This window comes from Antechinus flavipes, chromosome X (assembly GCF_016432865.1).
Source record: "Antechinus flavipes isolate AdamAnt ecotype Samford, QLD, Australia chromosome X, AdamAnt_v2, whole genome shotgun sequence".
NCBI lineage: Eukaryota > Metazoa > Chordata > Mammalia > Dasyuromorphia > Dasyuridae > Antechinus > Antechinus flavipes.
The window spans coordinates 3343333-3415421 of record NC_067404.1 but is presented as its reverse complement, the minus strand read 5'-3'; the positions used below and the strand labels follow the sequence as shown (position 1 = coordinate 3415421).

The window sequence follows — 72089 nt, the reverse complement described above, 5'->3', positions numbered from 1 at the left end:
GACAATGGGTCAAGCCAGTGCAACCAGGAGGTTGAACTTGAAAGCCCTGGAAGTAATTTCTGTGACTAGAGACTGCCTTGTGGGCAGAATCCTGGTCATATTGAGATAGCTTCATAACAGGAGACGTCTCCCTCTTTGATTGGCTGTGTGTATGACCTCCTGGACCCAATATAAGCTCTGTGGGGGAGGAGCTCAACTCCTTTTCACCTGGAATTCTGCTAGGAGAAGGAACTAAGTGCAGGTGGTCATAGAGTAGGATGTAACCACATGAATAAAAGTTCCTGAGCTTGAATGCAACAGCTCTTGAGTGCTCTGCTGTGTTTCAACTGTATCCCTATGAGATAGCAACCAGGGGGCCTTTGACAACCTCAGAAAGAAGTGTAAGCTTGATAGAAATGTGTAATGGGCTGAGGCTCGAGTTGATGCACTGAGGTCCCAAGCACATGAGGCTAAATAGTAATTGGACCATACTCTATTAATATATAAGCTTGGAGAAAGAATGCCCCCGCCCACTCTTTGTGCAAGTCCTGATGTATTGTATAGGAAATGACGATTCTGGTGGGTGGAGGCAGGGGAGGGAAAAGGAAGGGGAGGAGAGCTCAGGCCCCACTTTCTCTGCTAGCTGGGGGAGGAGATGGCTCAGTGGGTAGAGCACCAGTCCTGAAGTCAAGAGGAAGGGGAGGAGCTGGCTCAGTGGATAGAGCACCAGCCTTGAAGTCAAGAGGACCTGAGTTCAAATCCAGCCTCAGACACTTAACAATTCCTGGTTGTGTGACCATGGGCAAGTCACTTAACCCCAACTGCCACTGCCAAAGCAAAAAGCAAAAAGAAGAAGAGAAACAAACAGCTAGCAGAGAAAGAGATCTGAGCTCTCCTCCCCTTCCTTCACCCACCAGAATCGTCATTTCCTATACAACACATCAGGACTTGCACAAAACGTGGGCAGGGGCCATTCTTTCTCCAAGCACATATATTAATAGAGTATGGTCCAGTTACTATTTAGCCTCACGTGCTTGGGACCTCAGTGCATTAACTCAAGCCTTGGCCCATTACAGAAATACTTACCAGAGATTTCTCTGAAGCCCTGGGAATTAGGAGAGACTGGTAATAGCAAATGCAAAGATAGTACATTTACATGCGGCTCCCAGACATGAAGGCTAGCACATTAGATTGTCAGACCTCAAAATATTAATATTAAAACATTAATATTTGGGAAAATGCAACCATTCCTAGCCCAGAAGAGAAGGTAGAAAAACATTATGAGTCAAACTGTGACCAAACCCGAGTGTACAGTTGTAAATACAGAGCAAGCTTATGAGTTAGAAAATCCAACAGGTGATTCTTTAACAAAAACATGCCCAATGAAAAGTAGGAGGAGAGCTCTCCAACTCCAAGGTATATATATCCCTTATTAGCACATTTACTGGGATATATGCATGCCCTCAGGTGATCAAGATAGTAAAGAAAATTCCCTCCCACACCCCTTAAGTACAGCTTAGCAAGAGAGGACAGGTGAGGGGATTAAGCAGATAGAACAAAAGATTCAGGAACTTCACCTTCAAGCAGAATCAGGGGACAGAACAAAGGTAAATTTTACAAAGATTAGAACAAGAAGTGCAACAGCTCCAGCTAAAAGCTGAAGCAGAGAACAGAGAAAGGATTATTTTTAGGACAGAGAGGAAAGGAAGAGCTCTGCCTACAGGCTGAGCGGGAGAAGAGACTGGAGATTGCTTTTCAAAGGCCAGCTATTTTTCCTATAGAGCACAAAAAGAGACACCCCCAAACAGCTTTACAAGAAACTTTAATGAAGGCAGCTGCTTTGGGAGGAAGATATAATGCTGTGGGATTCTGACTGGGGCCTACAGGTCTATCCTGTAGAGGACAATGGGGTGAGAGGCCGGACACATGTCCCGATCCCATTTAAAATGTTAAAAGAGGTGAAACTAGCTTCTGAAAGCTATGGTCCAAATGTGCCCTATACTGTACAAATATTACAACTGATATCAAGTAAATATGCCCTTACCCCAAATGATTGGAAATCTATGGCATCTGCTTTGTTTTACTCCTGGCCATTCAGTAAAATGATTATCAGAATTTGCTAAATCTGCTCGGAAGTATGCTGTGGCAATGATCATCAGGATCCAGAAGAATCTGTGCTTGTAATTACTGGCACAGGCTGCTATTCCACAACTCAGGCTCAGATTTTATATGATATGACTGTATTTGCACCCATTGCACAGTGTGTTATGCAGTCTTGGGAGAGAATAAATAAGGAGAGGCTGGTACAGCAACATCTTCCTTCAATAAAACAGGGCCCCGGAGAATCTATTCAACATTATGTGTCCCAATTAAGAACAGCAGTTGACAGAGTTAAGGTGTGCAGCCCTATAGTGGCTAGACTTTCTAAAGAAACTCCTATTGCTGAAATTATAGATAGATGTAATGAAACAGATTATGAGGCTGTTAATTCAGAGGCAATGGCCTCAGCCATAGCTCAGGGAATCACACAGGGGATGGACAGGAATATAGAAAGAAAGAAATGTTATAATTGTGGCAGAAAAGGACATTTCCAAGCCCAGTGCCATAAGCAGCCAATAGGGAGCAGCAAATCCTTTTGCTTTGTTTGTTGCAAGATAGGCCACGTGGCAAAATTTTGTAGGACCAGGAAGAGAAATAATACTGTGGTCCAGGGAAACTCTTGAGGGGGTCCCACAAGGACCCCAAATGCATACTAGATAGATCAGGAAGCTACTCAGAGAGTAGCTACAGGATTCAAAGAGAATTATCAGGCCTTGATGAGGAATATGGACAGTACTTGGTGAATGTAGTTGAGAATTTTAATATCAACTCATGGACCACTGCATGTGTTGAGGTACAACCCAAGGCTGGAGATAGATTAGTAATCGGACTTTCTCACTATGCACTGTGATTGTACGTACTATAATACTAAAACATATGGAAAAATTTATCTTGGTTACCAATCCTCACCCATATCCTGTGAACTTAAAGGGAGATCATCCAATTGCCAAGGCACTCCCATTACATCCCTTTGGTGAGGTGAATTTTACTCAGATGATTGGGTGAGAAAAACCCATTTGTGCTATTTATATAGAAAACAGGCCATTCCTAGGAATGATTGATACAGGACTGATATCTGTTATAACAAAAATTGATTGACCTCCTGAATGGCCGCTTCAAACTCAAACAGTAAAAGTTAATGGAGTGGGTGGTGTGCAACATGCTTTCAAGTCTAGTAGAATACTTCATTGGGAATTTGAAAATCAGAAAGGCCTCTTGTCATAGCAGAGCTTCGAACCTCCTTGTGGGGAAGAGATTTACTGAAAGTCCTTCGGACAGCATTACACATTGAGGAAAACTAATGGGGGCCACTGAGAGGGTCCTGGCAGTGCCACCCTTAAGATGGAAACATGACAGTCCTATATGGGTGGATCAGTGGCCCCATCTGATGAAAAACTCATTGCCCTAAGATCCATCATTATTATCCATTATTATATTATAAGCCCACTTTCTCTTGTTCCATAATGATGGATCCTTCACAGCACTTGATGTTGTCAACATTTGTTGATAAGCCCTTTTTCACTGCACTGCATCAATAGAGTGGTTATACCCCACTAGACCTTCACACATTTTGTCCGATAAGATTGAAGGACTTGGTTCCTTCTTGTGGCAATGTTGCCAATGAGCCATACTTATCTCAGGACAGTACCCTCAATTGACTCTTGGTGTACCAGAACAGCAAGTACTTGCCCAGGATAACTTAATGTGGGCAGTTCTGCTACAGTTTTGTCCCTTAACACCTTTGCATACTTCTCAGCCACTTAGACAATTGTACAAAAGACTAAAAGCAAGTATTGCCACTGGATCTCTTTCCTCAGAGCCAGTGCAAGGCCCTAATGTTTTTACTGATGCTACCAAAGATCACAGGGCCATTATATACAGGGAGGACACTCAAGAGATACATGTCCTTGATAATCCCTATGATTCTATACAGAAAAATGAGTTACAGATAATGGACCATCTTATACATCTTCTGCTTTTAGGTCCTTTTGCACTGAATTTGGCATTGCCTATTCCACTGGCACCCCCTATAACCCTAGAGGACAAACCATTGTTGAACAGGATAATCATACTCTCAAGATGGTCTTGTCTAAGCAAGAAAAAGGAGTATTGCGGGTTACAAGACCCTCCACCCAACTCATGCAGCCCTGCTTAGATGCAGTGTATTATACATACAATTACTTACAATTTTCACATTCCTTGGATCTTACCCCAGCAATGTGCTTCTGGCACATGCAGAAAGCACAGCTAACTAACAGACTGACCATCAAGAACAAAAGCCCTCTCTCCAAAGTAATATGGAGGGACTTAGATGGCATTTGGAAGGGCCCAGGTTGGGTCAAGGTTTGGGGTCCTGGGTACGCTCTTGTCATTCCAGATATAGACCCAGCAGCAGAGGAATGGATCCCAACCAGAAACATCTGTGATTTGGGGAAGCAATAAGAGAAGGACCAGACAACAGCCCAGAGGGATCAGCCAGATGTCAGCAGCCCTTAAGACATTGATGGCAGCCATGTCCCTCCTGACCATGACATCAGAGACAGCAGACACAGCTCCAGTGCAGCAGCTAAACTGGATTGTCTTGGGTAATGTGCAATACACATAGACTGTTAAATGGACAATGGGCTTGTGTGCTTCTCCCATGGCTTCTAGCCATATGATGGCCTGGGGAGAGGCTTTGCCCTGTTTTTTCACTTATAGACAATGCCTCTAAATTAGTGGGTGAAAAATCAACACAGCCACCAGCCAAAGCTACTGAGGCAGAGCTACAGGACATGACTTTGCTTGTGTACACCTTTTTCTGTGTTTTTCTTTCAAAAAATGCATACAATTGTAACTATAGAATTGTGATACCCTACCTCATTGATATCCTACCTCATTGACACCTGATGTATACAAATGTAACTACAGAATTGTGACATCCTACCATGGTGACATTCTACCTCATTGACATCCTGCTTCTTTAGTATCTTATCTTCTTGAGCATGACTCTATTGAATGGGTTGAACATCATGAACTGGTTGGTTATGGCAACTGTTGAACCTAGTTCCCACTATCATACCTTTGTTTATTGGTCTGTTGCATCCTACCTCCTTGAGCATGATACTCAGTGATCTCATTGATCAAGTGAACTATAGCTGATGCTAAAGTTAGTTTGATGTGATGAGTGGTTCCCACTTTGAAAGAGAGGGGAATTGTTAGGGTCAAAGGACAAATGGGTCAAGCCAGTGCAACCAGGAGGTTGAACTTGAGAGTTCCAGAAGTAATTTCTGTGACTAGAGACTGCCTTGTGGGCATGATCCTGGTCATATTGAGATAGCTTCATAACAGGAGACGTCTCCCTCTTTGATTGGCTGTGTGTATGACCTCCTGGACCCAATATAAGCTCTGTGGGGGAGGAGCTCAACTCCTTTTCACCTGGAACTTTGCTAGGAGAAGGAACTAAGTGCAGGTGGTCATAGAGTAGGATGTAACCATGTGAATAAAAGATCCTGAGTTTTCCTGCAACTGCTCTTGAGTGCTCTGTTGTGTTTCAACTGTGTGCCTATGAGATAGCAACCAGAGGGCCTCTGACGACCTCAGAAAGAAGTGTAAGCTTGATAGAAATACCAGAGATTTCTCTGAAGCCCTGGGAATTAGGAGAGACTGGCAATAGCATATGCAAAGATAGTACATTTGCAAGCCCCAAACCTGGGATTGGACTCTCTCATTCCTGACACTTCTTAGAGGTGTGAGCCTGGGTCAGGCGTTTCCCCTTTACTAGTCTTACTTTTCTCATCTGTCATGTGAGGGATGGACTTGAGGGCCTCCCACATCCCTTCCAGCTCTAATTTGTGAGCACCTTCTCTCCAAGATGACAGAAAATCCTCCTGGAATCGTGGCAGAAATGCTAAGCAAGGCCAATCTCACATTGTGAGGAGTGATTATAGGGAGAAAGAGCTCTTATCTTTGGGACCAACGTGGACTGAAGACATGTAAACATGGCTCCTCAAGGCCAAGAGCATCATGATAGTTCCCAAACGCCCAGCCCTGAGGACTTTTTGTTGTTGTCGAGTCATTTCAGTAGTGTACAAATCTTTGACCCCATTTGGTCTTGTCTAGGCAAGAATGGATTTGACATTTCCTTCTCCATCTCATTTTACAGATGAGGAAACTGAGGCAGACAGGGTGAAGTGACTTGTCCAGGGTCACACAGCTAGGAAGGGTCTGAAACTGAATTAGAACTCAGGCCTTTCTTGTCTGCAGGCCCAGAGCTCTCTCCACTGCCCCAGATAGCTGTCCAATGTTCATATGCTGTATGGGAAAGGAATGAGATTAAAGAGTCACTCTGTAGCAACTGCTCCTCTTCTTTCCAAGGTATAGGGCACAGACTGAGCCTGAGGGAGTAAGGCCAAAGAGATAACAGGACTAGACACGGCATCCTGAGGTTTTAGAGCTGAAAGGGAATAACTGCCCTCAATGCTCACTGCTACTTTGTTTAACCAAGAGAAAGTACATTTCAAAAATGAATGGCAAATAGAGAAATGAACCCAGTACTGCTCGGTACCCAGACAATGCTCTTTCCGCTATACTATGCTGCCTTTCTTGAGTTTTTTTAACAATTATATTTTTCCTATGTTGATGTACTTTTTCCTCTGAATAAAGCATTTTAAAATGGAGCCTTGAATCTTGATTCTCTGTTTGCAGATAAAGAAAAAGAAAAAAAAAAAAAAAAGGGAGGTACTGCCAAAATTCCCCAAGATGGTTGATCAAAATAGAGAAGGGGCAGGGAGGATAGAAACATTTCCCTCCTGACAGTACAGAAAATGATCTGATGTCCAATAGGTGGAAATTTTTTGTGCCTCCTAGTCTAGGTTCATCCCTTAAGTAATCCTGTTGTGATTTTAGTCCTTCAGCTACAGGATTCTCCTATATATTTCCTTCTATTTTAAGAAGAATGCTGGGATCTTCTCCCTCTAGCTAGCCTGATCTGAACCCAAAAGCCAACAGCTCTTGAACTAAGAGAAAACCACCAAGTCTGGAAACTTCCATTCCTCAGACTTGCCCATGATTGGCCATGATTGGTAAAACAAAGCAGTTGGGAACTCTTGGGCAAGTTCTAAAGCCTCCCACTGCCATCTGTCTGTACTATGAATTCCCATTACTTCTAGTATTCCTAGCTGTTTCAGAATTTCTTCCATCACACCTTCCCTGGAAATGTAAAAAGAGAAGGCTGTAACAAGGAAGTAGTCTAGAAGAAAGAGGGTCATCTCTTTAGCTCTTTTAATAATGGTAACTCTACCAGAATTGAGTTCAACCTAACAATTACTGAGAGCCACCCCCTTCTGACATCTGCAGTTGTATCTGCGCCTCCTTGGGACATGAGCGTGGGGAACCCTCTGGTTGAAGAAGAGAAATATAGGGAGCTCCCTGTGAGAAAGGAAAAAGACAAGGATGTAACAAACTTTACCTTCTTCAAAGTCTTTCTGGGACTAGTCACAGATCACAAGAAAGCCTGAAATACTGATAAATTTACTCCCTGAGGCAAGCAGGGAAGGACACTAATGGGAATCAGGTCAGCTTTATAGTAGCACCCCTGTGGAGGTCTTGGGCAACCACATGTTACTGTATCCAATCAAAAAATCAAGTTATGTCAAGCCCAAGGTTACATTTTCCATATAAATCTCTCCATGGCTCACACCACCTTTGCTGAACCTCTTGGATGAGCCCAGTATGGCATTCTGCCTTATGGTGTCTTTCTTCCCATCCCTTCCCCTATGCCTTGTGGTGTCTTTCCCCTTCATATAGATAATTAACTCTTTTAGGATGCTAAACCTCTCTATGGATTTAGCCTTCCACTTAATGACACAGTGTCATCTCATTGAATATTCCCTTTCTCCTAATTGATTGTGAGTTCTACTGGGAAACTTGTCTTTTATTATTTATTTATTTGTCAGCCATTTCAGATTAAAATCTAATTATTTTAAGTGGAGGGTTGTTTAATTCTCTATTGTCTTTCTATAGTCACAATTCTCAAACAATGCATAGTAATTGAAGGGAGGGAGGGAGAACAAGCCATTAGGATGCCAAATTAAAACCAGCAAACAAACTCAGTTTTTTTCAGAACATTTAAGGGTTAACAATCTTGGAATGTCAGGAGTGTGCTGAGATTTGCATTTTCTCCTCAGTGGAGATCTTCCTTCTACCCCTCACTTTACTAGCTTTGTCCTTATACATTTAAAGGACTGGAGACTGCCTATTCTACTATTCTGTATTTTCCCAAAATATATTAACAGTCATTCTCCACCTGTTAATATGCAGATATTACTCCCTAAATGTTGGCAGCAGCTGCCTTTCAGTAGGCTTTGGATGAGGCTACTGGTGAGCCTTGGAGATACAAAAGAGCTCAATCTCAGCAAAGGTAGACCCCGACTCATTCTTTGTATTTTGTTGAGTGGTGGGGAAATCAGTTTGAATTTCCCAAAATTTAGTCCCTCTAGGCTTCTTCAAAGGTAAACTGAATTCTGAGGAGATGCCCTACTAGAACTAAGGGAAGGCTTATATTACCAATTTAATCCTTTCCTGCTTGAAGAAAACCAAAAAGACATTACTGTGTTGGAGTTAAGATAGAATGGGTTCAGCTATGGCTGATGGGAGCAATACGAGCTCATAAGATTTTATTACAGGTTGGGCACAAGTCATGCATATGAATATCTGGAGTTGAGATGCCTCTAAATTTGTACTCCTCATGTGTCTTTTGAGCTACTGTGATTCTATTTTTCTCATAGAATACAGGGACAACACAGCCAGAGGGCCTGAAATATTCTAAGGCAGTCAAAGCTCTTTGGGAGGTTTGGAGTACACTCACCTAGGTCTTTCCTTGCTAAATGACCCAGGGAGTTCATGACAAAGGCAGTTTATTCTCTAAAATCCCAGAAGGCACCTCTTAGTAAGCAATTACAGTCTCTGAAATGACCTAGAGATGCAACTAATTCATACAAAATGTAGGGCACCACCAGGAGTCAGGAAGACCTAAATATAAATCCTGCCCCAAATTCTACCTGTGTTACTGTGGCCAAGTGAATTAATCTTTGTCTCAGTTTCCTCATCTGTAAAATGAAGATATTAATAGAACTTACCTGTCAGGTTTGTTGTGATGGCAAAATGAGACATTTTGTGAAGTGCCTAGCAAACCTTAAAATATTATGTAAATATTATCATTTTTATTGCCATTTTTACCAAAAATATCACCAGAAATATTACTGATATGAGTTCACCTTTGTCTGCATCCACTGCTTATTCCCTCATTTCAATCAGCTCTTTATGATCTAATCCTAGATGACTGTGCCAGTTTTTTCCTGGCTTAGCCTGCCTAAGACCAGACCCCTGGCAATTTTAGGTTCAATATTAGAAGAAAATGAAACACTTGCACATGATTTCACAGATAGCCAAAGGCAATTTACTTAGCAGAGCAGGAAATGGATGTTCAGCAAGAGCTTTGAGGGCACAGCCAAGATGGTAGAGAGGAGATATGTCTTTTTCTGAGCTCTCCCCAATGTCCCTCAAATTAACAGCAAATCAAGCCTCTGAATTGGTTTTGGAGTGACAAATATTTGAAGTGGAACAAATTTCCAGCAGAAGATAATTTGAAAGGTCTTCAGAAAAGGTCTGTTTCAATCAGGCATGGAGAGAGGCGGGCTGAACACAGGCAGCCAAGCACAGGCAGTCAAACACAGACACAGTTCAGAGACCCAAGGCGGTGAGACTTATGGCACATTAGGGACTCTACCAGGAGGAATCAATAGCAGTGCTGTCTACTCTGTCCTGGTTCCAAGTCAGTACCATGTTTCCCCGATAATAAGATACTGTCTTATTATTTTTTTGGACAGAAAAACACCAGAGGGCTTATTTTCAGGGGAGGGCTTATTTTAATGAACATTGACAGCAATTTTAATAAACAGGTAAATGTGAACAAAAAAAGTACCTTTATTCAATAATGTTTTAACCCCATCATGCTCCCTGAGTGCTTCTTCTATCCTCCATGATGCCCCCTGAGTTCTTCTTTTATCCTCCATCATGCCCCGTTTATCCTTCATCATGCCTCCTCACTCCCGCTTACATACCGGGTTTTTATGTTGTCCTGCCTCAGCTCTCCTCCGTGGCACTGCTCTCAATGGCGCCAGCAAGCAAACCACTGGGGAAGAACAGGATGACGCGCTCACTGCTGCAGCTCTGATTGGATGCAGCTCAGAGCGCGGCATGTGTTTCACCAGAGTGGGGGTGGGGGTGTTGGAAGGGGGATGGTGCATACAGAGGGTACCGTAATGTAGTGTGTAGTGCAGGGGATCACCTTTACTACAGTAGCAATCTCAATAGGGCTTATTTTTGGGGGAGGGCTTATTTTAGAGGAATCTTACACAGTAAGGGGAGGACTTATTTTTGGGATAGGTCTTATTATCGGGGAAACACGGTAGATCAGAAGATTAGATGTAAGACATCCAACACAAATATAAAAAACAAATAGTGAGCCTCTAAACCCCAGAATATTGTGGGGACCTGGCTATGCCCACCTAGCACCAGAAGTTAGCACTAATCCAGCATAGCCACTTTCATCTATAGAGGAAGCTTGGACAATCTCCCCCTTGCCCTAAAAGCAGACCTTAAACTTTTAGAAAAATGAGCAAAAAAGTAAAAAGGTCTCTGACCATAAGTAGTTTTTATGGAGAAAGAGAAGAACAGATTTCAAAACCTGAGGACATTAAAAGCAGATCATCTCCAGATGAAGCTCCAAAAGGTGATATGAATTGGTTGCCATCTCACAAGACTCTCTTGGAAGAATTCAAAAACTATTTTAAAAGAGTTAGAAGAAAAATGGGGAAAGGAGATGAGAGGGTTTGTAGGAGGGTTTGGAAAAGAAAACATAGACATTATCTGAGGAAAACTTCTTAAAAACAGATTTAGCTAAATTAAAAAAAAACATATAACACTTTACAAAATACATGGATAAAATAGAAAAAGGAAACAATTCCTTGAAAAACAGAATCTGTGAAATAGAAAAAAAAAATTGTCCATAGAATAAAACAACTCATTTAAAAATTCAATTGTTCAAATACTAGAGGAACTAAAAAAAGTAATCAAAGAAAATAATTCACTAAAAATTAGAACTAAACAAATGGAAATGAATGACTCAAGCAGTGAGTCACCTGGGAAGAAAGAATATATATTGCTGAAGAGTAACATAGATAATGAAGTAATATAAACACTAAACATATATGTACCAAGTGATATAGCATCCAAATTCCTAGAGAAGTTAAGAGAGCTGCAAGGAGAAATAGACAGCAAAACTATAATAGTGGGGGATCTCAACCTTGCTCTCAGAACTAAATAAATTGAACCACACAATAAATAAGAAAGAAGTTAAGAATGTTAATAGAGTTTTAGAAAAGATAGGTATGCTAGACCTTTGGAGAAAATTGAATAGAGACAGAAAGTAGTACACTTTTTTCTCGGTGGTTCATGGAACATATACAAAAATTGACCATATATTAGGGCATAAAGACCTCAAAATTAAATTCAGAAAGTCGTAAATAGTAAATGCATTTTTTTTTTCAGATCATGATGCCATAAAAATTATATTCAATAAAAGGCCAGGAGAAAATAGAACAAAAATTAATTGGAAACTAAATAACCTAATTCTGAAGAATGAATGGGTGAAACAACAAATCATAGACACAATCAATAATTTCATTTAAGAGAATGATAATAATGATACAACATAATAAAACTTGTGGGATATAGCTAAAGCAGTTATTAGTGGAAATTTTGTCTCTAGATATTTATTTACATAAAATAGAGAAAGAAAAGATCAAAGAATTGGGCTTACAACTAAAAAAAGTTAGAAAAAGAACAAATTAAAACCCCCCAATTAAATACCAAATTTGAAATTTAGAAAATAAAATGAGAGATTAATAAAATTGAAAGTAAGAAAACTATTGAATTAATAAATAAAACTAAAAGCTGATTTTATTGATAAAAACATCAAAATACATAAACTTTTAGTTAATTTGATTAGAAAAAGGAAAGAAGTAAATCAAATTGTTAGTCTCAAAAATAAAAAAGGGAGAACTTTTTACCAATGAACAGGGAATTAGAGCGATAATTAAAAGTTATTTTACCCAACTATATGTCAATAAATTTGATAATCTAAGTGAAATGGAAGAATACCTACAAAAATATAAATTGCCCAGAGAAATGGAAGAGAAAATAAATTATTTAAATAGTCTCATTTTAGAAAAAGTAGAACAAGCTATTTAATCAACTCCCTAAGAAAAATTTCCAGGGCCAGATAGATTTACATGTGAATTCTACAAAATATTTAAAGAACAATTAATTCTAATACTATGCAAACTATTTGATAAAACAACAAAAGAAGGAGTCCTCCCAAATTCCTTTTATGGTACAGATATGGTGCTGATATCTAAACCAGATAGGGTGAAAAATTACAGACCAATTTCCCTAATGAATATAGATGCAAAATCTTAAATAAAATATTAGCAAAGAGATTACAGAAAGCTATCCCTAGAATAATACACCATGAGCAAGTAGGTTTTATACCAGGAATGCAGGGCTGGTTTAATATTAAGAAAATGATTAGCATAATTGATTATATTAATAACCAAACTAATAAAAACTATATGATTATCTCAAATAGATGCAGTAAAAGCATTTGATAAAATCCAACATACATTCCTATTAAAAACACTAAAGAGTATAGGAATAAATAGACTTTTCCTTAAAATTATCAGTAGCATCTATTTAAAATTACCAGCCAGCATCATATGTAATGGGAAAAACTAGAACCATTCCCAATATGATCAGTAGTGAAACAAGGTTGCCCACCATCACCATTATTGTTCAATATTGTATTAGAACTGTTAGCTTTAGCAATAAGAGAAGGAAAAGAGACTAAAGGAATTAGAGTAAGTCATGAGGAAACCAAATTATCACTGTTTGCAGATGATATGGTGGTATACTTAGAGAAGCCTCAAGAATCAAGTAAAAATTACTAGAAACAATTCACAAATTTAGCAAAGTTGCAGGATACAAAATAAGTCCACATAAGTCATCAGCATTTTTATATATTTCAAAGTCTATTAGCAAGAGATACACAGAGAAATTCCATTTAAATGTTGATAATATAAAATCTTTGGGAATCTATCTGCCAAGGGAAAGTCAGGAACTATATGCACACAACTACAAAATACTTTCCACACAAAGTTACATCTAATCAATGGGGAAAATATCAAGTGCTCATGGGTAGGCCAAGAAAATATAATAAAAATTACAATACTACCTAAATTAATCTACTTATTCAGTGCCATACCAATAAAACTCCCAACAAATTATTTTACAGATCTAGAAAAAAAAATAAATTTCATCTGCAAGAACAAATGTTAAGAATTTCAAGGGAATTAATGAAAAAAAAATGCCAATGAAGGTGGCCTAGCTGTATCAGATCTAAAACTATATTATAAAGCAATGGTCATCAAAACCATTTGGTACTGGCTAAGAAATAGATGAGTTGATCAGTGGGATAGGTTAGGTTCACAGGGCAAAATAGTCAATAAATATAGTAATCTAGTATTTGACAAACCCAAAACCCAAATCTAGTGTTTGACAACCCCCAACTTTTGGGATAAGAACTCACTATTTGACAACAACTACTAGGAAAAGTTGAAACTAATATGGTAGAAACTAGTCATTGGCCCATACCTAACACTACATACCAAGATAAGGTTGAAATGGGTTCATGATTTAGACATAAAGAGTGATATTATAAGCAAATTAGAAAAATATAAGATAGTTTACCTCTTAGATCTGTGGAGAAGGAAAGAATTTGTGACCAAAGAAGATCTAGAACTCATTATTTGTTGTGGCAGGATTTTAAAAGCTCATGGTATATGAGCCCTTTGATCTCAGAGGGGAGATGAATGAGGCAGGGGACTCATAGCATGTGAAAAGAGCTCCAGTTTATTATGTGTACAGCCTTGTTGATATACATTTTTGCAAGTGTGATCAGCATGTGGACAGTAGGCAATCCCCAATCACCATTTAGAGAAACAGCTCATGGGCATTGTGTATGAATGGTATCTACCAGTGGGAGGAGAGCTAATCTAGCAATTTAGCACCTTGCTCACAGGAGAGAGGCCCTATTCAGGCATCTCTGTTCACATAGCCATTGGTTGTGACTTACACTTATTCCCATGATCACAAATCATTGCTCCTTGTTCAACAAGGGCGTTTCTGCAACGTGGCAGAAAACTTATTGTATATCAAGGGTCAAAGTGGCCTCAGTATTCCCTCTCAGCGGAATCTATAACTTAGCAATTATTGAACACAAAATAGATAATTTTGATTATATTAAGTTAAAAAGGTTTTGTAGAAACAAAACTAAAGTAGACAATATTAAAAGGGAAGCAACAAACTGGGAAAACATTTTACATTCAAGGTTCTGATAAAGGACTCATTTCTAAAATGTAGATAGAATTGACTCAAATTTATAAGAATCCAAGCCATTCTCCAACTGATAGATGGTCAAAAGATATGAACAGACAATTTTCAGATGAAGAAATTGAAACCATTTCTAGTCATATGAAAAGGTGCTCTAAATCACTATTGATTAGAGAAATGCAAATTAAGATAACTCTGAGGTATCACTACATACCTTTCAGATTGGCTTAAGATGACATGAAAAGCTAATGACCAATTTTGGAGGGGATGTGGAAAAACTGGGACACATACATTGTTGGTGGAATTGTGAACTGATTCAACCAATCTGAAGAGCAATTTGGAACTATGCTCAAAGGGCTATCAAACTGTGCATACCCTTTGATCCAGTGGTGTTTCTACTGGCTTAAAGAAGGTAAAGGAACTTGCATGTGCAAAAATGTTTGTGGCAGCCCTTTTTTGTAGTGACAAGAAACTGGAATCTGAGTGGATGTCCATTGTTTAGAGAATGGCTGTTGGAATCCTTACAAACTGCTAACTCATTAGAGTTGATCTAATCTTACAAGAAGATGTTTTGGGCAGAACCTGAAACAAGGTACTAAGTAGAACTAATTAGTACAATGCTTGTGTTTGCACCTTTACTCATTGGAGTTCACAAGTATGCCAGCTTCACAAAGTAAACTTTGTAACTTTGTGAGTTCACACCTCCCTTGAAGCTCTTTGGGCCAGAGAGCACTATGGGAGAAAACCCACAATCCCTCTCTCTCGTATCCCACAATTCATCCCTCTTGTATAAAAGAAACAGACAGAGGCTCTTGGTCAGATTTCAGGGGAATTACGCCAGAAGCCCTCTCTCCGAGGCAAGGCAAGAAAGAATATATTTTCCACTTGGCTGGCTGGTCGCAGAAGAGAGTTCAGCTGGACTGGAGAAGAGCACTCTGGTGCAGACAGAGAACACTTTGAGAGATTTCACCAGAATGACATGAAGAGTGGAGCTGGCTGGAGGCTGAAGAAAGCAGAGGCAGAGGCTGAAGGACAAAACCTTTGGATTTGGAGACATTTGGAGGGAGCTCTTGGAACCAAGCAGAGAGATAGACCTCTAAGCTAAACAGGCTATATTGGAGATAATAAAAGATCTGAACTTTTATCACCTGGCTGTGTTTTGAGAAGAAAAAGCTCACCACATTTTGGTGCCCGAACAGGGACCGACAAAATCCTGATTCCAGGGAAGGCACCCAGAGAGAACTTTTATAATATTTTAAAGAAGAACAAGAACTCCAATATTTGAACCCCAACAAATGGCTGAATAAATTGTGGTATATGAATATTATGGATTATTATTGTTCGGTAAGAAATGACCAGCAGGGTGATTTCAGAAAGGCCTGGACAGACCAACATGAACTGATGCTGAGTGAACTAAGTAGAGCCAGAAGATCATTATATACTTCAACAACAAAACTATATGAGGATCAATTCTGATGGACATGGCTCTCTTCAACAATCAGATGAACCAAATCAGTTCCATTTGTTCAATAATTAATAGAACCAGCTACACCCAGTAAAAGAACTCTAAGAGATGACTAAGAACCATTACATTGACTTCCCAATCCCTATATTTTCGCCTGCCTGCATTTTGGATTTCCTTCACAGGCTAATTGTACAATATTTCAGAGTCCAATTCTTTTTGTACAGCAAAATAACGGTTTGGTCATGTATACTTATTGTGTATCTAATTTATATTTTAATATATTTAACATCTACTGGTCATCCTGCCATCTAGGGGAGGGGGTGGGGGGAAGGAGGGGAAAAATTGGAATAAAAAGTTTGGCAATTGTCAATGCTGTAAAATTACCCATGCATACAACTTGTAAATAAAAAACTATTAAAAATTAAAAACAAAAACAAAAAACAACATAGCATTTTCAAAATGCTCTTTTCATTGTTGTTCACTTAAATTTCATTTTCTTACTAATTTTCTTTCCTTTTTGATCTTATTTTTCTTGTGCAGCAAAATAATTGTATAAATATGTATGCCTCTATTGGATTAACTTTTATTTTTACCATGTTTAACATATATTAGATTATTTGTGATCTAGGGGAGGGGTATGGAGAAAGAGAGGAAAATTGTAATACAAGATTTTGCAAGGGTCAATGTTAAAAAATTATCCTTGCATATTTTTTGAAAATGAAAAGTTTCAGGGCAACTATGTGGCACAGTGGATAGAGCATCGGCCCTGAAGCCAGGAAGATCTGAGTTCAAATCTAGCCTCAGACACTTACCACTTGCTAGATATGTGATCCTTGGCAAATCACTTAACCCCAATTGCCTCAGGAAAAAAAAAGAGAAAAAACAAATTAAAAATAAAAAGACTAGACATTGAATTCATTCCAGTTTTGATTCACCTGAGAAAAACTTGCTCAGATAGCTTTTAGAGCTCTCCTTTGCTGGTCTATACTTAATTGGGAAATGATAATCCTTTAGTCTCCTAAATTAAGCAAGAACTACAGATGGTTACAGCACCATCTAAGGAAAAACTAGCTTGACTGGTAGGGAAGCAGAGATTGAGATATTGCTCCTCTCATGGCTACCTTTTGTAGCAGGCTTTTCCTGGCGCTCTGTCTCTGATTCCTTCCCACACCACCATGACAATCCAACTGTTCTAGCCTTCCTCTCTAAAAAAGAGAAAGGGATGTGGTCAAACTATAGTTTATTGGATGAAACAAGACTAAGCCAGAAAACCCAGAGGTTTTAAATTGCTGTCATATCAAAAGCAGATCACATATCAGCTAAATGAACCATCCCAGATCTAACAAAAATCAAGCTACTTGGCCAGTTTCGCTTAGAACTGAAAGAATTAGTTATTACAAAAAACAGTCTATGATGCTCTTATATAGCCACCATATTTATTTCTTCTGTAGAAACCTCTCCAAAGGCTGATGCTAGATCAGGGTTTGGGAGGCTCCAAAGGAACGTGTGGGAGTGAAGAGATATTAGACTAACTATTGTTGTGGTGACCTAATTGTTGTATGCCTGTGAAACCTGGACAGTATATCAGCACATGTCAGGAAACTGAATCACTTCCATTTGAACAGTCTTAGATAGAACCTGAAGATCACCTGGCAGGATAAGGTATCAGACACTGAGGTCCTTCGTCAAACTAAATTGTCAAGCATTCAGACTCTATTGCAGGGAGCATACGTCCATTGTACATAGCCACATAAAGATTATATGATGATCAATTCGATGGACTTGGCTCTTTTCAACAATGACATGATTCAGGTCAATTTCAATGGACTTGTGATGGAGAGAACCATCTGTACATAGAGACAGGACTGTGGGGAGTGAGTGCAGATCACAACATAGGATTTTCACTCTTTTTGTTGTTTGCTTGCATTTTGTTTTCTCACTTTTTCCTTTTTTGAACTGATTTTTCTTGTGTAGCATGATAATTGTTTATATATATATATATATATATATATATATATATATACACATATATATATATGAGAGAAGAATTGAATGTGTTTTACCTGTATTGGTTTATTTTCTATCTCAGGGAGGAGGTGGGGGAAGAGAGGGAAAAATTTGGAACAAAAGATTTTGCAAGGGCGAATATTGAAAATTATCTATGTATATGTTTTGAAAATAAAAAAGCTTTATAAAAGTAAAAAAGAAAGGAAAAAAGAGAGACTAATCCCAATGATCCTAAACTGAGCTCAGCAGCCCACAAAACTCTCAGCTCTATCCACCTGCTCTCAGGAACCTGGGACCATGCTCAGTCCTGGTCCCTGCTACAAGTAGAAGATTCAATGATATCCCCTCCCCTCACCAGGCTGAGGGTTTCTTACATTAATTCAAATCTATCATTTTTCAAATTCTACCCATGATCTGATCCCTGATCTCTAACAAGGACACACCCTGTATGCTCCTGAAGAACCTGAAGGGGATTATTCTGGAGAAGCCCCAGGGCAGCCACCCCTCATGTCCTCATGCCTGGACTACTCCAAAAGCTGCTGGATGGTTTTCCTGCCACAGGTCTCTGCCCACTGTTGTCTGCCCTCCACACTGCTGCTAAAGGGATCTTCCTAACAACCGGTCTGACCATACCACCACTCTCCCAACACACATCCCTAACCATATTCCTACTGCTCCCTATCACCTCAAGGATGCAAAATAAAATCCTCTATTTAGCATCCAAAGCCCATCACAATCTGTCCACATCTGTGCATTTTTCATACACTTCCCCTCCACATGGTCTGTGATCTAGTGACACCCTCCTCCTTCCTTCTCTTTTCACAGGACACTCCATCTCCCAACTCTGGCCATTTTCACAGGCTGACCCTCCTCCCTGCAGTGCTCTCCCTTCTCATCGCTGCCTCCTGGTTTCCCAGGCTTCTTTCAGGTCCTGGTTAAAATCTCACCTTCTACAAGAAGCCTCTCATGGGCATCTTTAGCTTGAGGGACTTTGTTCTCTTGTTTATTTTCAATTTTTCTTGTATATGACTTTGAATTTAAGCTGCTTCTATATTGCCTCCCATAGTAGACTGTGAGGTCCTTAAGAAAACCGAGTTCCTTTGGCTGTTCTTTTTCCTCTCAAATACCTTACACTTAGCCCTTGTAAATGTTTGTTGAATTAATAACTGAGACACTGTAGTTTATTTTATCTGCTTGAATTACAACCTCAACCATTCTGTTCATCCTATGGGGTACTCTCCAGCTCATTAATGTCTCCCTTTTTGAACAACTTTTATCTTAATTGACTCCCCCATCTCACAATGGTACTAGAAGGGGTAGCTGCTACTAGACTTAGGATATTGCACTAATTGAAGAACTTTCCCTTCTGCATTTCACTTATCAGTCAGTAGTCTTCCTTTCCTAACAAAGGCAAATAACACACAGCAATAACCTTAGCTAGAAAGCATTTACTCCAAAGCTATAGATCTGCACAAAATGCACAAACATGGATTTTTCATTTAATGTAATCCGAATTACCTATTTTGCATCTCATAATGTTTTCTATCTCTTGTAGGTTCTAAATTCTTCCCTTCTCCATAGATCTGAGAGGTAAACTTCCATGCTCTTCTAATTTGCTTATGGTATCAACCTTTATGTCTAACCCATTTTGACTTTCTCTTGGTATACAGGGTGAGCCTCTTGTCCAGATTATTTCCTTCTGCTCTGTGGGCCCTTTCCTTTTGTGGAGCCCAAGACACCCCTCCCTCGACCTCCCCCTTCGCTTGTGTGTCTTCCCTTCCCAGTTTCTGTAAAAGGGCCACTCCTCAACTATTCCAAGCTGAGTTCAGTTGCTTCATGTCCAACCCTAGCAGCCAGGCCACAGGAACGGAGAGGACTCTGGTCAGCACTGGGCCTACTTCCAGGGGGAAGATGCACTGTGTCCCTTTCCCCTTGACAGCCTGGGTGATGGAGGCCAAGAGAAGTGCTTGGGACTGATCCATCCAGACTGATGGATACCAAAAGTCCTGCTAGTGCCTAAGTGGTTGTGAGGGAGGTAAGTGCTCCCTTCCTTGCGCCTGTGTCAGCCCCTCCCTTTTTCTCCTTGTCTCTTCTCTTCCCTTGATATTGCTACCTTTTCATGAATCTCCCCCCTCCTCAATTGGCTTCTTCCTCCCCCCAAGAGGATGTGTGGAACGGTGGGTGGAAGAACTTAGTTACAAAAATGTTTTTTCCTCAATTATGTATTTCCCTTCTGGTTTTAATTGGATTAGATCTATTTGCCCCCAAACACTCCACTTTATAGAAGTGCAATTAATCCATTTTATTATCTGTGATTTTCTTTGTTGCTTGTTCTATCATAACCTCTTCCCTTATATATAGATATGAAAAGTAATTTGTTTCTTGCTCCTCTAATTTGCTATCGGTTCCCCCTTTACATCTAATTCATGTATTCATTTGTACTTTAATTTGATATATGTTGTAAGGTCCTATTAAATTTCTGTAAAACTACTTTCTCCTTATTTTTTGTTTTTATCAGTTAGTGTGTATATTCACAAATAGGTGAATGGAAGATGGGTTTGGGGCTGTTAAGTAATCAATAGCTCCCACCAGTTGTTCTCTGAAAAATATTGAAGGATAATCTCATAAAAACAAAAGTTAGATGAGAATTTGAGAAGCTGGCATGGCCATAGCAACTCTGTGATTGTTTTACAGATTATAGAAATAGTGTCTAGGAGGGGGGAAATCACCACTATACTAACCCCTAATATTATCAATCAAAAACCAAATTCTGGGGAGGCTAGTTGGTGTAGTCTATAGAACATCAGCCTTAAGTCAGAAGAACCTGAGTTCAAATTTGACTTCAGACACTTAACACTAGCTGGGCAAGTCACTTAACCCCAATTGCATCAGCAAAATAAGCAAACAAACAAAAAATGCTAAGCACTCTCTTTATGCCAAGTACTGACTGGGCTTATTGCTTAATATTCCAAAAGAGTAAAGGATAGGAGCCTTCAGTCTACTAGGAAGAAACTGATGAGCTGAATAATATCTAGATAGGATGAACAGGATGATCAAGAGGCTAAAATTCATGCCATTTGAGGAGGAAGAAAACTATGGTTTCTCAGTTATTCTTCCAATAAACATTTGTAAAGAGTCCACTGAGTGTTAGGCACTTAGGAAGAAAAAACAGCCAAAGTCAATCCCTTTTCTCAAAAACTTCACAGTCTAGTAAAGGAGGTAAAACAAAACAAAACAAAACAAAACAAAACAAAACAAAACAAAAAAAAAAACAGCTGAAATGTAAACAAACCAAATACAGGATAAATTGGAAATAAACAAGAAAACAAGGGCCCTAGAGGTAGGCAGAAATGAGGAGGGAGCGCATTGCAGAGAGGAGAGCCTGTCAAAATGGCCAGAGTATGACATGGATTGTCCTGTGCAAAGAGCAGCAAGGAGGAGGGGGTCACTGGATCATAGACCATGTGGAGGGAGGGTATAGGTGTAGGAGGAGTGCACAGATGGAGGCAGCTTGTGATGGGCTTTGGAAGCCAAACAGATGATTTTATATTTGAAACTTGAAGTAAAAGGGAGTTGCTAGGACATCTTGGGGGTGGTGTGACAAGATATTAGGAAGATTAAGGTAAGGACTGGATGAAGAGGGAATTGAGGCAGCAGATAGAGAACACACATAAGAGATTTGAAGGAGAGACTTAGCTCAGGGTGGAGGCCAGGGTTCAGTGGCTAGAACAGTTGGAGGAGCCAGATTGGAGTAGCAGCTCTACGGTCAACACAAAGATATATCTAGAGTCATCCCCACTATCTGATTTTTCTATAGTCCAGGCTTAATTTTACTTTGGACTTTGGGCTTTCCTGATTTGACACCGGTAAAGGTTTGGACAAAACTGGCTAGTTATTTAACAAATATGCTTCCTAGCTCAGACCAACTCTTTTCTTGTACTTTGTCAGTGGCTCCATTTCCACTTTGCCTGGAACACAGCCACTGGGCTTGGTTACTTCTCCAGTCCCATCGGTTCACCTGCTGGTGAATCTCTGATATGCCTGCCTCTTTGTCGTCCAAGTAGCAAAACACGACATTGGTCTCCCAGTTTCTTGGGTCAGAGGTGACATGGGAGACAGTTTTTGGACTGACCCTGGACCCTCTACCACCTTTTGACTGTATTGATTGAGGATAATGAGTTACCTCAGGTCTCCATGCTCTAGGCAAGTTTCTGCGAGCCCCTAGTGGCTCCTGGCTAGATGCTTGGATGTCCTGAGGGCCTCTGGGTCCACTCAGTGATGTTCCTTGTGGGTAAAGTAGCATACTGGATTTTGAGAAGAACCTCAAGCTTCTACCTTACCTTTTCTTCATTATATGGGAGAATTGCCCAGCAGCCATTGTCTCCAGGGTCCTTCAGCCCAGACACAGCCGGAGGCAGACAGTCACACATGCCCGGGTGCCCTAACATCCCTCCCAGCCCCTGGATTGCTTTTGTCTCCTGCCTAGAGAAAGGAAAAAGAGAGTCACCTTTCCCCAGACCACCCCCTTTCTTCTCTGTTCTGGGGCTTCTCAAGTATCCATGCTACATTCAGGAGCTACTGCAGCTACTGAGCTCTTCTATCTTGTATAGCATAGTACAGCTTCTCTACCTCCTTGTTCTGCCAGTTTCCATAAAAGGAGTGACATTGGATAAGCTGAGCTCAGCCCCTCCACCCAGCTCCAGCAGTTGCCCTCAGGAACCTGGGACCCTGTTAAACCCGGGCCCTCCTGCAAGTGGAAGATGCACCTTCCCTTACCAGGCTGGGTGATGGAAATTGAGAGAAATGAGGGGGGAGGGGTGTGTGTTGCTTTCCAGTGCTCTGGACCTCCCAGAATACAGGCCCTTCCCTTCTCTTCTCCTTTTTCTGTAGGTGGAGATCCATCCTGCAGGCCGTTTTGTCTGTTAGAGATGAAGAAGGAAAAAGAGAAGGAGGGGAATGAGTTCCCTTTCCCACTGAATTTGTAGGGAATCTGTGTGCAGCTGGAAATTTGACTCCCCCAGCCCCCTTTCCTTCCCATCAGGAATCACAAATACCCCTATCCCCACTTGACAGATATAGAAGTTCCTGCACTTATCTGCCTATACATGTGTGAGATAAGACCCCCTTCCTGGCACTCCCTCTCCTGCCTCACATCCTGAATTTCCCCATTATATTATTTTCTGTCTCCTCTTCAACCTTCTCCTCAATCCCCCCCCCCCAAAAAAAATTTTGACTTCTTTTAGTTCCTGGACCTGCCTAACTATTGAGCACCCCAGATTCCCTTTCCAGATGTTGCTCTCATTTCAGCAGGGCTGGCTTCTGTGGCACCTCTGGGCTACTTGCCAGGTGTCTGCTTGAAGACAAACTGTAAGGTATTTGCAAGCATAAACTCCAGAGGGTAGAATGTCATGTGTCATTCTTGGCAATTTTAACAATCTCTAGTCCTGCTACAAAGGTGCAAATAACAATGGAAATACTTCTGTATATACTCCCATGTTTACTGTGTGTACTCTGGATAACCATAGGTAAGTTGGCCCCTTATTGAAGAATATTTATTGATGGCTTTTGAGGAAATCAACTGAACCCCTTCTTGACGGAGGTGATATTCCCAAGAAAACCCTTATGGGGCAACAAAATCAGGATGTAGTCCCTGGTTAAAGACCTTCAGCAAGTTTTTGTGTTTTGCTGAGAATCTCTTCTCTCAGTTCCTAAAAGACATCTGCCTAAGTGAAACAAGAGTGTCAGGTGTCTCCAGAGCATGCTAAGGGAACTTTATGATTGGGAAGCTTACTTCGTATGGAACTCCATACACATTTGTTTTCTATTACCTTAAGGAAAATAGCCCAAATACCACCTCAGCTACAGCTGTGCCTGTAACTCTCAGAGTCATCCACCCTTCCCTTCACATCCTCCTTTCCCTCGGTGTCTTTTCCCCTCCCCCCCCCCCCCCCAGTTTCTGTAAACGGGCCGCCCCTCAAAGTGAATTTAGCTACTACCCCTCACCTCCAACCCTAGCAGCCTGGCCTCAGGAACCCAGGACCCTGGTCAGCGCCGGGCCCACTTCCAGGTGGAAGATGAACTGCGGCCCCCTCCCCAGACAGGTTGGGTGATGAGGGCAGAGAGAAATGATGGGGGAGGGGCGCTCCCATTGTTCTGGGTCTGATGTCACAAAGGCCCCTCCCCTTTCTCCACCCTTCCCCCTTCTGCTCTGAGGAGTAGCCCCGCCCTGCAGTGATGTCACAGTGACTGCCCTCTCCCACTTTCTGTTAAATGTAAGTCTCCTTCTCAGTGTTAGGATGTGCTGGGACTAGAGCAGTTGTAGGTCTGCGTGCTCCTCTTGCCCCTTCCAGACTGACCCATCCCGAGGGTCCTGCTAATGCCTAAGCGGCTGTGAGGTAAGTGCCTCCTCCCCTGCTCCTGCCTCAGCCCCTCCCTTTCTTCTCTTTCTCTTCTCTTCCCTCCCCCTCCTGCCTTTTCATGAACCTCCCCTCTCTCCAGTTGGCTTCTCTTAGTGCCCAGGAGGATTTTCGGGAGGATGGGTGGAAGGTCCTGGGAATATCAACACCTTTGTTTTTGTGTGTCTCGTGTATGAAGGTTGGATCATCTGGGTGTGAGTGCGTGGGTGCGGTTTGGGGTTTATGTACCTGTATGCCTGCTCCTCCGGGGGTTCTCCTGCTTGCCCAGGACTCTGCGGGGCGGGGAGGTTGGTGTATGGGAGGATGTTGTAGATTGGGCTGTGATGCTGTGGAGAACAAGAGGGAGAAGCCTTTGGGGACACTGTTTTGCTCCGCTCTTTAGATGGATGTTTCCGCCCTTTTTTTTCCGCCTGTCTTCCTTCTGTCCTTGACTTAGACTTGGAGAGAAGAGACAGTTTAGAAAATGTTTTGGTTTTTTAAAAAACTATAAATTATCCAATATGTATGGTAATATCTTACCTTGATCAAAGATCAAAGGGAATGGAAATTATAGGAATATGAGCACATCTTACTGTAATAACATTCCACTTACAAAAATATAAACTTACACAGCAAAATAAGGAGTGATTATTTCAAAAGATCTCTCCCTTTATAAAATAATTCACCTTTAGATGTTTTTCCCTCCTTAGAAGTATTTTTTTCAATTGTTTCTAAATATAGTTTTGGACAACATTCTTTTTTGTAAGATTTTAAGTTAGGAACTCTTCCCCTCCCGTTCTCCATATTGTCTCTATTGTTTCTTTTGTTTGCTTACATTTAATTTAATATAGTTAACATTTTGTTTTGGTTGTAACCAGCACATGGTGAAAGGGACTTTCGAAGTATTTTGTTTAACAACGAAAATTGAGAATTGTCTCTGAACCTTCTTATTTCTATGATTTAAAGGCTGAAAGAAGAGGATTGTTTTAATGTGCACTTCTCTCATTATTAGTGATTTGATGCATTTTGTCATATTGATAGCTTGGTTTTCTTTCTTTGAAAAATTCTTGTTCATATCCTTTGACCTATTGGAGAATGGCTCCTAATCTTGGAAACTGGAATCAATTCCTTCTATATTTTGCATATGTACCAATCCTTAGAGAACTTTGCTACAAAGATGTTTTTCCTCAATTAAGCGTTTCCATCCTGTTTTTAATGATATTTTATCTATTTGTGCAAAAGCATTTCAACTTTATAGAAGCAAGATTAATTCATTTTATTTTTTGTGATTCCGTTTGCTTGTTCTTTCATAAGCTCTTCCCGTATACATAAATGTGAAAAGTAATTTGCTCCAGGCTCCTTTAATTTGCTCTTGATTGCCCCTTTACATCTAATTCCTGTCCTGTATGAATTTGTAATTTAATTTGATAATTTGTGTGATGGTTGCTGTGCCCTATCAAATTTCTGGCAAACTGGAGAACTGCTTTCTCTTTATATTATTTCATTTAATCAAATAGTAAGTCCCCTGACCTCCTCCCTTCATTCTATTCTCTTTAGATATATTAAACATTAAATCTTTTTTTTTGGGGGGGGGGGCTTCTGTAAATTGCATACCCAATGTTTTCCACTGTTTAACATTTCAATTTTTAACAAGTTGAAATTATTTTCTGGGCAGCTCTGCATTTTGTGGGGCATAAAGTCAGAGTCATCTTTCTAAGTTCATATCTGGCCTCAGACATTAGCTGTGTACCCTCAGCAATCACTTAACCCTGTTTACCTCATTTCCTCATCTGTCAAAAGAGCTGCAGAAGGAAATGGCAAACACCTCCATTATCTTTGCTAAGAAAACGCGAATGGTTTCAGGAAAAGTCAGTACTAGATAACAGCAATTGCTTTCATAATCTAATTTGTAGTATAGTTTGAGATTTGCTACTGATAATTACTAACCCTCATACCCATCCTTTCCTCCTTCCCACTCCTTCATTATTTCCTTTGAGATATTTGAACTCCTTTTAAAAAAATTATTGACTGCTATAAAATTACTCATGCATATAACTTGTAAATAAAAAGCTATAAAAAATTGGGGAAAAAAAAGAAATGACAAGTTAAAAAATTGGACTGTTTCTGAAATCTTATCAGGAGTTCTTAGCCTAGAATTTAAAGCAAGATTTCCACGAGAGTAATGAAATCAAGATGCATGAGCTTCCTGTTTTTTTTTTTTTCCCACAAAAATAAAAATTACTTTTTAAAAAAAAATTGTTGACATTTTCTGTTTCTTACATCACCAGGGTATCACTGATCCTGCCATTTCCCCATGAGAAATCTTTTCTTTTTTCTTTTTTTTTCTTTTTTCTTTTTTTTAGGGAGGAATAGAAAAGTGAGCACAACTGGTTGATGCATTTAGGAAAAGGTGGACTTTTTATCTCTTGGACAGGGAAAGGTAATGATGTCCTCTCATGTTTCCTTTTCAGTCCCATGTTATTTTTAACATTTCCTTGCAGGTACTTTTAATCTTTTATTGTATCCTACTTTCCAGTTAAATTGTTGTAGTTATCATATGTATATTTCCTGTCTTGTCTCTGCTTAATTCACTTTACATCAGCTCAAAAAGATCTTTATCTACTTCTCTGTACTGAGCACATTCCTCATTTCCTGTAACACTGTAGCGGTATTTCATGATATTTGTGTTCTATGCCTTCTCTAGCAATACCCATTTGAGAACATCTACTTTGTTTCCATTTTTTAGCTGTTATTAAAAATGCTGTTATAAATATTTTGGAGTATATGGGAGCTGTTTTTTTATTGATGGCTTCTTGGGGTGTAATGGAGTATTTGCATTAATCTAACCATCTTGTCCCAATTTCATAGATTCCTACACCCTTTTATTTCTATAATTTCTTTATAGATTTTGGAGGGTGCTATAGTCTTCTTTGGTGTGTGTGTGTGTGTGTATATATATACATACATACATATATATATATATATATATATATATATATATATATATATATATATATATATTATAGTATGTGTGTATCTATGTTCCCTCTTTAACTCATTCCTGAACTAGTAGCCTTTCTCCCCTCTGCAATTCCTTTGTGTTGGTTCTCACTATCATACCTCATTCTTACAGCATAATTACTATTTTTACCTTTTCCTGGACAGTTTTGTCACATCATCCTCAACTCTTCCCCAGTCATTCTTTCAGGCCATCCAATTACAAATGTCAGTCTTATACTTTTCATTTACATTTCCATGTATACAACATAAACAATTTGTCCTTATTGAGTCCCTTGAAATAAGTCTTTGATGTTGTCTACTATATGTTAAAATTTCCATTGAGTTTAAGTTTGTTTGAAACAAAATCCTGAAAATTCAATATTCAGAATATTCAATTTCCATTTGTTCAATATTATACTTAGTTTTGCTGGATATAATATTTTGGATACAACTTTATATTTTTTGATTATTAATATATAGTATTTTAGGACTTGTGGTCTTTTAATATAGCTGATGATAAATCCTGTGAAATTCTTATCATAGCTTCATCATATTCAGATTGTTTTCACTGCTATTGTTCCATGTACATTTTTTCTTCAAACTGAAGTTTTTCAAATTTACCAATGACATTTCTATATGTTTTCTTTGTAGGACTCCTTTGAGGTGGTGATTGATGGATTTCTTCTATTTCTACTCTCCCCTCTTGTTCTATCATTTCAGGACAATTTTTTAAAATTACTTCTTGTATTTTTGAGTCAAGCTTTTCTTTATGGTCATAGCTTTCAGGTAATCTTATTCTTATGTTTTCTCTCTTGATCTGTTCTTTAAATCTGTTGTTTTTTTATGTTTGACATTCTCTTTCATTTTTTTCATTTTTTACATTTTATTATTTCTTTTTCTCCTATATGTTCACTGGTTTACTCTTGCCCAATTCTAAATTTCAAAGAGTCATTTTCTTCTTTAAGACTCTGTATCACTTTTTCTACTTGATTCACTTTCTTTTTATAATCTTATTTTTTCTTCAGTCTCATTTGATTTTTAAAGGTTTTTTTGAGTTCTTCTATAAATTCTTTTTGGGTAGGTCATCATTTAATAGTCAGACCCCAGAATGTGAAAGATCCTGTGGCTTGGGCTCTGAACCCAACTAGCCCCAGGTCTCCCAACTTGTTGTTTTAATGTAGCTTGCCTAGAAATATTTACATGTTATACTAGTTTGTTGTGTCCTGCTTTCTAGAGCCCCCAAGTTGGGAGGACAAAACGTACCATTGCTTTCTAGAGCCCCCACACTGGGGTGATTAAAATATACCTTCCTAGTGGAGAAATAAGGCAGGACTCCTGTGGAAAAATGGGGTCCATTTATTTCAAGGGCTTTCCCCTTTTTATAATGTAGCAAAAACAACACTGCACACATGGGACCCCATAAACAACTTGCTATTGTACGTAATTTGCCACCTCTGCTTCAATCTCAGCATAGGTTGTCACTGCCCCTTGACTTCTCAGGAAGGCTGAGAGCCCTTAGGGGAGATGGGGAGCTGAACTAGACATTGTCAGCAGGTTCTCTCTGGGCTGAAGGGTTTTATACCTTACCCAGAGTTTCCCCACTGACTGTGACCCTCAACACTAATTATCATTCTTTAGGACTTCTCTGGTTGTCCTAGGAGGACTCCCATTCCACCCCAAGTTATATTTGTTTTGCACTGGTTAACATTAGCAATGAAGCAAATTTTGTTTTGCTAGTGGGGGAAATCTCGAGCACTTGTTATTTTCTGAACTAGTCTGCCATCATCTCTCAATCTTCCCCAGGAGTTGTTTTCTTTAAAGGATTTTTGCACCTCCCTTTTCATTTGGCCAATTCTATTTTTAAGAAATTTTTTCAATGAATTTTGTTACATCTTTGTCAAACTTTTGTGGCTTCCTTCACCAAGATATTGACACTCTTTAATGATTTTCTTATATACCTCTCATTTTTTCTCTCAATTTATTTCTACCTTTCTTATGATTAAAAAAAATCATTTGCTCCCTTCCAAAAATTCTTTTGGGGTTTGATTCTTTGCTTCTATTTGAGTCTTTGCATGTGATTGTTTTGCCATCATTGCCTTGTAGGATTTCTTGTTTTGATCCTTCCTGTTACCAGAGAAGCTTTCTATGACTAGGGCATTTATTTTGGTACAGTTTTCCAGTCTATGTAGTAACTTTTAAAGTTGAACTCTGCTCCTGGCCTATGGGGGGCATTATTCCAAAGTTCATAAACTGAAACTCAGTGGCCTTGGGCCATGGCTTACTGCTTCTAAACCCTGAGGGCGGTACTTACCTGCTGTGCCTGAATTTCTAGACCTCCCAGGTATGAAACGCTAGCCAGCTGATCCATAAATTCTCCCTTGGCACATGAGATATTTCAGGAAGCTATTTCATACCTATCCCACCTCAATAGCACAAAAGGTGAAGAACACCATAGGTACTCAACATTTGTTGAATTAATGAATTTTATACCTATGAATGGAGGTAAAATCTGGTTGAAATGAACATTCAAGCTAATTCAGGAGTGGGTGGGTATGTTGGAGTCAGGGAAGGTGGGAGCTAAATACTTATAGGTCATAGGGACCCACAAAGATATCTTAATGCCTTATAAACCGATCTGTCCCTCTGTCTCCAGTGTTTAGAATCAAGAAGAACTGAGTTCAAATTCTGCCTCTCATACTTGTGTGTGACTCATATCAAGTCCTTTTACCTCTATTCATCATTTTAGTGTCAGACTGGGATAATTAAAGTTGATAGTGTTATCCTGAGACTCTTTGAATTCCATTTTAGAGGGAACAAACTTGTAAGGACACAGACCAGCCAAGGGATGGTACAAGTTATATTGTACCATAATGGGAAGGTATTGGATTCCAAAGAAAGAAGCAGACCTCATCAGCATAAAATAAATAAATAAAATAAAAATTTATTAGGGTTACTGGGGTTAATTGTGTTGTATAAAAAATTTACACATGAGACCAGCCCTGTGGTGTTCAAAGAGCATACTGATGGATCCTCACACATGTATTGGACCAGGTAAGATATTATATAGGAACAGGACAAAAAAAACTAAAAGCCAGAATAACTGGTGATCAAGTACAAGTTTTACTTTGGGTTACTTGAAACTTTTCTTGCTATTTACATTAAAGGTAGTTTACATTCTCTCTGGAATTATAGGTCCTACTCATAGATCCTTGCACCCAGTATACATAAAGATTTGGGAGGTCATAACTCGGGGAGGACAACTAGAATTTTTCCACAGGGTAGATGAGTATTAGAAAAAATTCACTGAGAATGAGCTCTTTCTTTGCCCTGCCCTAATCTCAAGGCTGTTTCCTAAATAGTAGCTTGGAAGAAGTCTTCTGGCATCTCCACCTAGTTGATTCAGGGGTTAGCCACTGGGCCTGGAGTTTCAGGCCTGGAGTTTCGAAGACTTCAGGTTCAATCTACCCCCAGGCACTTAGTAATTATGTGACCTTGGCCAAAGATGAGTCAGAATGTTGCAAGTCAAGAATTCTTTCATTTTTCTGCTTCCTCAGTAAGACTGACAATCCATATGAATGACTCTGTGATCTTACAGATTTTTCTGGAGTACTAAGGAGTAAAGTGACTTGACTGTGGTCATGCTGCTAGTGTGGGTCCAAAGCAGGACTTGAACCCTGAGCCTTCCTGACTCTGAAGCTGGCCCTCTATCCTTAGGCCTCAGAAGTTCCATCTCTTTTATGCAGACACAGTTCAATCATCACTTCTACTAAGAAGGCTTTCTTGATTCCAACTGCTAGTGGCCTTGTTCCCAGACTGCCTTGTATTTTGTCTTTGTATTTATTCTTCATAGACATTTATTCATTTTCTGTCTCCTTAGAACATAAGCTTGTCATGTTAGGGACTGTGTCCTTATTAGTATTTGCATCTCCAGAACCTAGCACTATGAGGCAGGTATGCTTGCTTATTGCTTATTTAGATCATTTGTCTTCATATGTTCCCAATACATTGAAAGAATTAATCTAGAGCTATTGAACAAATAAATTAATGAGTTGTCGATCTAAGTAAAACTAAAGATTATAATTACATCTTATTTATAATTTTCATCAGGTATCTATTATGTGTTGTAGCTAATTCATGTATTCTTTCATAGTTTAATTTGATATGTGGTGTGAGGTATTGATCTATCAAAATTCTACCAAATTCCTTTTGACTTATGCCACCTGTCTTTTACCACTAAAGGTAGTTCTTGCTTTCTGTAAGTGGACAATTGGGCAAACCTTAGTGGAACAATTTTGAAGTAATGTGAATTTACCCCCTTTACCTCACCCCGCTACCCCCGAACCTGGCTTCAAGGGAGAAAGGGAGGCAGGAAGGAAGTCATGAGCCTGGGAAGGGAGGGAGCCAGGAGATGACTCAAGGACATACGGATGCTGGAGACAGAGAAACAAGAGTAGGATCGGGATCTGGTGGGTGTTGTAGCTAGCCACGGCCACACAAAGGACTGAGCAACATGTGGACTGAGAAAAGACACATGGTACCTGAGTATAGATGGACAGAAGACAGATAAACAGATGCCAGCCATAAGGATAAGAGGGCAGAGCTGCCAAAAAGCCCCTCTGGAGCTGGTGCTGGAGGTCTCAAGCCAAGCCCGGATGCTAAAGTTTCAGAGGTAGAAGGAATCGCTCTGCACACACACACACACACACACACACACACACACAAAACCTTTTAATTTTTTTTTCCTTTTTCCTTCTTGCCTCTTCATTAATACCCTTTAGATTCACGATATCATTTAAAAAATGTTCATTGATGTTTTCTGTTTTTTTTTTTTTTTTTTTTTTAACATCACAGTATCCCATATCTTTCCTTCTTCATCTGCTTCCTGAGAGTCACGCCATGTGGCAAATGGTATTTTGTGTTTTAGGAAGGAAAAAAGATCAACACGACTATATAGTACAGAGAGGAAAAGATATTTGTGGTGGGAGACACTCTTTCTAGGAACATTCCAATTTACTTCAGCTTTGTTCTCTGTTGAAGCACATCTAATCTCTGAATAGTCAGAAGAAAAGACACTCATGGATGGAGACAGTCTTTTTGAGAACATTTCAGTTACTACAGGTTTATTCTCTGGGGAAGCATATTTGGCCTCAGAACACTCAGCAGACAAGATCTTTGTGGCAGGAGTCACTCTTTCTGGGAACATTCCACTTACTACAGGCTTCTTCTCTGGGGAAGCACAGCAAGTGAAAAAATTTGTTATTTAATGAAATAGAGGCTGATGAAAAGACAAGAGGTGACTTTCAAGTACATGAATCAAAAAAAGAATTCAAAGGTAAATATGATAGACATCATAACTAACTTGATGAGGTTAAACTGTGTATTCTTCTAAAAGGAAAGATGATAAACATATCTCCTAAGAATTTTATTACTGGAACAGGTAGAAGAATTCTACCTAGAAAGAGAGTTTGGGAGTGATTCATTTAGTTATGAATGATGTAAACTAGTTGTTTACACATAAGAAATATGGATAACCTGGGAGATGGTAGAAGGGAAGGAACAAATGGGGGAAATGATCTCATAAAAAAGACAAGCAAGGAAGAGCTTTTATCTTGGAGTGGAAAGTGGGAATGAAGGGAAAGGGACCATTGTTTGGACCTCCTTCACATCTAAATTGGTTCAAAGAAGGAAAATATTTATAACTATGTCTATATGGATGCCTATTTACTCAACTGGTCATAAAAATCTATTTTACCCTGCAGGTAAGTAGGAGAATGGGAGAAGAGGAAAAAATAGTGATAAATATTGGTCAGCTGAAAAATTTAATCGTAAGCAAAACAGAAATTAGAAGAAGGACAGGATAAAAAGAGAGAGAGGAGAAACAAAACAAAATAGAATAGAGGGAAAAGCATAATCATGACTGTATGAATGGGATGAACTTGCTCATAAAAGAAAGTGGGTAGCAAAATGAATTAGAAACAGGAATTCAACAATGTTTGGTTTTCTTTGTTTCAAGTGTGTTTCTTGTAAAACAGTTAAAACAGGGAGCTGGAGCAGAAACTATTATGCCTTGTAAAAAAAACAAAACTGAAAGGGTAGCAATCATGGTGTCAGAAAAAAGCCAAAGCAAAAATAGCTCTGATTAAAAGGGGTAAAAATGAGAACTATATATTGACCAAAGGAACCACATAATGGGGTAACATCTATAGTAAAGAGAGATGTGCACAAAGGCATAGGATTCAAATTCTTAAAGGAAAAGTTAAATGAATTACAGGAAGAAAGAGACAAAAGTATTGTTGTGAAAGACCTCATTTTTTTCCTCTCAGCTAGATAAATGCAACCAAAAAATAAATAAGAAGTCTAGGAGAGTAATAAAATCTTAGAAAACTTAGATATGAAAGACCTATGGAGAAAACTCAATGGGATCAGAAAGGAGTACTGATACATGTTGTTTTATGTCACTTTACATTATGTAAATTGGAATTTATGTAAAGAATTCTCCAAGAAATTTGCATTCCTAAAAAATGGTACCACAGAGTACTGGAATCTTTCTGCTTCTTCCCCTCAGATCAGCACCCTTTAGCTTTCTCTCACCAATCTTCCCAAAAAACTTAAAATAAAGTTCTCCAACAGAAAGCAGAACAGATGTGCAGAGAGACAGCCACCACCATTGATGGATCTGGGCTTGCCATAAGACCTTCAGTGCTGATGGAGGAGAACTTGGTTTCAGTGTATCCATTCACCTGAGAGTTTGGTCCCTGCATTTGAGTGTCTTGTTCATCTGCATTGGAGCACTATGTCTATCCCATCCTGCAGGTTTCCATGTCCATGCTTTATGGCATGTACTTTCTTTCAGTTCCAGCCAGGCTCTCCTATAACTGGTCCCTACAGGAAAGTGTTCCTCTTGCTCTTGATTCTTTGTATCTAGTCCCCATCCTTGACTCATGTGCCAGCCCCTCCTCCATGGCAGCAGTCTCCTTCCTGCCTCCCTCCTACCCTTTTACATATCCATGAGTAAATGCGCATTTTGTAAAGTATCTGTAGAATGATTTAGTTAAAAAGAATTATTGACAATTTTGCTTTCCTCCCCACCCTGCAACTTTCACTTCTCTTCCAGTTTTAGCTGCATTGAATTTGAGTTGGAGAAAAGCTTCTTAATTTTATGTAACCAAAATTGTTCATTTTGTCTCCTTTGAACTTGTCTTTTGCTTGGTCATGATTTCTTCCCCTATTTATACATTGAGCAGTTAATTTCTTCCTTGCACCTCTCTTATGAAGTTATCATTTAAGTCCATGGAATATACCCATTTGCAGCTTGACTATCTTTTCTGTGAAATGTTCTTCTAATCTGAGGTTCTACTAGATTAGTTGCCAGTTTTTCTAACAGTTTTTTATTGAATAGTGAATTCTCCCACAGCTAAGATCATTTTGTTTATCAAACAAGTGGATACTGTGCTCTTTTGCTCCTGTGTATTTTGTACTTAATTGGTCCCAATCCAGTTATATATTGTTTTATGTAATAGTTTTGCTCTTGTTTGTGCCATACTAAATTTTTGTGCTACTTGTTTGCTGGCTTTTAGGGCTTACACTGCTTGGTTTCACTGGAAGGTGCGAGATGGGGATCGGAGTAGTGCAGGTGTGGTTTCCCTGATAGCCTTCCTGGGGTGCAGAGTTTATTTGGCTCTTAGGCTGCCCCACAGGTGGGGTGGGGTGGGATGGGGAAAGGTCTTAGGGTTTCTGTAGCAACAGAATCTTTTTGGTAGCTGGTAATGGAGGAGAGATCTTGTTGCTGAGGTCTAGATGTTAGTTATGACTAACTGCCTAGCTTTTGATGGCCAGATTGATGGCACTGAGGACAAAGATCCAGGTAGCTTTTGGTATTGATGCCCTTTCAAAAGACAACATTGGCTCCAATGAACTGCCCTGTGGTAGTAGAAACAGGCATTAGGGAGATGAATTTATTAAATTTTATTTTAATTAAAGTTTACAATTCATCTTAAATTTATTGTACCTGTATCTTTGCATTGATCTGAAATCTTTGGTACTTTGTTCTCAAAATCCCTATCTTCCATCAATGTTTAGCTAAAGTAGATCTATCTCACTGGGGTGAGAGGGAAGCAAGTACCAAAAAAGTGGTGGTGATGATAGTAAACAGACCTCTCTGCAGAGGGCTAAGTAGAATTCCAAGCCTTGGACAATTCACCTGTGAGGACCCATCCTCTCCCAAAACAGTATCTTAGACAGGCGAACAGTCTGTATAGCACCACTAGACCTCAACTTAGCAGGTTCCCTAGGGGGAAAAAAAAAAAAAAAACACCAGCCAGACCTTGACCCCATTGCTGGTCAACATAAAGACTCCCGCCTGCCACTTGTGTGCATGTAGATCTTGTTTCCATAGCAACCCAGGAGGAAGGCCCCAGCCCAGCAACAAAAGATTTACTATTTTACTTTTGATGGAAATGGATGCTACTTTTTTTTAGAGATGGCAGAACTGTCCTGCTAGTATATCCTGTGGAGGTCTCGGTTTTTCACTTAGTAGCTGCTGAATTTTCCCATCATTTAGCAGCTTGCCAATCTTGGTGTTTGCCAATGTTCTGACCCAGATGAGCATTGCTGTACAGCAAGTCTCTGACAGCAGCCCACTCCTTTTTTGCTCCATTGTTGCCATCTGTGTTGCTCAACATCAGTGTTTTTTGAAGGGCTAATGGTTGCTGTAGGTTGGAACATAGGAATATGAAAAAGCATCACTAAGGGTGGAAAGAAAGGTAGATCTTGGGCCTGCAATCCTGGTTCAGACCAACCAGAGATCCTGGCCCCGAACCTGTGGCCACTGGTGATTGAGGGGTAGAAGTGACTCCCAGCATAAAACCATCCAACAGATAAGATTTCTCACTAAATGTATCATATTTAGCAAGAAACAGTCATATTTTTCCAAGGGCAGAGGCACAGGAAGCCATAAAGGCTTGATCATATGGGACCTCCAACCATTTTCCCTTCCATCTGCCCAACAGATCTAATTGTTGGATCATGTTCCTACTATGAAGTTCACTTTTTGGCCAACCGCTTGGTCTATAACCTTGTACTATGGCCAAAGCTTCCTTTTCTTTAGATCTTGAGGGTGGGATTTGTCCCAAGGTGTCAGGAAAGTACTAGGGCATAGATGGGGACAGTATTTTACCTCTATTCTCCCTTATCATCCTGACAGTTATTTGTCTGTACAGCATCCTAGTGAGGGAGAACAATGAAGAATTCCACTAGCACCTTCACCACCACCACCACCACCACCACCACTATTACTATTACTACTGTTGCTGCTTTTGGCATTTGCTTTCCTTTCACCCCAGAGATAGATGTACTTTAGGCAAACTTTGAGGGAAGATAAGGATTTTGAGGTACAAAATAATTTTTTTCAGATCTGTGCAAAAGTACAGGGATAGAAGATTTAATTTAATAGAAGATTTCAGTATAAAAAGTTATAAGAATGTTGCTTTAGTAGTCTTTTAGCCTGGGCAAATTGGTTTTATTTCATTTGCCTCATTTGTAAAATAAGGTGGAGAAGAAAATGAAAAACTATTCCAATAACTTTTCCAAGAAACTTCCACATGGGTTCACAGTGTCACATGACTGAAATTACTAATTATAGGTACCTAATCTGTGTTGTGAAGATCTTTAAATATCTTCTTATCACTAGGAGGAGGATAATATAATCTTTTGGTAATGGTAATGATAGAAGATGATCAGGTAGGCTTTAGAAAATATAATTTGGCAGCTCTGAAGAAGATGGAAAGATGAAGGAAGTGCAAATGTGCTGTGCAGATCAGCTGTGTTTGTGAGGAACAAAGATAATATGGAAATATATTTAGCAATTATTTGAATATTTGAAGTAAAAGTTCAATAATGACTTTTAAAACTCCAACTTTATATTTTTATTATAATATTTTATATTTTCAAATATATATGATGACAGTTTTCAGCATTCACTTTTGCAAAACCTTCTGTTCCAAACTTTACTCACTCTTTCTCCCACTTGTTCCTCCCTAGACAGGAAGTAGTCCAATATGGGTTAAATATGTGCAAATTCATATTGATCAATGATGATTTTGACTAAAATTTTTAAATGACAGAATAATATTGGCAAAAGGAAAAAAAGGGGGGGGAGGGGATAGAGAGAGAGGGTGAAAGATCAGAAAGGTAGAGAAAATGAGATGTAGAGAAGGAAATTATAAGGGAATCAGAGAAAAAGGAGAACAAGTGAAAGGGGGGAAAAGAGAGAAGAGGAAGCTTAACTCAGTTTCTATGGTAATGTCCAATCCTGGAGTCCCAATGTGGTCTCAAGAATCTCCAGAATGATTTGTCCTTTTGTCTCTTGGTAATTGACATACTCCTTATCCAATTATCTTCGTTAGTTCCCATTGCTCAGTAGGTGGGTCCCACTTTACGAAAAGTGCGACAAAGTCCCGTTAGCTCCAGCTACTGAGGTAAATATTTCTCCTTTTAAAAACATGCTTTTTATTTTTACTTTTCAGTTACTGTTATTTTCTTTAACTAGTAAACATGTCTTTTTAATGTTTTTGTGAAGAATTTGTCTTTTATTTTCAGTGTGTTATTTTCTGTCTTTTCCCACTTAGATTCAGCCTCATTTAGTTTTTTCCTTTTCCTCATTCACTTTACAATTATGACATATTTCAATATGCATCTTTCTCAAAATTAAAAATGTCATATTATCTGTAGAAAATATTTGTTACATTGTTTTCAGTTTCTGTAGTATTTGAATTTATTGCTCTTTAACCATTTGACTGACTTATTAATAAACTTCCTATTATTGTATATTTATTTATTTTTTCTCTTGAAGTTATTGATAATATGAATCGATTTATTATCTTACATCTTTTTTTCTAGATAAAATTCGTGATCTTTTTCTATGGAAAATCCTACTGGTGAGGTAAGTACGATTTCTCCAACTGTTAATGAATTTTAAACATAAAAAAATTTCAATTATTTTGGAATCTATTGCAAAATATTTTGTAAATCTAAAACTACCCAGACAAGAAAAAATGAATTTTAATCACTAATTGTATGTTTTTGATTCTTAATTCTTTTGCCATAGCAAGAAAAGAAAAAGGCCTTTTTTTTTAAAATTTTAATATCTTTTTATTGATAGAACGCATGCCAGGATAATTTTTTACAGCATTATTCCTTGCATTCATTTCTGTTCCGATTTTTCCCCTCCCTCCCTCCACCCCTTCCCCCAGATGGCAAGCAGTCCTTTACATGTTGAATAGGTTACAGTATATCCTGGATACAATATATGTGTGCAGAACCGAATAGTTTTCTTGTTGCACAGGGAGAATTGAATTCAGAAGGTATAAATAACCCGGGAAGAAAAACAAAAATGCAAGCAGTTTATATTCATTTCCCAGTGTTCTTTCTCTGGGTGTAGCTGCTTCTGTCTATCTTTGATCAATTAAGGCTCTCTTTATCGAAGAGATCCACTTCCATCAGAATACGTTCTCAAACAGTATCGTTGTTGAGGTATATAATGATCTCTTGGTTCTGCTCATTTCACTCAGCATCAGTTCATGTAAGTCTCGCCAGTCCTCTCTGTATTCATCCTGCTGGTCATTCCTTACAGAACAATAATATTCCATTTGTGATATAACCCACTTAAGTTCTATATGACTCCTGCCTAGTTACTGTTAAGACAATATACTATGTAATAAAAACTCCTGTTTCCTGATATACTCTTTTTCTGTGTATATTAAAATGTTTATTGCCTTAAGTTCACTATTAAAAATATAATGAACTGAATAGGCATAAATATATCTTTTCTAAATTATACCTTGCTTGGGGGTGATGGGGGAAATGAAAGGGAGAAAAAGAATAAAATAAAAAAGCTCACAGTAGAGAATAAAAACAATTTTCAAGGAAGCAAAGAAAAAATGGACACTCATGAATATAATTTCTTCTACTAATATATACACTTTCTTGTACCCGTAATTTTTTTGTATGTATTTTGAATCTTCCCTGGTGTTCTTTTGGGCACATGGCAGTTTTCTCCATTGTTTTGTATTTCTTTTCTGTTTTTCTTTTTTCTTATTCTACTTTTTTTAGTTAAAAAAATAAAGTTTATAGGGACAGCTAGGTAGCACAGTGGATAGAGTACCAGTCTTGAAGTCAGGAGTTCAACTCTGGCCTCAGACACTTAACACTTTCTAGGTGTGTGTCACTAGGCAAGTCACTTAACCCCAATTGCCTCAGCAAAATATAAATAAATAAAATAAAAATAAAGCTTATAAGGAATTAACAGAATGAAAAAAACGGTGACTTAAGAGTATGGTGGTATTCTTGACAATCAAGGAATAAATTATTGTAAACAATATACGTCTAAATATGAGAGAAAATATATACGTTAGTCAAATTAGTAACTTGAAGATAAGAATAAGCATGGGCAAAGAAGGAACTTTTTTAGATCATAGCATAGGATACTTGGAGAATATGGATATGGCATTCTCCACTTCTTAGAGTGCCCTCCCTCCCCCACTCCGCCATATCAATAAACTCCAGTGGCAAGACTAACTACAAAATGTTTTTGTTTTCATTTATCCAACATATAGTTTTATTTTAATCTGTTTGCTTGTTATCTTTCAATTAGCTTGTAAACTTCTCGAGTATAGGGACTATCTTTTTTGCCTCTTTATATTTCCTGTTCTTATCTCAATATAGTTGAAAAGTCTGTTCTGTAATTTAGTGAAGTAAACTCTGGGATCTGTTAGATGATGTCATGAACAATGTGACAACTGAAAAATGACTGAATAATAAGAACTTTGGATAGGTAGGTGATTTAGTACAGAATGGTCTGGATTCAGAAAATCTTATCTTTCTGAGTTCAAATATGGTGTCAGAAATTTACTTGTAGTATAATCCTGGATGAGTCACTTCATCCTGTTTGTCTTAGTGTCCTCACATGTAGAAGGAGTTGGAGAAGTAATGGCAAAGCAGTATAGTATCTTGTGGTGATTTTCTTCTTCTTCTTTTTTTTTTTTTTTAATAACTTTTTATTGATAGAACTCATGCCAGGGTAATTTTTTTACAACATTATCCCTTGCATTCACTTCTGTTCCGATTTTTCCCCTCCCTCCCTTCACTCCCTCCCCCAGATGGCAAGCAGTCCTTTACATGTTGAATAGGTTACAGTATATCCTGGATACAATATATGTGTGCAGAACCGAACAGTTTTCTTGTTGCACAGGGAGAATTGAATTCAGAAGGTATAAATAATCCGGGAAGAAAAACAAAAATGTAAGCAGTTTATATTCATCTCCCAGTGTTCTTTCTTTGGGTGTAGCTGCTTCTGCCCATCTTTGATCAATTGAAACTGAATTAGCTCTCTTTCTCGAAGAGAGCCACTTCCATCAGAATACATCCTCAAACAGTATCATTGTTGAGGTATATAATGATCTCCTGGTTCTGCTCATTTCACTTAGCATCAGTTCATGTATGTCTCGCCAGTCCTCTCTGTATTCATCCTGTTGGTCATTCCTTACAGAACAATAATATTCCATAACGTTCATATGCCACAATTTACTCAACCATTCTCCAATTGATGGGCATCCATTCATTTTCCAGCTTCTAGCCACTACAAACAGGGCTGCCACAAACATTTTGGCCCATACAGGTCCCTTTCCCTTCTTCAGTATCTCTTTGGGGTATAAGCCCAGTAGAAACACTGCTGGATCAAAGGATATGCACAGTTTGATAACTTTTTAAGCATAGTTCCAAATTGTTCTCCAGAATGGCTGGATGTGTACCCTGTTTTCCCACATCCCCTCCAACATTCCCCATTATCTTTCCCTGTCATTCTAGCCAATCTGACAGGTGTGTAGTGGTATCTCAGAGTTGTCTTAATTTGCATTTCTCTGATTAATAATGATTTGGAGCATATTTTCATATGTCTATAAATAGTTTCAATTTCTTCGTCTGAGAATTGTCTGTTCATATCCTTTGACCATTTATCAATTGGAGAATGGTTTGATTTCTTATAAATTAGAGTCAATTCTCTATATATTTTAGAAATGAGGCCTTTATCAGAACCTTTGATTGTAAAACTGTTTTCCCAGTTTATTGTTTCCCTTCTAATCTTGTCTCCATTTGTTTTGTTTGTACAAAAACTTTTCAATTTGATATAATCAAAATTTTCTATTTTGTGGTCAATAGTGATCTCTAGTTCTTCTTTGGTCATAAATTCCTCCCTCTTCCACAAATCTGAGAGATAAACTATCCTATGCTCTTCCAATTTATTTATGTCTCATTCTTTATGCCTAGGTCATGGACCCATTTTGACCATATCTTGGTGTACAGTGTTAAGTGTGGGTCAATGCCTAGTTTCTGCCATACTAATTTCCAATTTTCTCAGAAATTTTTGTCAAATAGTGCATTCTTATCCCAGAAAGTGGGGTCTTTGGGTTTGTCAAACACTATATTATTAAAGTTATTGGCTGTTTTGTCCCTTGAACCTAACCTATTCCATTGATCAACTAGTCTATTTCTTAGCCAATACTAGATGGTTTTAGTAATTGCTGCTTTATAATATAATTTTAGATCTGGTACAGGTAGGCCACCTTCATTTGATTTTTTTTTTTTCGTTAATTCCCTTGAAATTCTTGACCTTTTGTTTTTCCATATGAACTTTGTTGTTATTTTTTCTAGTTCATCAAAGTAGTTTTTTGGGAGTCTGATTGGTATAGCGCTAAATAAGTAGATTAATTTAGTTAGTATTGTCATCTTTATTATATTTGCTTGCCCAATCCAAGAGCATTTAATATTTTTCCAGTTGGTTTGATCAGACTTAATTTGTGTGGAAAGTGTTTTGTAGTTTTGCTCATAAAGTTTCTGATTTTCCCTTGGCAGATAGATTCCGAAATATTTTATACAATCAGTAGTTACTTTAAATGGAATTTCTTTTTGTAACTCTAACTGTTGGGTTTTGTTAGTGATATATAAGAATGCTGATGACTTATGTGGGTTTATTTTATACCCTGCAACTTTGCTGAAGGTGTGGATTGTTTCTAATAACTTTTTTGTAGAGTCTCTGGGGTTCTCTAAGTATACCATCATATCATCAGCAAAGAGTGATAATTTGGTTTCCTCATTGCCTATTCTTATTTCTTTAATCTCTTTCTCAACTCTTATTGCCAAAGCTAGCATTTCTAATACAATATTAAATAGTAACGGTGATAGTGGGCAACCTTGTTTTACTCCTGATCTTATTGGGAATGGTTGTAGTTTGTCCCCGTTACATATGATGCTTACTGTTGGTTTTAAATAGATGCTACTGATTATTTTAAGGAAAAGTCCATTTATTCCTATACTCTCAAGAGTTTTTAATAGGAATGGATGTTGGATTTTATCAAATGCTTTTTTGTGATTTTCTTCTTTTAAAATAATAATTTAATGGTTCTCTCTGGGAGCAGGTAGGTTTCTCCGGGGGGTTTTCTGGAGGCAGCCTTAGTTTCAATTACTAGTAATAATCACCCAAATGTAGCCAAGTGTTAAAAGTTCAGATCTTTTATTGCTTCCTCCAAAATAGCCCAATTAGTTTTTCTCAGAGGCCCATCTTTCTGCTTGGTTCCAAGAGTTCTTGCAGCTAATCCTTTGCCTTTGCTCCCTTCAGCACAAAGATGGAATGATTCTGTCTTCACCTCCAAGAGTGGGCTTGTGGGCTTCTGTATCTCCCAGAGTGCTCCTGGCTCTCAATCTCCCAGAGTGCTCCTTTCCGACTCTTGTTGATGTTTCGAAGTAACTCTCTCTAACCTGAAATAATTCACTAACCCGAAGCTAAGAGCCTCTTTATATATGATTTCCCAAAGGTTGACTCTTCCTTCTGGAGGCACACCTAAGGGAGGTGTGAATTCACAAAGTTACAAAGTTTACTTTGTGACTCTCCCATACTTGTGAACTCCAATGAGTACTTAAATACTTCTTGCTTATATGAGCTCTCTAAAGGTGTGAACACAAGCATTGTATCAATTAGTTCTACTTAGTACCTTGTTTCAGGTTCTGGCCCAAAACATCTTCTTGTAAGATCAGATCAGTGATACTGAACCAGGCTAAATTAGATAAATTATTGTCTCTATCAACTCTAATGACTTAACAGTTTGTAAAGATTCCAACAGTATCTTTGCCAAACCCCACATGAGGGTCACAAAGAGTTGAGTCACAGAGTTGTATACACCTGAAAAACAAAAACTGTGGATTCACTGACACTTGTATTTGGTTTTTTCTTTTTAGGGTAGTGGCCATTCTGAAGAATTGAAGGCATCATCCCCTGAGAGGTTAGTTAGTGTTTCTGACCAAAATACATGGATTTATTTTAAAAGTACAAATACATCAAGGATGTTGTCCATCTAACTGCTGTCTTTATATCTCTCTCTTCTGCTCTTTCTCCTTCTATATCTTTGTGAAAGATACAAGGTATGACATGATTCAAGTTAGTACTGAGTTGTATATGGAACTATGAATTGTTTGAATATATTTTCATATCAACTTTACTAAAACTCATTAAGGAAGCCAATTTTCTGAAAACTTATTTGGCTTAAGTATAAACATATATTTTAAATTTTTCTTTAGGAAAGAATATATGGACTCTGATGGACAGACTATGGATGAATCTATCAATCAATTTCAGTCAGATAAAAAGTCAGATATTCTTTTGACAAAAAGCTTCATGGAAGGTATGTTGTATTTTAATTTTTTACATATTTGAATGTTAACACTCCTTGTAATGAGTAGAAAATTTGGTTTTAGTTTTATAAAAACTAATTTTCATTATCATAAAATTTTAATTATAGAGAACTAGATTCATAGCCATAAGGGATTTTAGAATTTATCTAAATCCCTGATAGTATAGATTAAGAAATAGGTTCAAAAAAATAACATGACTTACTCAAAATCATTTGTCATTATTTGTCATTATTAACCTGTTTGGTATGTAGGCTCTTAATTTAATCTACCTGGCAAATTTGTAGTTTTAGAAATGTCTTTGAAATGGTTTTTTAAAGATGATTTTTATGTTTTATTTTAAGTTAAAAGCTGCTGGCTTTTTTCTTGGGGAACTTAGAGTTCATCTTTCAGGTTTGAACTTTGGACTTTTTTGCCACTTCTTGGTTTGTCTCCTGACCATGGTGTCTGTTTCCAATATTCATCTTCATTTTCTACCCACTGGTAACCTAGACCTAGACCTAGACCTAGACCTTGTGTTGCATCAGCCATATAGGTGAGCTTTTAACTTATCTTGACAAGGAGGGATGCCTCACTTCCTGCTCATCTACTTTCCCCTTCAAGAGTTTGGTCCTTCCAAACCCCAAGGACCCCAGTTTTTGGGATAAGAATGCACTATTTAACAAAAACTGATGGGAAAATTGGAAATTAGTGTAGAAACTAGGCATTGACCCACACATAATACCATATACCAAGATAATGTTGAAATTGGTTCATGATCTAGACATAAAGAATTATTATAAACAAATTAGAAGAACATAGAAGAGTTTACCTCTCAGATCTGTGGTGGAAGAAGAAATTTGTGATAAAAGAAGAAACAGATCATTATTGATCACAAAATAGATAATTTTGATTATTAAGTTAAAAAGTTTTTGTACAAACAAAACTAATGTAGACAAGATTAGAAGGGAAGCAATAAACTGGGAAAATATTTTTACAGCTAAAGAATCTGAGAAAGGCCTCATTTCTAAAATATATAGAGAATTGACTCAAATTTATAAGAAATCAAGCAAGTCTTCAATTGATAAATGGTCAAAGAATACGAACAATTTTCAGATGAAGAAATTGAAACTATTTCCACTAGTATGAAAGTGTTCCAAATCACTATTGATCAGAGAAATGCAAATTAAGACAACTCTGAGATACCATTACACACCTGTCAGATTGGCTAAGATGACAGGAAAAAATAATGATGAATGTTGGAGGGGATGTGGGAAAACTAGGACACTGATGCATTGTTAGTGGAGTTGTGAACGGATCCAATCATTCTGGAAAACAATTTGGAACTTTGCTCAAAAAGTTATTACACTGTATGTGTATATATATGTATAGATATGTATAGATATGCATATATGTATATGTATCTGTATAGATATGTATATATGTGTGTGTATAGATATGCATATATATGTATGTGTATATAGATATGCATGTGTGTATATAGACATGCATGTGTGCAGCCATGCACGTGGGTGGACATGTGTGTTGCAGACATATGCACGCATGCAGACAGGCATGTGTAGATATGTGTGCTGACATGCATGTGCGTGTGTAGACATGCATGTGCGTGTGTAGACATGCATGTGCGTGTGTAGACATGCATGTGTATGTAGACCTGCATGCATATATATATATCTTAACATATTTAATATGTATTGGACTACCTGCCATCTAGGGAAAGGGGTAGGGGGAAGGAGGGCAAATTTGGAACAGGTTTTTTCAAGGATCTATGTTGGAAAAATTACCCATGCATATGTTTTGTAAATGAAAAGCATTAATAATAATAAAAAAAAGTTTGGCCCTTCTAGTTCATTCAGGTTTTGCCTTATTTTCCTGCAGTTGTAGATCTAGACACCTAAATGCTCTTACCAAAATGTCCAGGGGCACTTGAGCTGCCAAGTCTGATAGTTATCCTTCTATCCTCCACTTCAGTTCTAATCCTATTTTTTAGCTCTATGCTGCAATTGATACTCATGTTATAGTATTTCCTCTTTTCTTGGACTCATTTTCCTGCCTCTCTCTTCCTCAGTCTCTCTTTTTTATTTGCTTGCTTATTATTCATTTTGCACATCTACTTCTCGACTTTGGGGTCTTTCATTTCTCTTGGTGATTATTCTGCACTAAAGGGTTTAATTTTCATTCACATACAGATGACACTCTTAGCTATGTATAAAAAGCCAATTGTAACTCTTGAATTTCAGGTTTATCTCACTGTCTGGTATTACCCTTAATTATTTTTTACAGATAAGGGGACTGAGGCAGACAGAAGCTCAATGACTTACAGATGCAGTCTCCTTTGTGTGCTGTAGCTGATTAGAATGAGAACTTCTTGAGATCAGGGACTTGATTTTTTATTTTCTAAAGTTTTTTTTCCTGAGGCAATTGGGGTTAGGTGACTTGTCCAGGATCACACAGGTAGTAAGTGTTAAGTGTCTGAGGCCAGATTTGAACTTGGGTCCTCCTGACTTCAGAGCTGGTGCTCTATCCACTGTGCCACCTAGCTAATTCTTGGTTTTTTATTTTTATTATTAGCGCTTTGAAGCTAGGCCAGAGGGCAGAAAATACTCTGAATCTTTGGTCTTGGAGAATAAAGCTTAAGATTCTAAAAGGACGAGGGAAATTCTAACTTTGGAATGGTTTTCCCCCCTAAGATCTTAGTTTCAGAAGAAGAATAAAAGATAGATTATTATTGCTCCACTTTCCTCCCATGGGTTTCTTCTCAAGAATTTCATTTTGAATATCTGGAAACTTCCAGATTGCAAATAAAAGGTTGTGATGAAGTCCCTTAGCATTTTGGAACAAACTTGCCATCTTGTTTTATCTGGTGATTTTTAAAGCCTTGTTATTAATTATGATATTCAGAGTTGATTCAGTGTTTTCACGTAATTTGCATCATGATTATTATTAAATTGTAGGTAATGTGGTTGGACAACCAGAACCAAAGCAGAAGGAAGACAAAGATGATTTTCAAGAGCCTGAAGTTAGCACCAAAAGTAAAAGGAAAACTGAAACTTCCAAAAGACATGTTGGTAAGTACTTTAGTTGAAAATTAATTTCAAAGTTTATTTTGGGGAAAAAAAGGATAAAAACCACCAAATCATTGGAAGATATGCACTAATACAAAGAGACTACAATATTGAAATTGGAAAGAATACTGAAAAAAGACATTGAACACTTTTTATAACCATAAAGAATTGAGAAAACATATATTCTTCCTGTGTTGTAGATAAAAATGGAGTTAACAGTTTCTGTGCTTGTGATAGAGGTGTTAAGACCTCGAGTGAGAGTTATTTTCCAGCAGCAAACCAGGAGTAGTCAGATTAATATTATTCCCCAGGTTGGGGGCCAGTACAAGTGGGATGGTGTCCAGGGTGGAGATGGTGACGTTCAGAAATGGGGCCTTTACTAATAGTGCCTCAGGTCTCAGATGTCCATTATTGTGAGGAAAAAAAGGATAGGAATGGGGAGAATAATGTACTTAGGGAAATGACCAATGAGCAAAATAGGGGAAATTGTGGTCAGAGAGAGCAGAGAAACATCAGATAATAAAAGGATTAGGAATAAGAGAATGATGACAAAATATGATAGGCAAAAAAGAGGAAGTAATCAGAAAGAGAGCGCAATCAAGTGCCAAAAATTTTTGAGAATCAAGGAAGAATAAAAACTATTGGACTTAAGCTGTATAACTGTAGCTAAAGTAAACTGTCAACCAATAAACATTCATTAAGAACCTATTATTTACCATGTGTTATGCTAAGCATTAATTATGCAAAGGAAGATAAAACATAATGCTTTTCTCTCAAAAAGAAATCAGTCTAAAGGAGAAGTAACTTTATTTGAATATTTTAATACTTCAATGTTCTTCTTCCTTTGACCCCAAAATTCTTCCTCAACATTCTCAAAGTCAAATAAGTATCAGTTTAATAGCTGTAAGATTTAGAATGTGCCTAAAACCCTTATTTGTGGCCTACTTCTAATCTGCTCTGATAAAAGCAATTTGGTGTCAGAAATACAGGCTATAGCCCAGTCTAATATTCTATAAAGACATGATCAGCCTAACAAAGGCTCCTTAGTTTGCCTTTCTTTCCAAATGTTTCATTCAATACTGTAATCAAATTGCTTTTCCATCTTTCTCAAAAGTTGCAGGTCATTATTCCTAGTAAATATAGTCAAATTTTGGTCACTATGAATTATTTTTGGATGGGTTTTGATTAGAAAAAAGATTAAATTTTTCTCTTTAGAAGCTTGCTTCATTCTGAACTAACAGTAGTCTTGCTACAGTTATGATTTTTTGTTTTGTTTTGTTTTTATTTATACCTGTGAGAAAGTAGGCTACATTTTTTGAGGGAGGGAGGCAACTGGGGTTAAGTGATTTGCCCAGGGTCACATAGCTAGGAAGTGTTAAGTGTCTGAGGTCATATTTGAACTCTGGTCCTCCTGATTTCAGGCTGGTGCTCTCTCCACTGTGCCACCTAGCTGCCCCAAAGTAGGCTACATTTTAAAAAAATCTATATTTGATTTGGCTCATGTTACTTGGAATTCATTTTAACTTTCTTGTTTATTCCTTTTGTTAATTCCTTTCCTTTCTTCCCTTTCTTAGTTTGCTGTTTGGTTGTGTCTGAAACTCTGACCCTGCTGTCTATGCTTTTTTTTTTTTTTTTAATTTTTCCTTTCTTCCTTTTGAAAATATATTAAAAAATCATGATTGATACTCCAGCTTTCTTATGTAATAAATTCTGGTTCTGCCCTTTATTTTATCTTTGTGTATCTCATTTTTATATGTATTATGTACACACATGTATTTCTCATTTTACTTGAAAGCAACAAGCTGTTGAATTTAACAGTTTAATCTGTTCTCCTTTTCTGCCTTATGAGTAAAATACTTGTAAATTTTTCCTCCCCCTAATTTCCTCCCATTATCCTTCTCACCCTATTTGCCCAGTGAGGTTCCTACACTGACTTCCTCCAACTTGTTTGTTTCTTTATCAGTTCTTCCTTTTGTTTCTCATTTGAATAAAACAGTTGCTCATTTTTCTCTCTCACTAAACATTTTATTTTTTTAGACTTGATCCTTTGTACTCAGTTCAGCTCAAGCCTTTCTTTAAAAAAAAAGTTTTTGTTTAAAAACTAAATATTAAAAAAGTTAAAAAAGAAGCAAAATATCATGTGCATATCAGGTAAGGGAGGATTCAAAATATGTAACAATATCATTTCAAGAAAGTGATGGTCATGTAATGGTTCTCTAAGTTCACACATAATCAGTATGCTGTAATGATGTAATTATAATAAGGTATATGAGGGCTAAGAAGGACTGGAAATGGGACATTCTATCTTTGACCAGCCTTATGGTGGCTCTCATGCCTCCTGCACTAAGATCAAGACTGGGCCAGAATCAAGAATCTAGACTCTATTCTTGACCATTCTCATGGTGTCTGTACTGCTGAGACCAAAACCCTTACGGAGGACTTCCAGAAAGCTAGCCTGAACATTACATTAGCCCTTTTCTCCCTTTCCTCCCTTGTACCTTCCACTTAGCAGGCTACAGTTAAATATGGATATATTTATGTATATACATGTGTATATAAAGATATATGTATATACATAATACATCTAAGATAATATTGATTTGGCTGGCATGTAATGAAGATTTCTCTATTTTGACCGAATCTTTCAAAATTTTGACCTAGTCTGGGATAAGTGATTACTACCCCTGCCTTTGTTATCTTTCTTTCTTTCTTTTTTTTTTTAAATAATTATAACTTTTTATTGACAGAATCCATGCCAGGGTAATTTTTTTTTTTTTTACATTATCCCTTGCACTCACTTCTGTTCCAATTTTCCCCCTCCCTCCCTCCACCCCCTCCCCCAGATGGCAAGCAGTCCTATACATGTTAAATAGGTTACAATATATCCTAGATGCTATATATGTTTGCAGAACAGAACAGTTCTCTTGTTGCACAGGGAGAATTGGATTCAGAAGGTATAAATAACCTGGGAAGAAAAACAAAAATTCCAATAGTTTACATTCATTTCCCAGTGTTCTTTCTTTGGGTGTAGCTGCTTCTGTCCATCATTGATCAATTGAAACTGAGTTAGATCTTCTCTTTGTCGAAGAAATCCACTCCTATCAGAATACATCCTCAAACAGTATCGTTGTTGAAGTATATCCTGGTTCTGCTCATTTCACTCAGCATCAGTTCCTGTAAGTCTCTCCAAGCCTCTCTGCATTCATCCTGCTGGTCATTTCTTACAGAGCAATAATATCCCATAACATTCGTATACCACAATTTACTCAACCATTTTCCAATTGATGGGCATCCATTCATTTTCCAGTTTCTAAGCACTACAGACAGGGCTCCCACAAACATTTTTGCACATATAGGTCCTTTTCCTTTCTTTAAGATCTCTTTGGGATATAAGTCCAGTAGTAGTACTGCTGGATCAAAGGGTATGCACAGTTTGATAACTTTTTGCCTGCCTTTGTTTTCTAATAAATTATGCTCCTGTTTATTATTATTTTTGCATGCATCTCTTATTTTTTATCTCCCCTGACTCCTCTGCTTTAGAACTACCTGCCCTTGGCCCTGCTAGTACTTAACCTGTCCAAGAATCCCTTCTTTATTCTCCCCCTTCTCTGCCTTTTCCCTCTCTCTTTATTCCATTCTGACTAATCTACAAACACTCCTATTCCAACCCTATCTTATTTCTTTATAGATATAAAAAACTTTATCCCCTTGTAGATGTGCATGTACCATCCTTTCTTTAACCCATTTCTGATATGAGTGGGCTTCCAGAAACCTCAGTCCTTCTCACCTAATTCCTTGCTTCTTGCCCCTCATCTGTGAAATGGAGTTATTCCTTTTAACTTGTCTTTCACCATTTTGCTTTTCAGAATCACATCATCCTCTTCTCTACCTCTGGCTTTCTCTCAAATTATTAATGACAGTCACAGACATAGGGTACTGTACATCTCCATGTAGGAACCACATAGTCTCGCCTGACTGAGTCCCTAGTAATTCATCCCTGATGCTTACCAGATGTTTTTCTTGGATCTTAGATGTCTCTTTCCAATGCAAACCTGAAAGCCTGGCAGCTCATGCAATATTCCTTCTCTTAGTTCAGAAGTATCCTTCACTTGCTGGAGGTGAAAGTTTTGGCTGCAATCCCACTTTTTTCATTCCTTGACATATGCTGTCCCAGGACCCGTAGTCTCTTAGAGCAGCCGCTGTGTGGTTCACTTTATGGCAATGTCATGTTTGGTTTGCCCATCTCGCGCCTCTCTCCTGGGCTCAGTTTTGTTTTGTGCAGCCCCTGTATCACTGAGTAAACCTGCATTCAGTTCTACCATTCCATTTTCTCCAGAGTTCTAACTATTAAAAAATATTGTTCATCTTTTTAATTTCTCTTTTGTTTGTTTTGATTAACTTAGTTCTCAAAAAGGAAAGTTGAGGGCCCCCATTTGTATAGTGTTGTTGTGTTTCTCTTGTAATTCTTTTAACTTTTTTTTTTTTTATTTAGAGAGTATCATTTGCTGCACGTGTATAGTGTTGATATTTCATTTTTATGGTACTTCTTAGCAAAAAGTCATTCGCTCGTCTCTTTTAATTAGACATATTTTTGCTTTTGCTTTATTAGAAATCATAATTACTACCCTCTGCTCCAGGACTTACCTTTACTGTGTGTGTGGCTCTTTACTTCGAATTATTTCTTATTTTTTTTAAACCACCTACATTTTGTGTTTAGGTTTATCCTGTTCATATTTGCAGTTATGACTACTGTATAATTCCCTTCAAATTATCTTTTCCCCATTTGCCCTTTTATCCCCTTTTTTTACCCTGTCCTCTTAGTTTATGCTCACCTTCTCCACAGACCCTCTTTCTCTTTTCTCCTTTCTTTCTGTAGAACCAAATAGATTTCTATATCCAGCTCACTTATTCTCTCTGATCCACCTCCATAGGGAGTAAGATTCAAGCATTATTCCACCTTCCAGTGTAAAAGCTCTTCTTGTTTTCCACTTTTATGTAAGATAACTTACTCTTTCTTACTTGGAGGTTGAGTCTTTATTGAGTTGTATTCAAATTGTCTTAGAACAATTGTTTGATTTGATTATTTTCTCTGTTCTTTGCCCTCTGAGGCAATATTCTGTCTTTTCTTTGTAAAAAAAAAATTGATTTTCTGATGTGCTTTCCCATCTTCACAGAATTCTCTCCCCATAGTATTTTCTTGGCAAAGATATTTATCATTTGAAGTTTTTTTTCTCTTATTATTGCTTGGACCAGAGCCACACATTTCACATTTAGCTATTGCTCACAACTCTTGTAATCTGGCGACATGTGGTGATTGATGTCAGAGGGCACTCATTCCTCCAGCTAGTAAATTCTCGTGGATCTCCCAAGATCTCTTTGGTCTTGCCATTTTTGTTGGACATTATGCTGCATTTCTCTCAATACTCTCATTTGCTAGTGGCCAGATCCCTCCTGAGGCTCCACAGACCTTTTTCTCTTTCTCCTTGCTGTGCTTGATTATGGGAATACTTTCTTCACCTCTAATTAATTGTATGGAGAAAGCTTTTAGTTTATCTCCATTGCAGATAATTCTTGCTGATAATATTTATAAATATTACTTATCACATTAATGCATACTCCATTTGTCCTTATGCTCTTTAATGTTTTTTTTTTTAAATAGGAATGGATCCTTTATTTTGGAAAGGTCTTTCTCTGCATCTGTAAAGATAGTCATGTAACTTCTGTTGGATTTTCTTTCTTGAGAGTCTGCTGTTATATTACAATTGTCTTATTATGCCCCCATCTTTAACTCCTTATCCATCTTCTTTTTTTTTTTTTAATGCCTTTCTATTCTCTTCTGGTCACCTCATTTTCTTTTTTAACAGCTTGATATGCAGAAACTTGATAACTCGTTTCTGTCATAATCTTTTCAAATATTTGTTTGCAGCTATTGAGCAATCACCTATTTATACTTTTCCCTATTCACTCTAATTCAAGTCCTCCATATCTTTGTTGCTACAATAATTTTCCTTAATGGTTGGTTTACCTCTGTTATTACTGTACTAATTAGTCTTTAGCATATAATATAAATGCGTCATTTTGATTTTTAAAGTCCTGAAATATTATCCTTTCTAACTATACTTGCTTTTCTTCCCCAGCTGGCCTAATGTTTTTCCTATTGATATTCATCTGTTTCTGTTCTTTCATTGTGACTATTGTTTCACACACTGTCTTTCCACCTTATTCTAAATTTTTTTTTTTGTCATTTTAGTTGTGTCTGACTCTTCAGGAGCACATTTGGGGCTTTCTTGACAAAGATACTGGAGTGGTTTACTGTTTCCTTTCCTAGCCTATTTTATAGATGAGGAAACTGAGGCAGAAATGAATTGGGGGAAAAAAAATGTATGATATCTTCCAGTTCCAAAATTTGTTAGTTTGTGAAATTTATGAAACTTTTCCATAATTTTGTATAAGTATGCAACAGTAGAATTATATGTGTGTGACACACACATACACACACACATATATATCCTTCTAATTAAGATTCCTACTGATTAAGCAAATAGGACATTGCATTTTTATATCTCAATATCTTTTTGGCAGTTTCAAATTTTGTTAACAGACTATGTTTCTGATTGATTTGTTTAGGAGAAACACTTTATGACACTATGATCTGTACTGCTTGCGGACAACAGGTGAACCATTATGAGAAGGATTCAATATATAGACATCCTGCATTGAATATTCTTATTTGTAAGGTATGTAGTTATGTAGTAGATGATGATTTTATTAACTGTGAACTATTATGCTTTTTCTTCTGGAATAAAGGACAAACTCTCCTGTTAGACTAAGATAGCCTGTTTGTTTAGATGAATTCCATAATGATTCATTTCAAAAGTGAAGGTTTTCTCATCAGAAGTGAGGTGCAATAAGTGCTGAACTTATAAAGTCAGACATGATTAATAAATTGGTTAGTTTGCATAAACTCATGAGGACAATCACAAAGGTTATCTGTGCCTTACCTGTGAGCTCATACTGTTTGGATCGGTCATAGTGGACTACAAGGTATCTTGACCCCATCATAGTGAGTTAATTTTTACCCTCTTTGATTACTAAGGACATGGTTTAAAAAAAAAAAAACAAACTTAGTTCTATTCATGTTTAACATTATATATAATAATATACGCTCAATTGTTCTTGCTTTTGGTGAAAGGAGAAAATTTTAAATTACTCTTTTGGAATCGGCATTTATTGTAATAACAGTAGTTTTAATGATAGCTTCTTTTCCCTAGTACTTTAAGATTTGTATTGTATAATATATATAATATACATTATATATATATATTACATATATGTGTAATATGTATAATTATATGTATAATATAATATATACTGTACACATGTAAACTTGCTTGATGCACAACAATCCTGTGAAGCTGTATTACTATAATATGTTTTCTCTGAGAACGAATAAGTTATTTGAAGAGGGAGTTCATTTGAGCTCTTCCAGACTCTTAACTTATTCAATGTGTTTGAGCATAGCAAAAGTTGTGTTTTTCATTGTGTTAATAATGTTTGGTATTGTTTTTTGGATGCTGTTTATTTTCCTTTTATCAATTTACACAATTTTTTCCTTTGAACATATTTTGCATTTTCTTTAAATCAGCTTATCAGTTAACAAAATTAATTCTTCATAGACATTTTGTTCTTCTGTTCCTCGTGATATGCCATTACTTTGTTATCAGTTCTTTACTTTGGCACAATACTTCATTTTTTTACTGTGAGTAAAGTTATCACTCCAGTTTTATGTTTAAATATAGTGTATGCTGAGTGGTTTCAATCATTTTAAAATTTGTGCTTTATGAATGTTAATATTTTAATAGATTTACAAAATTTAGAATTGAATGTTAATTCCTTTTTTAGAACTGCTACATATATATGACTGATGACATTAAGCCATGATTCTAAAAGAACTCATAAGCCCTACAGGTAGGAATATATCTCCCAAAATGCTTTATAGCATTCCTATTTTGGGGATCTCTTAAATAGTTTTATTTATTTATACTTTATTTTATTTATTCTCTCAGTGACTTTTAATTGTGTTACCAGGTGTCAGAGATTATAACATATATTAAAAATGAGACGTATAGTAGTTTTAAATTTATAACTACTAATATTTTCTAGCTAAGGAAAAATGACATTAAATATGCTATGGTTTCATTTTTTTATTTGAATTCAGGTCGTCTTGAGCTGCCCATGGTTTTTCTAGAGATTATTAATCTAGGTTCTTTTTGGTAAATTTCAGGATATCTCTGAATTTAGATGGTAAAGAAATTGATACCTTTATTTTAATTGACATTTAAAATTAAATACTTAAAAAGTCAAAGATTTTTTTTTTCTGACTAAAGGCATTACAGTACCACAATGGTATCTATAACACAAGAAAAATACTAACCAAGTCTAGTTCATACTGAATTTCCAACATAACTGCCACAATCATATTCTTTGTTGTATTTGACATTTTTCAGTTGTGTATAACATTTTTTAATAAGTTTATTTTTAATACACATTGCTTTATGAATCATGTTGAAAGAGAAAAATCAGAACAAAAGGGAAAAAACATGGGAGAGGGGAAAAAAAAACAGAAAAAAGAAGTTACATTCAATCTCCATAGTTCTTTTTCTGGATGCAGATGGCATTTACTGTTCAAAATCTATTGGAATTAGTTTAGATCATTGAGCCACTGAGAAGAACCAAGTCTTTCATAGTTGATCATTGCATATTTGTGCTGTTATCGTATACAATGCATTGCTGGTTCTGCTTATTTCACTCAGCATCAGTTTGTGTAAATCTTTACAGGTCTTTCTAAAATCAGCTTCATCATCAGCTTGATCATAATCTTCTATATAATAGTAATATTCTGTTACCTTCATATACCACAACTTGTAAAGTCTTTCCCCAGTTGATGGGCGTCTACTCAAGATTCAGCCTGAGATTTCTCAAAAAGTACTGAGGTCTCTAACACTATTAGGGCTTTCTAATACATCATTTACAAGGGCTGCATCATATCATATGGACAGAAACAGCCAACATGCAGACCTGTGTGAAGATTTGGAAAGATGTCATTCTAGTCATCCCAGTTTGTTTTCTGTCTCCCCTTTTGTGATGTTGTCATTGTCTCACTCTGACCTTTCTGACTTTCTCTCTTTTCAATAGCTAAGTAATTACTTTCTTAATACCCCCTCAATTTTTTAAGTTAAAGGCTATTTCTGGTCTAGTTTATACTTTTAAAAATTCCTTTTAAGCTCTTCCAAGATTCTTGGGGGGAATCTGAGAACAAATGACAATTTTTGAAGTTCCAAGTATAATCACTTGGATACTGTGGTCCTTTTGTAAGTATGACTTGATCTTCCCTGTTACTGCAAAAATTTTTCATTATCTTTTTAAAATAAAATTTTCTTCTAGATCTTTTATTTTTGTTTTCCCACACATTTCCTTTCTGCTTATTTTGTGACATGGAATTTTTTATGTGATAGTCCTGATCTGGTCTTGTGCAGTAATAAATTAATGTGCAGCTTGCTGCTGGCTTTCAAGGCTTACTGGGTTGATTTCACTAGAGGGTGTGAGATGGGAATAGGAGTGTGTGTGTGTGTGTGTGTGTGTGTGTGTGTGTGTGTGTGTGGGTGTGGGTAATTTCCCTGATAGCTTACCTGGGGTGTGTAGATTATTTAACTGTTATGCTGTCCCACAGGTGGGGTGAGGAAGGGCCTTACTGATGGTAACAGAATCTTTTTGGTGGCTGGTTTTGGAGGAGGGTCCAGATGTTACAATTAACTTTCTAGTTTTATTGGCTAGATTGATGGCTGAAGGATCAGTTGGCTTTTCTTATTGATGTCCTTTTCAAAGGACAACCTTGGCTCCAATGACCTGCTCTGTGGCAGTGGAAACCAGCATTAGGGAGCTGAATTTATTTAGTTTTATTTCAATTAAAGTTCATAATTCATCTTAAATTTTCTGTCCTTATACCTTTGCATCAATCTGAAATCTTTGGCACTTTGTTCCTCAAATTTTCTATCTTCCATTAAAGTTTAGCTAATGTAGGTCTATCTCAATGGAGTAAGAGAGAAACAAGTATCAAAAGTGGTGGTAGTAGTGGTGGTGGTGGTGGTGGTAGTAAAAGACCTCACAGCAGGAGGCCAAGTAGAATTCCAAGCCTTGGACAATTCATCTGTGAGGACCCATCCTCTCCCAAAACAGTGTCTTAGGCAGGTGAGCAGTCTGTATATCACAGCAAGGCCTCAATGTAACCCCTCGTCCCCAGAACAAAGCACCAGCCAGATCTTGACCCCATTGCTGGTCAACATAGAGACTCCCTCTTGCCATTTGTGTGCAGAGAGACATTGGTTCCATAGCAACCCAAGAAAAGGGTGCAGCCCAGCCACAAAATATTTAATATTTTATTTAATTTACTTTTCATGGAATTGAATGCTACTTTCTTAGAGATGGAGGAACAATCCTACTGGTACACCTGTGGAGTTCTCTTTTTTCATTTAGCAGCTGCTGAGTTTCTCCATCATTTCCCTCAAACCAGTCTTTGAAATCAAACTTTGCATGCAAAGCTTGAGTTTTTCTCTGTAGAGAGCAATTATTTTTTCTGTATCTGGTTTCTAGTTCCTCCTTCAACATTACTTTGCATTTATTCTATATTTAAATGTGTATGTGCTTTGTCTCCTCCTTAGAGAATTTAAGTTCCTCGAAGCTGAAGCCTGTCATGTGTATCTTTTGTTTTACTACTAACACAAAATATTCACTGAATTCAATAAATGCTTTTTAATTTGTTTCCTACAAGACACATTTTGCTCCTTGTGCCATTTAGCTTCAATAAGATCGTTTTCAATTTAAAAATTGTCAAATACCCATTTTTATTAAACATTTAGTATTTGCAAATATCTTAAGAATTTAGATCCTAACATCACTGAACTGGAAAAGAGACATTTTGACTGATAATAATAATGATGTTAATAATTATGATTCCTTGTATGTACATAAGGACTGGATGCTAAGTCACAACAATCCTGAAACATAGATGTTATTAATACAGTTGAGAAAACCAAAGCAAATATTCATTAAGTGACTTGCCCAAGGTTAAACAATCACTGATGAGGTTGTGGTGGCAAAAACAGGTTCAGAATAAGCATGAGACAAATTCACAAGGGCTATTTTCTATCAAAAGGAAGGTTTCTTTAGGAGAAGAGATTACAAAGCAGAGATAAAATAGGCCCCTGAAGTGGAATATGGAATAGAGTTGGAGAGCATCTAGTTGGAAAGGAATTTGGAAGGATCCATGAGAGGAATATATCAGGAGGCCTAAGCGTGCCATTGATCGGTAGGTTAGATTCACAGAGGAGTTCAGTAGAATCACCAGTTAGAGTGAGGACTACGGCACCATTAGAAGGAAGGAGGGAGAAAGAAGAACCTCCTGGTGGGCTTAGTCAGGAAGAAAACCTGGCAAAGGTCTTTATCATAAGCAGATACGGAAAATATAACCTTGGGGATATCTCATGGGTAAAGGCCGGAACTCAAGGCATGGGAAGGATCAAAGAGGAGAGAAAGTATTAGGAAGCTTAAAGGTTGGGGGAATCAAGGAACTAGATGGAATAATACACCTGGCAGACCAGGGCCAGGACCTGTCTAAAGATATGATAATCAGCATCTCTAAAGGTTGTTTAAAGATGCATAAGGTTTGAGGGATGGACAAAGGAGTTTCATCCTCACAATCATTCTCTAAACAGTATATTCTTATCGGAATTATTGTATCTGATGATAGCCAGATGGGCAGGGATGCATAGCTAGTCAGTGAGTCTGAATCTGAACTCAGACTTTCCTGGCCTAACGCCAAAACTCCATATTCTTTGCCCCAAAGGTGCTCTCAAATGTCTTCCATAATTGACAAACTTACTTTCATTTTCCAGAGAGAACTATCACATAACTATCATTAACTTCCACTTGCCCAATTGTAATTTTCAATGCATTATGTTCTTCAATGAGCTTTTCCTCTTTTAAAGTAGTTTTTTAAAATGAAATTCCCAATTTTGTTTTCTAAGACTTTCTCATAAGTGGATTTTTTCTTTTTACTGAAGTGCTAACTTTTTTCATGATTCTCTTGTATCACTTTCATTATTTTCCGCAATTTTTCTTTTACCTCTTTACTTGCTTGTTGAGATATTTTTAAAGCATTTTTTCAGTAATTCTTTTTTGAGCATGAAACCAATTCATGTTTTTCTTTATGAGCTTGAATGTTGTCTTTTTGTTGTCTTTTTTTGAATTTGTTTTGATCATCCCTGTCACTACAGTAATTTCTTATGGTCATGTTCTTTTTTGCTATTTAGTGATTTTTCCAACCTATTTCTTAAGTTTTACCTTTGTAATAAAATTGGGCCCTGAATGAGGAGAGCATTGTCTCAAGCTTCAAGTTTTTGTTCTGTTGGTTCAGAGCTATTTCTGGGCATCTGTAAATTTTCTGCTTTTCTAGGATGTTATGATCTAAGACAGGGTGTAATTACTGGTTTCCTGGTCTGAACTTTTAAAAATCTGAGTGACCAAAAGTTCTCTTTTTCTGAGCTGTAGTTGTGAACTGCTCCGTTGGATGCCAGTCTTTATTCTTGCCTTAGGATGGCAATGTGGATCTCTGTATGGCCAATGCAATAGAGTTCTGTACTCAGTGCCAGCTAAGAATCTTCTTTCTGACCCGTTTCTCAGTCCTTACAGAGCTCTTTGGAAGCATCAGTTGCTGCTGCTTTAGTTGCTTTTCAAGGTCATGTGTAGGAGGCCCACTAAAGGCTAGTTTGGTTTGGAATATTGTTTTATCCTTTTTATTTATTGGTTTTTCCATCCCAGAATTAATTTTGGGCATTATTTTAAAGTTGTAAAGATGTTTCAATGGGAGAAATTGGATAAATTCCTGCTTTTACTCTGTAGTACTGGGTTGCAAGGGCATGCACAATTTAAAAAAATATACAATGAGGTATATTAAGTTATATTAAAATTTTTGTAATTAGTATATTTTTGTTTCTAATTAACTTTTTAAAAAAGCTTTAAATAGTTGAATAAGATTGATGTTTCAATGTTTTTGCTTGTTTTTCCTTTATATTTCAGATGGTGTGCAGAAGGCGGAAACATAATTTTTTGTAATTCTTGCTATAATACTTTTTGTGAAAAATGCATTTGGTACAGTCTAGGGAGAAAGGAGATCTCAAATTTGATGGATGAAAACACTAAATGAAATTGTTATATTTGTCAACCTGAGACTTTGTTGGTTTTGATTGCCATATGTGACAGTGTATTTGAGACTTTATTACACTTAGATCAGCATTAAAAAAAAAAAAAAGTAAGTAAAAAGTGTGTCAATACCTGTGATCATCCAGAAAAATTCAAATATGGAAATTGTGCTGAAGAGACCCAACATTTATATGATTCTTCCTCTGAGACTTCAACATATCCTTTTTTTATATTACTGATTCCAAAAGAGTTGATTAAAAGAACAAAAGCATTGATAGAGGATGTGATGGTTTATTAATGCTACTTTTCTGATTGTTTTGGAAAAAATATCCAATAATTCAGAAGTTAGCCAAGTGCAAATTTAAATCAGTTGGAATCTGTTAGATAATTGATGATGGGGATAGGTAATGCTCAGGAGGCTTTAGAAGAATGCCTGAAAAATGAAATAATTAATAATGTTAGAGAGAAGGAAGAAAATCCTAAAAAAGAGACAAAATGAGGATGCTTTAAAAGATACTAAAACCCTATGATTTCTGTGTTAGGATTGAGAGCTATTTCCCTGTTCATGGCTAGAATGTGAGGGTACCCGCTGTGTCTAACCAGAGGGTAGGTCCAGCCCTTGGGATGTTTCTTAGATTTGTTTATGTTAGGGTATGTAAACTTTCTTGTTTCCTTCCTGTACACCACCTCTCATTACTGCCAGTCCGCCCTGGTAGAGGGAGATGCCTAGTTCTCGTGAGACTTGATCAAATAAATGCTTCTGTTTTCTACAATGAGAATCCTTTGTTTTTAATTCAGTTGGAGGACTTCTGACCCACACACTTTTAGGGGCTTCTCCGGGATCCCCCTTTGAGGAGTGGTCTCCTATAGAGAGTAGAGTCCAGCACACACCCAGATTTTACTTGGGGACTCCTGTTTTTGGTGGAGAATTCTGACCAATCAAAGGAATGATCCTGAAGAAAGGGACTTAGAGAGACAGAAGTGAGAATAGGGTTCCAACAAATCAAAACAAAAGTAAGAAAAATCTGGCCAGGTGGTAGGGAGGGGTCACACAAGTTATAGTAGTATAACCCAGAGGTAAGCTACCAGAGGTCTGGGGGATATTTGCTGAGTCTATTTTAAAATTGACCCCTAGAACCAAAGAAACTTGGCATGTATCCCCTGAGAAAAGTGCCACTACCCCAAGGGGGATTAGGGTTTGTGAACGCTCCCCTTACTGTCAGAGAAGCCAGAAGTTTTAAAAAGGAAAGGAAACGCTTATGGAGGATCCTTATGGTCTCTCAGAGCAACTAGACCAGTTCCTTGGCCCTCACTTCTCTACTTGTCATGGCTGATGTCTATCCTAAATGGATTATTCTCTCTTAAAGAAAGAGGAAGGATTAGGAGAGCCACAATGGTGAGTGGGAACACAGACATCCACTGGCAATTGGGATGGTCTGGGCAGACCAAAAATACCCAACTTTTGACTCTTGATGGGATCACAGCAATGAACTCCATAGAATACACATGCAGGACCTGAGAGGATTCATTATTACTGGGATTAAGAATGCAACTCTGAAGCCCCCCAATATCAAAAAGGCCTTCAGGGATACCCCAGAAAATACTCACCGAGTTTCTAAAAAGGGTAAAAGAAAATGTTAATAAATACTCAAGATTAAACATAAGTGACCCAGGCACTGTGTCTGTGTTAAAGGTAAATTTTGGAACTAATGCCTGGCCAGATATTAGTAAAAATTTCAGAAGGTTGACAGATGGAACAATAGGACTTTGGAAAACCTCTTAAAAGAAGCCATTAAAATATATATGAGGAGAGATCCTGAAAAGCAAAAACAGAAAACTCGGTTCATATTGCGGACTGTCCAAACTATGGTAGGGACACTTAAGAATTCTGGACAGTGGAAGATGCCCCAAACTAGGGAGGGATACAAAGGAAGGAGAGCACCAGGGCAATGGGAGAAGGCAGGAATGGGGAGAAAAGCCTTTAATGTGCTGGGGATGTGGAAAGGAGGGGCACATAATGGGAGAATGCCCCCAACAACAAATGTAAGAGAGAACATGTTCTTTGGGGGAACTGGAGGACTAGGGATGTTGGGGGTTCATCCAACAATCCCACCCAGATCCCTTGATAAATTTAAGGTGGGCCCTGAGGGGAGAACAATACTGGGACTATTTGGTCCAGTGTAATCCACTTCCCCTCTGGGATTAAACTATCACAAGAAACCCTCATCATCTCAGAGTAAAAAGAAAATTTCCTGGTCCCCCTTTCTGAAGTTTTAGAAGTCCATTGCCAAGGGACCACTGTTTTGAGGCTTCTGATCCTAAAGATGGGGATCAATTTGTTAGGGAGAGCTCTAAGTACTAAATTAGTTATCCAAATAACCCTTAGGGAACCCAAATTGTTCCGGTTAAAATTTTATTCATAAAAGATGAAGAATTAGGGCAAATTGATTCAGAAGTCTGGGCAGGCCCTACAAACATGGACAGAGTCCAGGTGACACCTTTAAAGTGAAACTGAGGGATCACATTGTAGTAGCAAGGGTGAGACAATGCCCTATATCCCTAGAAAGATGACTAAGGCTCCAATTGGTCATTAGGGGGCTATTGGAGGGAGGACTTTGAGAACTTTGCATCTCTCCCTCCAATACACCCATACTGCCAGTCTGAAAGGGGGTGGGACATACACATTGGTCCAAATTTGAGAGAAACTCATAAGATGATCTTGCCCTCCCACCCAGTGGTCCCTGATCCTTACCCTGTACTGGGAAGACATCCCAGGGAACAGTAAATGGTTTTGCGTGATACATCGGAAAGATACACTTTGAGCCTGGCCACTAGATATTTAAAGTGGGGACTTTTTGCCTTTGAATAGGAAGACTCTGAAACTGGGAGAAAACAACAGTACAGATGCTGTGTCCTTCCTCAAGGACATATAGAGTCGTCTCATTTCAGCAGGTCCTGAAGAGAATTCTGAAGGGATTTAAAGCCCTCCTAGCAACTTGGGCACAACAATCTGCTGAATTATTGCTAAGAGGAAGGAAGAGAAAAGGAGTTAATGAATCTACTATCAGCTTGCTAAACTACTTAGGATCAGAGGGCTTAAAGAGTAAGTCACAGTTTGTTGAAAGAGGTTAAGTATTTAAGGCATTGGATTAATGAGGGATAAAAGAAATTGGATCCAGAAAGAGTAGCAAGTATTCTCCAGACCTCAACCCCAGGGAATAAAAGGGAACTAAGGAAGGACCTGGAATTAGTAAGATACTGAAGGAATTGGATAGACTCATACCACCCTCACCAAACCTATGTATAAGTATTTGTTAGAGGAAAAGCCAGTTAAAATTGAGTGAGACTCCAATGGGGAGGAAAGGTTCAGGAAATTAAAAGAGGTGCTCAAAGTTACCTCTCCTGTGCTGACCCTCCCATCATTAGAAAAACCCTTTCATTTGTTTGTGAATATGGACTGGGGCACGGCCTTAGGATGTTAGCCCAAATAAGAAGGGACCAGAGAAAGCCAGTGGGCTTCTTCTCCAAGATTCTAGATTCTGTGGCAAGGGGATGGCCTACTTGTATTCAAGCTGTGGCAGCTACTGCAACATTGATGGAAGAAAGTAGAAAGCTCACATCTGAGAGAAGCCTCACTGTGAGTGTCCCACATCAGGTCTGAAATATCCTTAACCAGAGATCAGAAAGGTGGCTCATTGACTCTAGAATTCTAACATATGAGACAATCCTTCTTGAGAAGATTAATTTGATTCTTGCACAAGACAACAATTTGAATCCCACTTCCTTTCTATCTTCAGTGGGGGAGGACTTGACCAGTTTAAAACATTACTTTATTGATTGACCTCCAAAGAAGGTTAGAGAAGATTTGCACGAGTCCCCAATCCCAAAGGGAATGAATGTGTTCATAGATGGATCCTCTACAATGGGGGAGGGAAAAAGGATAAATGAATTTTTTATAATAAATCATGACACCCTCTCTCTAGTCAGGGAGAGGTGGTAGACTGCCCAATTCATAGTCAGCTAAAACTTGTGAATTGTATGTATTAAACCAAGCCCTAAAACTATTAGGTGGAAAGAATGGCAATATGTATACTGACTCTAAATATGCTTGAGGTGTGGCTCATATTTTGGGGAAAATATGGGAGGAAAGGGGAATGCTAAATAGCAAGGGGTGAGACCTGGCCCATGTTACTCTTGTCTCCCAAGTGCTAGAAAACCAGAAGCTACCAGAAAATATATCAATAATCCATGTGAATGGTCATCAAGTTGGACAGTCCTTTGAATACAGAGGCAACTGTCTTGCCAATTAGGAAGCAGAGAATGGGAGTTGTAGAATCTGAAAGGCCCAATAATTTGTTAGTTCTAATTCCTCCTTTTCCTCTGAGTCATCTTTCACATCTTTCACAGCAGAAGAGCAAAAAATAAAAAGCTTTATCCTTGGGAATGCAGGGATGGAGCAGCCAATGGTATCTCCCAGACAGCAGAGAGGTACTGACCCAATCAGGTATGAGACAGATCCTTCAACATCTACCTCAGGGCAGCTACAGCAATGTACAGAACCTGTGTGATGTTGTTCTTACACAGTATGGATCACTCAGACTGCTGTGTCAGAGTATGAACAAGATTGCTTTGCATCAAACCCTGATGAGAGGAAGGCCACTAGACTTCTTTTTCATAATATACAGATGGACTTTACAGAATTGCTCAAAATAGGTCATCTCAAATATCTGGTGGTTGTAGTGGACCATCTGGCATCTTGATTGGAGGCTTTCCCCCTGCCGGGGGCCACTGCCCCCATGGTATGCAAAATTCTGCTGGAACAAATAATCCCGTGACATGGGAAGATGGAACAAACTGATTTGGGCCAAGGAACCCATTTTACAGATAAGATTCTGCAGCTCTTCATGCAAGTCTTGGATATTATCTGGGAGTTTCATGCTCCTTGGCAACCTCCCTTATCAGATAAGGTGGAGAGAATGAATCAAGAAATTAAAAGACAGATAACTGTATGGATATATAAATACATATATTGTATTTAACATATACTTTAATATATTTAACAAGTATTGGTTTACCTGCCATCTAGGGGAGAGAGTGGGGGGAAGGAGAGAAGAAGTTGGAACAGAAGATTTTGCAAGGGTCAATGCTGAAAAATTACCCATGCAAATATCTTGTAAATAAAAAGCTATTTTATATATATATATGTATGTATGTATGTATGTATGTATGTATGTATGTATGTATGTATGTATCTGCTTTGGCAAAACACCTCCATATTTTGCAGACTAAAGATTAAGTGCTCAAATTTTATCTCTGTGTTTCTCTGTGCACTAACACCAGTACCAGGTGGGAGACTGGATCTTGATCTGGACATGAAAGAAGAGAAGCCCACCCCAACCTGGGAAGGTCCTTTCCAGATCCTATTGACATCGGACACTGCAGTATATGAGCTAGGGAGCAGGGTTGGACTCCTCCTCACTCCTGCTGAATTGCCTGGCGAATGGACAATTGAGCCCTCTTCCACACAAAACGAACTGAAAGTGCAACTGAGGCGCAAGTCTCCTATTGTTTGGGTACATGAACCCTAAACCTTTACCCCAGTCTGTAAGACTGTTGATCTTTCCTAGCGTTGCAATTCCTCCTGTGTTTTTAATTGTATTTGTGTTAGGTATCTTCACCTATGTTTCCACTACCCTGTATAGCTTTTTCATTGTAACCAAAGTATAACACCTTGGGGATACCCTTGACTATGTTGTGGGCATTGGTCCTAGTCCCTCCTGTACACTATGCTTCATCAAAAATAAAAAAAAATAGTCATTAAGACAAAGAACAAGTAGTATGAGTAATCTAGGGCTGACAGTTGGCAAGAGAAAAGCACTGACTGAACAAAGGTTCAAACTCTGGATTGTTGGACTCCACAGCCAGGTCACAGTGGACAAACAAAAGACAGGTCCTGTCCTTATGGAGCTTAATGTGTAATGGGAGAGACACAAAGCAAGTAACTAGATACCAACAGGGCACAGACTGAGCCTGGCACCAGTAAGTGCTTAATGAATACCCTTTGATTGTTTAATATCTTTTGTTCACTATATTACTCTTGATTTTAGCTTAGAATATGTGGGTGTGTAGCCTGGTTATGCTAATGACTAATGATGAGAAACTTCCTGAGTGCTCCATGCCTCCGTTTCTTCATCTGTGAAATGTTCTCTAGTGTCTCTTCCAATTTCAGTCTGACATCAGCTTCTTTATTGTGATGAGTGCCAGGGCACAGTGTAGGATGAACCAAACAGATCTTCCCTAGGTGTGTGGTCCTTGATGTTGGGCCCCAGAATCCCCTGGGTCCAACAACAGGGATGGAATTATGATCTTTTCCATTTGATTGACCGGCTGGTTTTCATCTACTGGGTAACAAATAGAATTTCTAGCATGCTTTCCTGTTGCCATGTCTCATCTGCTCAGTTCATTTATGTGAAGGATTCTGAAGCTTGTGGCTTCTGCCCTTGACCCCCTTCTGGTGCACAGGTGGCCTTTGAATCGTAGGACCTTCCTGAACCTCCCTCTTAGGTCCAGGAGCCAGCCATGTTGTAGGACTGTGTTAATTCTGCCCTAGTCAATCTTAGGTCTGAGTGGTGCTTCTACGATCCTGTGAGGGTATCATCTTTCCTGGACTTCTCATTAAACTTGATTATTTCTTTCTGGTTCAGTTTCTCCCTGGATGAAAGAATTGCTGTCTGGTAATTGAGACTAACTAAATGGGAACCAGCCTGGAATAAAAGAAGCAATTTCATTTCTCATATTTTTTAATTCTTCATTATTCTTGTCTTGTCAGAAAATAGTGCTGATAAGAATTATAAATTTTGTGCAGAAACTGCTTTCAAGCAAATTTCTAGTTTAGACTCAGATCTAATACGTTACATCCAATTAGATCGCATGAATCCAAATTGTCTCTCAGTTTGGTTCACTGGATGTACTGAATAATTCTATTTGTAAGCACAATGGAACCATAAAACGGATGCTGTTGTAATTTCCCTCACCGGACCTTGTCAGAGAACTAGAGCTGGACACCACCTGCTTTTTTCCAGTTCTATCTCCAGAGCTTCTCTAGCGCCGTGATTTTGCCAGTGTGACAATGCCATCCAGTACAACAGATTGCAGCTTCCCCATGTCCCCTTATCAGGAAATTCTTTCTGGTGCCCTTACATAAATCATCCTGAGCTCCCTGCCAGGGCTCTACAGGCTGTTCTCTGGCTCTCTGCTTATCTCAGGTGGCAGGAGCTGTCCAGCTTCTGATCCTGGCTCTCATTCTCTGACAGGCCCCCTTCTGCCCTTGCTGTGGGTCATTTGCCATGCCTGGCTGTGGGGCTGTGGTGAATAAGCAACTTCATATGCTGGGATCACTGGTGATTCTGCATAAGCTTCTCTGAATGCCAGGGGAGGATGCTGAGGGCTCCCAGGGGTTTCTACCAAGAGCTCTGCCCCTCACTTGGACCTGAGATTGGGTTCTGGCTCGGTTTCTCTGTGTGACCTTCTCAAGCGACACATGGTCATTTTCCCACAGTCTTCTAAGGAAACTGGGGCCTCTGCTCTGGGGCCCAGCATGCGGTTTCATTTTCCTCAGTGTGAGGTTCTTCACTGGTTTGAAGTATTTCCCTTTGCCTGAGTTCAGGAGTATCCCTTACTTCATTGTATTGTTCATGGAGATTGTCTCTTACAGCCCAATAATTTTTTTTTCCTGATTTTTTTCATTAACACTTTTTATTTTCAAAACATTATATATATATATATATATATATATAATATATATATATATATATATATATATATATATATGATTTTAAACTAAATTCACTACTGCAAAACCTTATGTTTCATTTTTTACCTTTTCTTACCTTCTCCCCTAGATGGCAAGTAATCCAACATATGTTAAACATGTGCAATTCTTCTATACATATTTCCACAATTATTGTGTTTCACAAGAAAATCAAATCAAAAAGGAAAAAATGAGAAAGAAAACAAAATGCAAGTGAACAACAAAACGAATGAAAATACTATATTGTGATCCACACTTACTTCCCACAACCCTCTCTCTGGGTGCAGATGGCTCTATCACAAGACCATTGGAACTGGCCTGAATCACCTCATTGTTGAAAAAAGCCAAGTTTATCAGAATTGATTATTGTATAATCTTGTTGTTGCCATATACAATGACCTCCTGGTTCTACTCACTTCACTCAGCATCAGTTCATGTAAGTCTCTCCAGGACTCTCTAAAATTATCCTGCTGATCATTTCTTATAGAACAAACATATTCCATAATATTCATGTACATAATTTATTCAGCCATTCTCCAACTGATGGGCATCCACTAAGTTTTCAGTTCCTTGCTACTACAAAAAATCCCAATAACATACTAATACGTTTGTGGACCCCTCTTGAATGCTCTTTTGCTCATTTGATGGACATCTCCTTTGTTTCCAGGTCTTTACTATTCATTAAGAAGTGTGTAGGTCCTTTGGGGGTGGAGGGGGTCTCTTAGACTTCCTTACATGCTTTAAGGCTTTGCTCAGATCCAATCTTCTCCATAGTGCAGATTTTATACAATACCTGACACATATAGTTCAGGTGTTCAGCATATAGTGGTCAGATTGGTTCTTTCTCTTGTGGTTTTTTGGAGTATATCACTAGCAGAGAGATCTATGGGTGGTGGAGCATTCCAAGTGCCCCTCCCCTAGGCCTCACTGACCCCTTGACAACATGAAGGAGAGGAGGGGTCCTTCTATTTCAAAGACAGTTGGGGGAGCTCAGGGTCAGCTGGGCAACAGGTAGCTCTCCTGACACCCTAAGGAATCACTGAGATGTAATCCAATGCTCTTCAGTTATGGAGGATTGCTGAAGCTTGTGGGGTGCTCTAACCCTGAGCTGGGGTTCTGTTGTGATATGGGAACCACCTGCCAGTGACTGCTAGAGGTCTAACTCAGACTTGTAGAGTGGATCTCTTCATGTGAGCAGATGATGATAATACAAGGAGACTGAGTGGCAATTGTGTTCTCTGACCTTGCTACTGAGAAGCTGTTGCGTTGCCTGACCTCTCTCCTCTTCCCTCTACCTCCAGTTTATTTCATTCCCAATCCACAAGCAACATTTGTGTCAGCAAAGGCTGCTTTGCAACTCCTTCAGGTGTTATGATTCACAGCTGTGGAGTCTTTCAAAGAATTGACCTGCCCTCTTCACTTAGGCACAGTCTTTAATAGGGTTCTTGTTCCCTTTCTGTAAAAGGCAGAGGTTGGAAGCCATGGTCTCCTCTTGTAGGCTGATGCTTCATCCATTCTCCAAAAGGCTTTTCCTCTGTGGGGAAAATTCAGGTAATGCTACAAGAGGAATTTATTCTTTTTTTTTTTCATGAACATTCAGCAAAAAACAGAAGGTGAAAGAAAGCATGATTGGGAAATATTATATTATTGGTGCTCGAACTTTAGGCTTCTGATTTTGATTTCATCCTCAGGGAACTATTAAGGATTTGCTATTTCCAGCCCTAGCTGTAAACTTCAAGTTATTGCTGGTGCTGTAACCCAATTATTTGATGCTTATTTTACTCAGACTTAGTAATTTGAAAAAAAAAAATTAGATGTCAAGACTTCACATTTTGGTAATTATATTAATAAGACCTAAAGAACCTAACCCTGGATGTCTAAAAACTTAAAGGAAAAAATAATTGCTTCATTTGCAGTGGAATGGGGAATATTTGTTTACCAATGAAAGTGGAATGAATTATTTGACTATTTACTGCTGCTTATGATGATTATTGTGTATGGAAATTGTCATTCTCATTACTGCATATATAAAATGTTGGAATGATATGAACCACAGGAAGAGATCTAAAGCACAAAATCTCTCTCCCTTGCGAAGGAAGCACACAATATCAGCTGGAGAATCAGGACAGGTCAGGGCCACCAGTAGTTCTAGGCATTGCTGGATGTTTGGAAACAAAAGCTTTTATTTGGTCTATTTGGTCTATTGTATGAGCTTTTAAAATAATTTTTTTTACCCACAGTTAGATTTTGTTTAAATTCAAGAAAAGAGATGATCTAGGGAACACGAGTAGTAGTCCAAAGAGAAGCCACCAGTTAAGAAGCCTCCATTCTTTTCCAGTCCTTGGGCAGAGTTGTAGAATGAGGTTAGGATCCCAGGGCAAAGTGGGAGTAGGGAAGTGAGAGCTGAAATATCTGTAGGGTCATCTAAATATCTAAATAAAGATTTGGAAGGGGAAGCAGGGGGAATTTGGCTTTGGTCTTATGATAAATAGGTGAGAGAGAAAGGATTGTCCTCTGATTCTAGCTCCAGGTTTCTTCCATTGGGCCACTCTACATCAGAGCCATATGATAGGGGGCATCATAAAGGGAGATTGGGAAGAGAACCACAGACAGCAGGCTCCAAGAGCTGCCCTCTTTGCTTTGTAGGACAGCTGGCATTTCCTGTCAGGGGTGGCTTGGAGATGAACTTTCCAGTTTGCTCAGAGTCAGTGTTATGGCTCCAGATCTGAGAGGAGTCCTTGCTCTTTGGGACTACTGGTTGGATTCCCATTCGAGTCCCCCTCCCAGAGAACTCTCTATGTCTTTGCTTTGATGCCCATATCTCTGTCCTTTGGCTTCTGCCTAGTGATGCAGGGCTGCTGCTACTGTTTGGTAAAACAAGATGCTGATGTCTCTGCTCTCAATTTGGTTGCCATTGACTCCTCAAGAAGTGGATTTTCAGACTCATTCTAATCTTAGGTCTGTGATTGGTTTTTTTATGCTCATCAGGTTCCATGTGAGGAGGTCTGGGTTGTAGGGGCTAAAGGAAGGCTCTCCCAGAAAGGACTGCTAAATTTGTTTTCCCCTCCAGCATCAGCACGACATGGGCAGCCCTCTTCCATTCCATTATGGTGATTTGGTCTCCACAGCTGCTCTCCCTGAGCCCTACCCCATGGCCATCAAGATGACCTTTGGCTAGAGGGCTTATTTTGTCATCTGCAAAAAATGATTTTGTCAGCCCCAGGTCACCCCTTAGGATTATAGTTCATGGCTGTAAAAGATCTCAATGCTCCTCAGCTGAAGTTTGAAACCAAGGCCTTTGGCTCCTGAGAAGTGCCAGGCTGCATCTGTGGGCTGTGTCCTCCTTCCTGAAAGAGTACTGTCCCTCCTCCTGTAGGCTGGTGGCCTTCTTCAGGAACCTTTCCTATCCCCCTTAATCCTTAGGCCTTCCCTCTGGGTCTGCTCTATAGAGAGTCTCTGCAGATGGTCTGCTCCACAAGACTGGAGACTACTTGAGGTGAGGCCCTAATTTTAGCCTTCCTTTGTATCCCCAGCACCTGGTATAGTACTGACACATAGTAGGTGCTTAATCAGAGTTAATTGGCTGGCATGACAAGGTCTTGTCATCTTGTTCAGGTGGGCTCTCTGGGGCTTATCTTGGGTGGTGGCCCTAGCAGGGCTGTGTTTATACAGAGCAGCCCTTCTGGGGACCCAAGGGGCCTTTAGTCACTGCTCCAGAGGGCAGTGATTAAAGGCCACAGCCTGCCACTGGCACTTGGAAGCTCATCCTTGAGAAAGTAGAGTCCCAG

The 72089-nt window shown here is 38.3% G+C and overlaps 1 protein-coding gene across 4 annotated transcripts; it reads left to right on the top strand.

Moving 5' to 3' along the window:
• Nucleotides 1-24287: 24287 nt before the first annotated feature.
• Nucleotides 24288-61264, top strand: LOC127542981 (transcriptional regulator ATRX-like). 4 transcript variants are annotated; one of them, XR_007948988.1, is made up of 11 exons: nucleotides 24288-24435; nucleotides 26799-26875; nucleotides 28087-28221; nucleotides 38332-38374; nucleotides 43720-43763; nucleotides 44059-44162; nucleotides 44514-44562; nucleotides 47124-47237; nucleotides 53862-53971; nucleotides 55137-55202; nucleotides 60369-61264. XR_007948988.1 is itself a non-coding variant. In XM_051968956.1 (9 exons), exons 4-9 carry the CDS (start codon nucleotides 38354-38356, stop codon nucleotides 60402-60404), a joined length of 429 nt encoding a protein of 142 aa, XP_051824916.1. In that variant the 5' UTR covers nucleotides 24288-24435; nucleotides 26799-26875; nucleotides 28087-28221; nucleotides 38332-38353; the 3' UTR covers nucleotides 60405-61264. The 4 variants fall into 4 exon arrangements, 1 of the variants encoding a protein (XP_051824916.1); XR_007948986.1 differs by lacking the exon at nucleotides 44514-44562; XR_007948987.1 differs by lacking the exons at nucleotides 28087-28221; nucleotides 44514-44562.
• Nucleotides 61265-72089: the final 10825 nt, after the last annotated feature.

What these genes read in the sequence shown, in the direction of transcription:
- LOC127542981 (XM_051968956.1), top strand. Translation starts at nt 38,354, where the DNA reads ATGGAAAATCCTACTGGTGAG. An exon ending in AAGGCATCATCCCCTGAGAG is followed by an intron (nt 43,764 to 44,058) that starts GTTAGTTAGTGT and finishes ATTTTTCTTTAG; the next exon opens with GAAAGAATATATGGACTCTG. An exon ending in TGAATATTCTTATTTGTAAG is followed by an intron (nt 53,972 to 60,368) that starts GTATGTAGTTAT and finishes TTTATATTTCAG; the next exon opens with ATGGTGTGCAGAAGGCGGAA.